The 72089-nt window shown below is 44.9% G+C and overlaps 1 protein-coding gene and 3 long non-coding RNA genes across 6 annotated transcripts; 1 reads left to right on the top strand and 3 right to left on the bottom strand.

Moving 5' to 3' along the window:
- Window positions 1–11872: 11872 nt before the first annotated feature.
- LOC123411639 lies at window positions 11873–13772 on the bottom strand. 2 transcript variants are annotated; one of them, XR_006613297.1, is made up of 5 exons: window positions 12832–13768; window positions 12577–12687; window positions 12388–12479; window positions 12202–12307; window positions 11873–12119 (listed from the first exon to the last, which is right to left on the bottom strand). It is a non-coding gene; the product is annotated as an uncharacterized LOC123411639 (long non-coding RNA). The 2 variants fall into 2 exon arrangements; XR_006613296.1 differs by having other exon boundaries at window positions 11873–12307; window positions 12832–13772.
- Window positions 13773–30535: 16763 nt separating this feature from the next.
- LOC123407587 lies at window positions 30536–35250 on the bottom strand. The gene is made up of 2 exons (XR_006612639.1): window positions 35169–35250; window positions 30536–31015 (listed from the first exon to the last, which is right to left on the bottom strand). It is a non-coding gene; the product is annotated as an uncharacterized LOC123407587 (long non-coding RNA).
- On the top strand, window positions 35205–37367 carry LOC123407585. 2 transcript variants are annotated; one of them, XM_045100751.1, is made up of 3 exons: window positions 35208–36055; window positions 36218–36523; window positions 36603–37367. In XM_045100751.1, the coding sequence occupies exons 1-3, from the start codon at window positions 35588–35590 to the stop codon at window positions 37185–37187; spliced, it is 1359 nt and encodes a 452-aa protein (XP_044956686.1). In that variant the 5' UTR covers window positions 35208–35587; the 3' UTR covers window positions 37188–37367. The 2 variants fall into 2 exon arrangements, with proteins under 2 accessions (XP_044956685.1, XP_044956686.1); XM_045100750.1 differs by having other exon boundaries at window positions 35205–36523.
- A 570-nt stretch (window positions 37368–37937) lies between these two features.
- On the bottom strand, window positions 37938–38914 carry LOC123407586. Its single transcript, XR_006612638.1, has 3 exons — window positions 38493–38914; window positions 38308–38396; window positions 37938–38197 (listed from the first exon to the last, which is right to left on the bottom strand). It is a non-coding gene; the product is annotated as an uncharacterized LOC123407586 (long non-coding RNA).
- Between the last annotated feature and the right edge of the window lie 33175 nt (window positions 38915–72089).

Here is a 72089-nt window from a genome sequence, read left to right as displayed (position 1 = left end):
TAAGGATCGCACGTCCTTCGTCGGGCGAGACGCATCTTTGAAAAATTCCAAAAGGGATTCGTTTGTGCAACTCGCCCTTATGTATGACCATGGATTTGCATCGCCGGATAATTTGGCGGGCCAGCAACTCATCAGCAGGTAACTCGCCTCGTGCCAAATAAGCCATTTAAGGGACTTCCCAATCCGGAGTGGCATGAAGAGCCGCCACAAGTTGAGACTCCGGGTCAGGGACCGCTATATCCTCTTCAGAAGGCAATTTCACCGACGAGTTATGCAAAATATCCAAAAAATACATTGGGAGGAACCGACTTGCGCTGCGACCCGAGTCGTGAAGGAGCATCAGCTGCTTCGTTGAGCCGGCGGTCGATATGATCAACTTGATAACCATGAAAGTGACCCGCCACGTCTCATACAGCACGTCTGTAAGCCGCCATCAACGGATCCGTGGAATCCCACGTTCCGAAAACTTGATGCACCACCAGATCCGAGTCGCCCATGCATCTATCTCGGCTGAGGTTCACCTCTTTGGCGATTCTAAGCCCATGGAGGAAATCCTCGTACTCTGTTGCACTGTTAGTACATGGAAACATGAGCCAGAGGACATAGCAAAACTTGTCACCCTGCGGGGATTCAGTACCACACCAGCCCCCGAGCCTTTCAGCTGCTAAGACCCTTGAAAGTGGATAGTCTGGTACATGTGATCAAGTTTGTCCTCTGGAATCTGCAACTCAGTCCAATCGTTGATGAAATCCACTAAGGCCCGAGACTTGATGGCCGTGCGGGGCATGTACTTCACGTGGTGAGGACCAACCTCGATGGCCCACTTAGGAATCCGCCCAGTTGCTTCACGGTTTTGTATGATGTCGACAAGTGGCGCAAAACTAACCACCATGATCAGATGCTCCTGGAAGTAGTGCTTCAGCTTCCGACTCGTCATGAAGATCCTGAAAACCAACTTCTATCAGTGTGGATAACGTTGTTTGGAGAGGGTTAAGACTTCGCTAACAAAGTATACTGGCCTCTGGACCGTATACTCCTTTCCTTCTTCTTGGCCTTCGAGAACCACAGCCACACTTACTGCTTTAGAGTTAGCAGCAATGTACAGGAGCATAGGCTCTTTGTCAGTGGGAGCGGTTAAAACGGGCAGCTCGGCCAATTGCTTATTCAAGGCCTCAAAGGCTTCGTTGGCCGCGTCTGTCCACACAAAATGGTTTGTTTTCTTGAGCAGCTAATAAAGGGGGATGGCCTTCTCCCCAAGGCGGCTTATGAAAGGACTCAAAGCCGCAATACGACCCGCCATACGCTGGACCTGGTTGATATTGGCCGGCTTGCCAAGTGAGGTAATCGCCTTAATTTTGTCCGGGTTGGCCTCAATACCTCGCTCTGACACCAAGAAGACCAATAACTTCCCTACAGGGACACCGAAGACACACTTGGTCGGGTTAAGCTTCATCTGATACACGCGCAAATTGTCAAACGTTTCCTTGAGATCCTCCAGAAGTGACTCTTTCTTCTGGGATTTCAGCACTATGTCATCAACATAGGCAGGAACGTTGCGCCAGATCTGGTTGTGTATGCAATTCTGGATACAGCACTGATAAGTCGCCCCCGCACTCTTGAGCCCAAATGGCATCGAGACATAGCAAAAGGTGTCAAAGGGAGTTATGAAGGACGTCTTCTCCTGATCCTCGAAAGCCATCTTGATCTGGTGATAACCTGAGTATGCATCCAAGAAACACAACCGTTCGCAACCCGCCATAGAGTCAATGATTTGATCGATACGAGGGAGAGCGAAAGGGTCTTTCGGGCAGGCCTTTTTAAGGTCAGTGTAGTCAATGCACATACGAAAGGTACCATGCTTCTTGAGGACCAAAACTGGATTGGCCAACCACTATGGGTGAAAAACCTCCACAATGAACCCAGCAGCCAAGAGCCGGGTTACGTCTTCTCCGATTGCTTTACACCTTACCTCGTTGGAACGACGAAGGTACTGCCAAACCGGCTTCATCTTGGGATCAACATTAAGGTGGTGCTCAGCGAACTCTCTCGGTACACCAGTCATGTCAGAAGGTTTCCACGCAAAGATTTCGTGATTCTCATGGATGAATTCGATGAGTGCGCTTTCCTATTTGGGATCCAGAGACCCGTTCCAATAGTGAATTCCTTGGAAGAGTCGCCAGGCGTGAAATCAACCAGCCTAGTGTCATCTATAGGCTTAAACTTAAGGGGCGGCTCTAAATCGATTGTGGGCTTCTTGAGTGGGGTCATGTCCGCTGGGTAAACATTGGCTTGATGAAACTTGAGTTCCTCAGCTGCGCATGCCGACTCAGCATAAGCGACATCTCCTTATTCGCACTCCTGAGCTATCTTCCGATCTCCACTTATCGTGATGGTTCCTTTAGGGCCTGGCATTTTGAGCTTAAGGTAGACATAACATGGGCGGGCCATGCAACGGGCGTAAGTCGGCCGACCAGAAAGCGCATGATAAGGGCTCTTGATCTTGACCACCTCAAACATGAGAGACTCGCTCCTGTAGTTAGATTCGGTTCCAAAAGCCACATTGAGTTTAATCCGCCCAACAGGATATGTCGACTTACCCGGGACGATGCCGTGGAAGACCTTAGAGGAAGGCATCAAGTCGCCTTCAGAGAAATTCATTCTTCGGAAGGTGTCATAGTATAAAATGTTCATACTGCTACCACCATCCATGAGGACTTTGGAGAGGGTATAGCTCCCAACCTGTGGTGCCACGACCTATGCCAAGTCGTCGGGGTTATCAACCTGGGGCGGGTGATCCTCTCTACTCCAGGTAACTGGCTTCTCGGGCCAGTTGAGGTACCTGGGCAACGCCGGCTCAACTATGCTGAGGGCTCTGTGTTTAACCTTCTTGTCCCTCTTGCAAGCATTGATGGTAAACACGTGATACTACGTGCTATTCAACTGCTTGGGGTTGTTCTGGAAGTCGCCGTTGTCCTTCTGCTGCTGAGAGCCGTCCGGGTGAAGCTGCTGCTGGAAACCGCCCTGCGCATTATAATGTTGGATGCTTTGGACCGGGTGTTGTCCAGCGTTGGAGTGTGAACCGCCCTGTGGACCAGGGTGGGGAAAACCACCAAACGGATTCCTGTGCAAGCCGCCTGATCCAAATTGGTCCGGGTGTCGACCACTATTACCTCCTTGGTTGTTCTTGAGTGCCTTAGCACGAAACTCCTGCATCACATAGCAGTCTTCCCAAGAATTAGTGGTTGGACCCTCCGCTGTGGTATGTTGTGGGCAGGGGCCCTTGAGCATCTCGTGGTAGTTGTGTGGCTTTTTCCCACTGAAGCCCCTTCTCTTGTGACGTTGATTCCTGTTTCCAGTGTTAGTATTGGCGACAAAATTAGTGGCACCTTCGTGTTGCCTTTTCTTCCCTCGACCCGTAGGGTTGTAGTTACTTCGCCCCTGGGTCTGAGAGTGGCTTTTGGATGATTCTCCCCTCCTGGCATTGTTGATTTTATCATCGTCCTCCCCGGGGTCTTTGGTATCGTCTGACTCGGCGTACGTAGTCAGGGTGTCCATCGACTCGCCCATATCATGCACCTTCCGCTTGAGTCGCCCAAGCTTCAACACCAAGGGCTGGTAGTGACAGTTTTTCTCCAAGATCAGCACGGCCTGAGCCACCGTGATACCATCTGATGAATGGATTACCTCTGCAACCCGCCGCTTCCAATGATGGGTCGACTCATCTGGACGTTGGACACAGTGTTGTAAGTCGACAATAGTCATTGGGCGCTTGCAAGTTCCTCTGAAGTTTTTGACAAAATGTTCCTTCAACTCGGCCCACGTGTTGATGGAGTTGGGCGGCAGATTCTTCAGCCAAGTGCGTGTCGTCCCTTTGAGCATCATTGTAAAGTACTTGGCACACACCGCGTCGTTGACATCGAGCATGTCCATCGCAAGCTCGTAGCTTTCGACCCACGCTCCTGGTTCAAGATCCGGCGTGTAGTTGGGAACCTTGCGCGGCCCTTAAAGTCCTTGGACATATGCTCATTGCAGAGGGCAGGTGACAGACAGGGTATCCCTATGTTCCTACCTCCTGACTCGTTGTGCGCGAGGGAGGGCGACACATAAGCCGGATAGCCTTGACCCACCGCGGCTGCCACCTCCATCTGACGGGCGGCTCGTGCTGCATCCACGAGGTCCTAAGCATGCGTGTTCAGCAGCCCATGCAGATTGGCATGTGGTTCTCGACGTCGTTCACTGCTAGATATTGTGGGCGGGTCGTCATGGCGACTCCTGGTATGGCTTGCGTAAGGCGTAGAGTGCAGCCGATCACAACTATAAGAGTACTGCGCCTGTTGGACCACCGCCATTTTCAACATCTTGATGGTGTTCCTTGCCTCCACCTCAGCTAGAGAGTTCCCATATATGGGAAGAGACTCTAGATTGCGGGTTGCAGCCAACACATTGTCAACCTGCGGTGTTTGGAAGTGCGGCGGCTGGGCCGATGTCGGCTAAGGCGACTGTAGATTGGGCGACGACTGAGCTGGATCAACCTATTGAGTGACTCGCCATGGCTGGTTAGGCTCTATCCCACGGGTATGTGGGTTGTCAAAGAGTCGGGTAGGGTTTAGATCGGCTGGTAGACGATTGCGATGCCTCCTCTGGTGGACCGCATCGGAAGTGCGATGTTGTCGTTCAAGCCGCCATCCCTGAACCTTTAGTCGTTCCGTCTCCGCGGTGATCTGGGCCTGTTGGCTCGCCATCCTGGTGGCCTCGGCTTCGATCTCGCGCTGGATCTTGGCCATCTCCTCTCTCAGCTTCGCTAATTCGGCGTTGACCTCTTCCTGGTTCTCCACGGTCACGGCAACTGCCGTGAGTTTAGACATCTCCTCCACTAGATCCGCCATGGCTTGAGCCAGAGTCTTCCTTGATCCGCTTGCTTCATTGTTGTCCGCGGCAGTCGGCTGAGCCACCGCCGCCCCTGCCATGTAGATGGCGACCTGGTGATGTTGTTCTTGGAAATCCTCGGAAATCGCCGCCTCAGGCAATCCCCCAAGCCGCCCTCCATGGAGAATGTAGATTGAATTTGTGTCACCGATGGACGACTCGTCATCCGAGTTGACAGGGGTGTTCTCCTGGATCACCGGTTCATTCGGCAGATCGATCCCCTAAAACCAAGAAAAGTGTGGCGTGTCCTGACCTGACGTTTGGTGGGTTGGGCGAACCGGGTCGGCTCGACAATGTCAGTGAAGGTGCCCGGCTCAGGTACGGGAACCCCAAACTTGCCGATGAAGACGTGGATCTTGCCGAAGGGGACCCTGTACCCAGATTCGATTGAATCAGCGTCAGGCCCCCACTGAGAGTTGTGGATGTAGTATTTCCCGCGGCGGCTCTTAGTCATGAGGCCAACCGTGTAGCTTCCAAACCCTGGAAGGGCTCCCTTTGAGAACTCAACTCCACCGTGCGCAAGCCCCACGGTGGGCTCCAACTATCATGGTTTTGTCACGGCAGATGTCCTCATGAAAGGACTTAGAGATGGAGCCATCGCACCTTGGTGGCGACTCAAAGGGGTTGAGCGGACGCGAGACTCAGGTTTACCCAGGTTCGGCCCCTCCGATGGAGGTAAAAGCCTACGTCCTGCTTTGTGTATATAGATGGTGGAATCGATTACAAGGGTGTGTAACTCGCCTCACCTAGCTGTCGATGGATAGTAACTTAATCTTTCTACCCTAGGGTCTCGCCTTTATATACAGGCTGAGGCTCTAGGTTTACAAGAGTCCAGGTCACATCATAAGTCGTGACCTGACATATCTCTAAACCGCCGTGTCTCCCAAGCAAGGAAACTACGTGGCGAGTCTTCCTCTTCATGGGGCTTGAGTCGCCATCCGGGCTCTTAAGCTCATCCGGCTCTTTGCTGGAGATCATCTCACCCCTTCTGGGTCCTCGGCCCAAGCCCATCTTGATCACGATTGACGAGTCGCCATGAACCTGACCCGTCCTAACATGGTGGGTCATACAACGTGTAATATCCCAACACCTGTAGTTTAAAAGACATAAAGAAAACAATTTTAGGGATTGATATGTAATAAAACAGAATTGCCCCACGAGGCTGACTGGAAAGAAGCAAAGCGCTCTGGCGAAATTACATGGGCTAGAGGGGAAGGCGTATTTTGGAAGAATATGTTTTAGAAAAAATGGTTCAAAAATATAAGAATCCTGCCAGTGGGCCTCCACTGTGAGGTTTGAATCCACCTTGTTGGTGGGAGAGGCTCGCAGTGTCGCCGCTGGCGTCCTATGACGAACCACAGGGGAAGGAGCATGCAAGTGCACCCACCAAGAGATTCCGCAGCTAATGGAGGTGGAGGCACTCGCCGGTGGACAACACATCGACGGGCGGCATTTCGGGTGAAGAGGGATCTCGACGGAGAGGCCTGCACTCGCCTAATTCACGCATGGGTTAGATGGGCTAGTGTTCGAGGAGGTTGCTGACAAAATCTAGGCTGCGGGGATGCATCTACCTGCGCTAATTTAGCATAAGCCCGAAGCAAATCGGGGTGGCTGGAGGCAGGGAGAAGGCCCTCCAAAGGCCTTCTGAGTGTTTTCGGAGGTTGTGATGAGGTGTGGTGGGTGCGGTGGCTACACAATAGCTCGGGTTGCCTTTTTATAGGCGGGCTAGAGGGGGTTCATGGGGGACCAACTCCAGCGACAAATTACGCGAGCTAGAGGAACTAGCAGGCGCTTACGGGGTCGGGGTAGCTCCTACGGTTTGCAGCTGCTCCATTTTGCTCCTGAACACGAACTATTACGGGCAGTGGTAGGCTATCGATGGGCGGCTCATCACGGGCATGTCGCCGGCAGAGAGCGTGCTCTCTACTATAAAGAGCACGGTGATGGACATACACGCACGTAGGGGGGACAGCAACGCGGAGCTCCTACCGAGCTTGGGCGGTGCCGGGCGGCACGGCTTTGCAGTAATGGTTGCTGGCGGCCATGGCAGCCGTTGTTGGCGCCGCTGCCAGAACTGGCGGGCTCAGGCTAGCTCACCACCGACGCACGCACCCAGCTAAAGGACCATGTGGCGCGGTGGATAACCTCGGGGGACACTACGCAAGCCGCGAGGCTTGGCACTGGTGAGATTGACACTGTCCTTCTCCTACCTTGAGCAGTGCCCACCACCTTCTCAATGTAACACAATTGGCATGAGAAAAATAAGTTATCTGCTGAAAATTTATGGTGTGGCCTCTCATTGTCTCCACAGACTGGGTGCAAAATTTCAGAATTTTTAAAAAAGGTTAGGTTGGGTTTCTAGCAATAACATCAATTCTGGTCCAAACTTTGGTCAAATCAAATTTGAAAATTTTAAACATGAAAACAAAAAGTTTTTGGAGAAATGGGTTGAGGGTACCTAGGGCTACAATTGATAGGGAGCTTGGGGCTAGAAGCCAAAGGAATCTATAAGTTCCTTTCAAAAATTCTAGGGGCCAAATGTGATTACAGAAAATGGTTTTGGTTATATAAAAAGATGAAAGGTAGTTGAAATACCTCACAACCTTGAAAAACTATTTTTAAATGATGCCCTCTTGTTAGAGAGAAGTCACGGGCAAGAAATTATTGAGAGATGAAGAAAGAAAAGTTTTAGGGCAAAACTAAGTTAGCAAAATACCTCACACAAACCATTAAAGAATTTTCAAAAGGAGGGAGAGGGATTTTCAAGTGGAAATCTTGGTCAAGAGGGGAAATAAAGTAACACTCTTTTCCAAATTCAGAATTATTTGACACGGAAAACTCAAAAGAATTTGTCTCAAGTAAGATTTCCAAGAAGATTCTAGAAGGTGTTTTCGTCAAAGTTTTGGAAATTTACTTTAAAAGCCAATAAACTCAGAAAATCCCAAATAGGAAATTTGAGGATGTCAAAAAGTGGAGATGCAAACTCCAATTTTTCACCTGCACGCAAACGGGAGGAGGAGGAACTTCGTTCGCATCACAAACCAATGATGCAGGAGAGGCTGTAACAGATCACTCCTCTAAGAAGAGACTGCTGTATGACCATTTCAATTGCCTACTGGGCTCGTCCTCCCACCAACAAGTAACCTTCAACTGGAATGCTCTTGGCCTGCCTTCGAGATACCTCGCCCACCTGGATGTGCTGGCCACTTTGGAAGAATTACGATCAACTGTTAACTATCTACACTCTAAAAAGGCGCCCGACCCGCATGGATTTATTGGTGGCTTTTATATGGCTTGTTAGGACAGGACAAAACACGATTTGTTGGTTGCTAGCAATCAGATGCTTCTAAGGATTTCCAACCAATTAGTTTGATGCATAGTATTGCAAAGATTCTTGGAAAGCTTCTAGCCTCCCATTTAGCTGCGAATCTCCACCATCTTGTGTCTTCTTTCAAAGTGGTTTCATCAAGAGAAGAACGATTCATGAAGCTTGATTTCAGAAAGGCATTCGACTCTCTCTAGTGGGATTACCTTTCTGAAGTCCTGAGGGCGTTTGGTTTCATCTCTAGATGATGTGACCTTATTGCTATTCTTCTTCGATCCTCATCCTCGGGGGTTCTGCTTAATGGCCTCCCGAGAACAAAATTTGCACCCAGAGAAGGGCTTAGGCAGGGTGGACCACTTGCACCTATGCTTTTTATTCTCGCTCTAGAGCCACTTCAGAGGATGTTTGCATTGGCAACAGAACATCTACTTCTCTCTAATGTGCCACACCACTCGCCGAAGATGAGGACCAGTCTCTAACTCTCTATGCAAATGCCACTGCACTTTTTCTCAACCCCGTGGCAAGCGAGGCGCAAGCTGTTGTGGGTTTGCTGAATGATTTTGGGCTCATCTTAGGATTAAAAGTGAACATGGAAAAATGTGGTTCCTTCCCGATTAGATGTGACAACCTCCCCATACAAGACATCTTGGCACCTTTTGCTGGGACTCTCGGCTCTTTCCCCTGCAAATACTTGGGAATACCTCTAAACACAAGAGCTCCAAGGAAAATTGAATGCCAACCTTTGTTGGACAGAGTCGGTGTTGGAAATGAAAGCTCATGTCTAGGATGGGGAGATTGGAATTGGTTAACTCGGTCCTAATGGCCCTCACTACGTATCTCTTCACCATTCTTGCCCTCCAAAATGGCTGCTCAAGAAGATTGATCGGATTCGCGGGAGTTTCCTCTGGTGTGGCGAGGAAGAGGCTCATGGGAGCAAGTGTCTAGTCAACTGGACCAAGTCTGCTAGCCCAACGCTTATGAAGGATTAGGGGGTCAAAGATCTTGATAGATACATCATAGAATTGGTACTGCAATGGTTGTGGCACGAATGGGATGTGGAACCGCGTCCTTGGAAGGGACTAAAAGTACCATATGATGTGATTGACCGGAATCTATTTGCTGCCTGCACAAAGATGGAATTGGGCAATGGAGAAAAAATATCTTTCTGGGAGGACAATTGGCTCTTGGATTGTTCGCTAAAGGTTTATGCCCCTGGGCTGTTCTAGCTCTCCTAGAGAAAAAAAGACTTGTGTGTCACAGGGGCTACTAAATAATACTTGGATTATAAGCCTCCGTAGAATTTCAACGAAATTGCAGCTTGAACAACTAATCCTTATATAGGCTAAAACCCAAGCGATCACGCTTGCAAATACCGAGGACAACATATCATGGACCCTTATGAAAAATTCTGGCTACTCACCCTACTCTGCTTACACTACTCATATTTTGGGCGTGATCATGAACCCCGAGTTGCACAAGGTTTGGAATGTCAAAGAGGAGGGCAAGATTAAATTCCTCCTTTGGTTAATTTTACAAAACAAAGTATGGACTGCCGACCGTCTCGTTGCACATGGGTGTCCTCATGATGATCTCTATTGTGTGTGCGATCAGGAGATGGAATCGATAAACCACCTCTTTCTACAATGCCCTATCACCAAGGAAGTTTGGTTCTCCTTCAATGCCTTGCACCCCCTCAAGTTTTGTTGTAGATTTATGCTCTACCTCGCTTCTAGGCTGCTGGGGAAAGTTCCCGAGGAACATCAAGAACAAAGAAGAAAGATTGAAAAACACAATGGATGTGTATACGGTTTGGCACCTATGAAAGGAGAGGAACAACACGATCTTTGAAGGGAAGAAGGCCACGATTGGCACAATGTTGTCCCTGATACGAGATGACCCGCTTACTATAGGCCCTATTTTTTGCGAGTAGTTCCGTGTAAGGTGTTTTTCTCTTTTTCCTCTTTCCCTATAGTTGGGTTTTCTAGTTTTCATCTACAATTTTTCTCTCCCACTTTAATGAAAAAAGGCAGAGCTATTGCCGTTTCCCGTAAAAAAAATGCTCGAGACCGCCATCCAACACAATCATATTCATGCAAACACGACAAATTTCATATAAAATGGATCGAATTAATTACATTTTGGACATAATTCAACTACAAGGAGAGCTCGTCCAACCATCAGAGTATAATTTCTAACATACTTTAGCTAATAACCTTGTCTTAATCTAACCTAAATGATTGTCGATGCTCGTTCCTCATGTCCGGCATGAGACCAGAGAAATGAAGCTCCAACACTTGCCTTCGCCTTCTTCAGTTACACTGCAACGCTCTCCAGCCCTGCCTCCGCAGCCTCCGCCACCGTAGATTGAGTAGCAAATCGGCCGACGATTATTAGCCTGCCAAGCTTGGCTTCACACGGAGGGGAAGAGCGGTGCTCTTCCTAGGACCCGAGGAGTGGTAATATACCATGCACTAGTCTTCCTCACTACTGGTGGCGCCTATGGTCGTGACAGCGGGGGGCGGCCTTGGCAGAGCTGGTGATGTCCTCCTCGTTTTTGCTCTTCCCCCACAACTCTTCCGTTGCCTCATCGAACTCCTTGCTAGCAGTCGACGCGGATCTCACGGGCAAAGCAGTAGTACTCGAGCATCGCCGCCTGCTCTGCCACGTCCTCGGGCGGATCTCCCTATCGACGTTGAGTTGCTCCTCCGCCAGCCAATCCTACCCGAGGATTTATGGTTGTAGGCCGTGTTGACCCGCACTTCTCAGAAATACTCCTCCTGCTCCTCCCATACCATGTGCATCTAATGGGCACGAGCCTCGCCGATGGTCATGCTGCAATGCACCAGCAATGGTGGCACCAGCGAGGAGGTTGGCGCTGGCTTGTCCTCAGTATCCATTGGGACGTCGCCGACCTCAACCTGTCTGTCGGCCTACCATCCAGCAGCATTGCGTTGCAAAGATCTTTGGAGCGGGAGGAGGCCATGGTAGGAGTGGTGCGGAGAGAAGAAAGTGATCGGAGAAGGATGACTACGGCTATAGCACGGGCTGGACTTTATATAGCGGGCGAATAGAAGTGGTGTGCGGCAGGCGGATGGACTGGTGACACCGGAGTAGGTTCCTTGGCAACCACCACTAGTGGAGAAACGAACATTAGTACCGGTTGGTAAGGGCTTTTGGTCCCGGGTAACCAACCGGGACTAATAACTTTGGGCTAAAGGCCCCCCCTTTAGTCCCGGTTGGCCACGACCCGGGACTAATGCCCTTCCATGTGGCTGGCAGCACGCGCCGGGGACCTTTAGTCCCGGTCCGTGGCACCAACCGGGACTAAGGGCCAAATCTTTTGCTGGCTTCTAGAATAAGCTGGAATAAGCTACCCCCTACCCAACTTATTCTAGAATCCCAATCAAATTTATTTTTTTAGAAGCCTATTAATTAAGACCTGACTAGTAGGCTTCTAATTTTTTTTGGTTGGGCTTCTAGAATAAGCTCGGTAGGGGGCAACTTATTGTTTATTATTTATTTTCATTTTGTCTTTTCCATTTAATTATTTTTCATTTCAAACATATTTTACGCTACTACATATTGTACACGTTATGCATATATCATAGAATTTCTCGTAGGACCAATCATATATCATAGAATTTCTCATACGACCACACACACACACACACACACACACATATATATATATACACAATTTGGTATATAAAATTTCTCCTATAACTTACAGATCATTACATGCAGTCATTAGTTGTAGTGGTATTCTCCGTTTGAAGATGTGACCTGCTCAAGTAAAAAATCCCGCCATTTCCTCTTAAAGTGCTCATATGCGGTCCTTTGCTAGGAGGCTATCCCGCATCTACGTCATCTTTAAAGAAGGAGACCAATATGAATATATAAGTTGTGTGTATGTATATTAGATCATGATAAAAAATGTGAATAGTGTTTACGTATCCAAAGATGTCTTTTATTTGTGCGCCGTTTGGTCATAAAGCGAATGTCCTCGCAAACATAGTATGAACATAGATTAGTCCCCTATTCCTGCTGCATGCACCACTTTACGAGAATAAAATTCAGTCAGATAATAATCAAGCATGATAATTGTATTGAAACTAGAAATAAAGAGGTGCACGCACCTAGCTAGTACTACTTAATTACCCTGGGTCATTTCCATGTCAGCTCCTTTTTCCATTTACCGACAATCTCTTAGGTGAACCGTGTCAAAACCCTACCCGACAAACAAAAAGAATAAAGGAGTCATTGATTGCTTGATATCAGGAAATAAACTAAGCAGACCGACATAGTGCGATAATGATTGAAATTACCTGTCGAGCATCAATTTCGGGTTCTTGTACTCTTCAGGGTTTTTATTTAGTGAGTCCAGTACTTCAACTTTTCCCTCGTCAACACTAATGATTAGAAGGATTCTCTGGAACCTGCGTTGTATAAGCGGGCATGCATAATTAATCAAGTATTATGTGCACTTAACATCGAGTAAGCAAAATAGAACTTATAGTACAAGACAGTAATAATCACCTAAAGTTGTAAGGAAATAGTATTTCTGGTTGGGTATTTAGTACCTTCAATAATTTATACAAGTTCTCCTCTGTTTCATCGAGTGTGTCTTGATTGAATAACTGAAACTATTCTGGAAACTCAATCCACAAATATTTTTCATGGAAGAAATGCTCTGGCTTGACTTTCACCATGAGGCTGTGTCACCCGACTTTTATTTCCCTTAGGTACCAGTTATGCAATTTGTACATTTGTGTTGGTAGAAGCGGTACCTCCTCAGGCCCGAACAGAGGTTCCCGACAACATATTTCCATGCTAGTGCCTCCAATTCCACCCTGGCATTTCCTCGGTGCCTAGGAGTTATTCAACAATGACACTGGCCTCTCTAGCCATCTCTCTAACAGCAGCGTCAGTTACTTTGGTACTCACCTTGAGCGGCGGGATCGATTGCACTGCCTGTTCTCCTAGCTGGGGAACACTTTTCCCGCTTTTCTTACTACCGCTTGACATATTTTTTGTTGTGGATGATATGAATTGCTAATTGAGCGTTCATAGTCTGATCGCATTCTCTCCGGAGGCGGTTTAGCAAGATTCTCCAAAACACAATGTACGGTTTTCAGAGGTACTATCTCCTTTGGCGGTGGGGGCGGTTTCAGTCCAAAATGGGCCTTCAATTCAGATGTCGTTTGGGCGTTGATTTCCTCCTCGGTCATCTCATAAGCCAACTTCTTTTTGGTAGGAGGGGGGTTCTTCCTTGGTGCTCTCTTCTGCTTTGTAGTCCGTTGATGCTCTAGAAGTCGAAGTGGCGAGGGATTCATGGTGGGCTCCGTCTCGTGGTGTCGGGGTGGAGTCGGCTGACGCGGTGGCGGACTCGCGTTGTGCTCCGTGTCGGGATGGGGTTGTCGTGGTATCGATTCCGACAGTAGAAAGGGGGTAAGAACCTCGATTCCGACAGTAGAAAGGGGGTAAGATAACGGAGCATGATCTATCAAGATGCACATGGGTGACACGGTGGTTTTAGTGAGTTCGGGCCTCTCAAAGTGGAGATAACAACCCTACGTCTCGTGCTCCGGAGAGGCTTTGTTTTATCTATCATGGACATGAGTTACATGGTATAGAGAGAGCCAGAGCTCCAGGGAAGGAATGAGCCCGCAGGGGGAGAAGAAGAAGATGATGTCCCTAGCTATGTGGAGGGGGTGGCTTATATAGAGTGTGCCACCTCCTCACCTCTTATGTTACAAGATGGGGCATTGATGCCATAATGTCAGCCCACTACAGATGTCTTGCCGACTGTTGGTATTTGCATGACCGAGTGAGTCATACGGCCGAGTGGTTGACTGTCATCCGAGTGGATGGAATGTACTTGTCTGAGTGGATCCGTACCGAGTGGATTAGATGTTGTCACGATACAGTAGGAATTTCCCTTGTAGTCCTTAAACTAATAATGAGGTGCCCTTGGGTAGGACGTATTGGTCAGACCTATGACCCTACCCTAGGGCTATATCCCCGTCATTAGCCCTCGAATGGATCAGGGTCCGAGTGGTGAAGGTGTCGATGTAAATCTTGTAGCAGCAGACCGAACTTGAACGTGCTTCAGAGCCTTGCAAAATTATGCGTTGATTGAAGTCTTCATCATTCTCCCTGATCGATTCCACTGAGTAGTACATCCGAGTGAACTTAAGAATTGAAGTAGATCCGAGTGACCAACAGGATCTTGAGACACTGACTGACTGCTGGTAGTCGGTTGGAATCTGTTGAATCTGTTGAACTTGGATGTTGTTGGTGGACGTGGCCAAGGAGAATGTTTCTTTTTTGTTTTTCTCTTCTAGTGGGGGCACGCTAAGTGCACCCACTGGGTGTAGTCCCCGAGCCTCTGTCGGACTAGATGAGTCCGGCAGAGGGTTTAAGTCATCCAAAGCTCGTCATGTTGAATGTTTGTTGTATCTGCATTATATGATTTCTAGATCAAAGTCAAGTCTCTAAGAGTGGAGAGGCGATACGGAGTCGCAACTAAGTCCTCAAGTGTGGAGCATGTCCACACTCGGAGTTGTTTTTAACTTAGGCGATACAGAGTCGCAGCTAAGTCCCCGAGTGTGGAGCATGTCCGCACTCGGAGTTGCTTTTAACTTAGGCGATACGGAGTCGCAGCTAAGCCCCCGAGTGTGGAGCATGTCCGCACTCGGAGTTGTTTTTAACTTAGGCGATACGGAGTCGCAGCTAAGTCCTCGAATGTGGAGCATGTCCGCACTCGGAGTTGTTTTTAACTTAGGCGATACGGAGTCGCAGCTAAGCCCCCGAGTGTGGAGCGTGTCCGCACTCGGAGTTGTTTTTAACTTAGGCGATACGGAGTCGCAGCTAAGTCCCCAAGTGTGGAGCATGTCCGCACTCAGAGTTGTTTTTAACTTAGGCGATACGGAGTCGCAGCTAAGCCCCCGAGTGTGGAGCATGTCCGCACTCGGAGTTGTTTTTAACTTAGGCGATACGGAGTCGCAGCTAAGTCCCCGAGTGTGGAGCATGTCCGCACTCGGAGTTGTTTTTAACTTAGGCGATACGGAGTCGCAGCTAAGTCCCCGAGTGTGGAGCATGTCCGCACTCGGAGTTGTTTTTAACTTAGGCGATACAGAGTCGTAGCTAAGCCCCCGAGTGTGGAGCATGTCCGCACTTGGAGTTGTTTTTAACTTAGGCGATACGGAGTCGCAGCTAAGCTGAGCGGTGGCGCGCGGGGCAGCCGAATGATGAAGACGTGCCACACGGAGTGGCGATGCGCATGGCATCCGAGTGAGGTAGACGATTCTGGTTGAGTGGCAACGCGCGGGGCGGCCAAGTGATGTATGTCGAGGAGGCGTCCGACCCACTGACGGCCCGCGGGGCGGCCGTGTCCACTACGTCATTGAAAGGGCTTCCGAACACGTGAAAACGCATGAATGATCGTTGCGGCGACTGAGCCTGAGCAGCGACGAGGATGGCACACGGATGCATCGAGTAACCTGTGTATGAAAAATAGCACAAGCCAGCATAAAAATTTATCAAAGTAATATGATCTTTTCTGAAATAGTTCATGTAAATTGCACCCATAGACACCCGCTGGGTGTGCCACGTGATTGTTGGTTCGGAACCAGCAAGAGTCTAAAAGAGTGAAGGATCCGGCTGAACTCATTTGAGTACAGGACCCAAACGAAGCGGAAGTGAAGTGTTCCCACATAAAATAAACAACCGAGTGCAGAGGTACGCAGTGGCGTGGCCTCCGAGTGAACGTCATGTGGGACTTCCTCGACACTCGGTAATGATTATTTAATAGAATGTAGTCTGTGAAAAAATCACTTAGCTGCCTCACGACGCACGGGGCGGCCGAGCGAAGTAGACACGTCCGACTGAGTGGCGACGTGTTGGGCGGTCAAGCGATGAAGACGCATCTAGCTGAGTGGCGACACGCGGGGCGGCCGAGTGACGACGCGCAGAGCAACCAGGTGACGAAGGAGCCTCCAGCCGAGTGACGACACGCGAAGCTGTCGAGTGACGAAAGAGCGTCCAATCGAGTGGTGGCACGCGGAGCTGCCGAGTGACAAAAGGGCGTCCAATCGAGTTGCGGCACGCGGAGCCGAGTGAGGGACGGCGCGCAGGGCGGCTGAGCGCTGACGACGCGTCCAACTAAGTGACAGCATGCAGGGCGGCCGAGTGATTACGAGACATCCGACTAAGGGGTGGCGCGCTGGGCGACCGAGTGCTCACGACGCGTCCGAGTGCGTGACGGCATGCAGGGCGGCCGAGTGATGACGACGCGTCCGACGGAGTGACGACGCGTGGGGTGGCCGAGTGCGGACGATGCGTGTCCGACTGAGCGACAGTGCGCAGAGCGGCCGAGTGACGACGACGCGTCCGACCGAGCGACAGCATGTAGAGCGACCGAGTCACTGCATGTTGGTCATCTGTATGCAAAATTCATCTGAAATAATTTCTTGCATGGTTTAGAGGAAAAAATGGCCATGTCCAGCAGCCAGCGGGAAAGAAACCGTTGCCCGCGTGGAGGCGTGGCCCTTCCTGGCTTTTGCGCTGACTCCTGCATGCACGTAATCAAGTAGTGGCTCCCACGTGTAGAGCATTGAAGGAATTGCCTCACGTCTTGAACGGAATCAGTCGGCAGCTAGGTGGTGCCGACGAGGTAGACGAGCGGCTGGCCGTAGCCCAAACGCAGGACGGCGCAGCCAATGGCGAGGCCAACGCGAGCACTGGTAGCCGCATTTCACTGCTCGGCGAGCTGGAGCTGCCCGCCGGTCGGAGCGGCGCTTCGACGCCCGCGGAGCCAGGCCGAGCGCAGACAGCCAGTCGTCGTGCACTGTCTCCTAAGGGACCTGGACGAGCTTTAGCAGCCGTACGTGTGTGGGCCTTCGGCGAAGGCTTTGCAGATGAAGCCGAAGGTAACAACAATGAAGCGGACGACGCCGGCGGTCGCGTGTGATGACGATGAGGCGGAGGACGCTGGTGGCCGCGCGTGACGACCATGATCGGGACGATGCCGGTGGCCGCACACGATGACCCAGGCGGAGGACGCCGGTGACCGCGCACGACAACGATGAGGCAGCGTACGTCGTTGGCTGCGCACGACGACCATAAGGCGAAGGACGCTGGTGGCCGCGCATGACAACCATGATCGGGACGATGCCGGTGGCCACACACCATGACCGAGGCGGAGGACGCCGGTGACCGCGCACGACAATGATGAGGCAGCGTACGTCGGTGGCTGCGCACGACGACCATAAGGCGAAGGACGCCGGTGGCCGCGCATGACAACCATGAGGCGGATGACGCCGGTGGTTGAAGAAATAACCATATGCATCATGGCTCGATAGACGCCATGCCCCACGGTGGGTGCCAACTGTCGTGGTATCGATTCCGACAGTAGAAAGGGGGTAAGAACCTCGATTCCGACAGTAGAAAAGGGGTAAGATAACGGAGCATGATCTATCAAGATGCACATGGGTGACACGGTGGTTTTAGTGAGTTCGGGCCTCTCAAAGTGGAGATAACAACCCTACGTCTCGTGCTCCGGAGAGGCTTTGTTTTATCTATCATGGACATGAGTTACATGGTATAGAGAGAGCCAGAGCTCCAGGGAAGGAATGAGCCCGCAGGAGGAGAAGAAGAAGATGATGTCCCTAGCTATGTGGAGGGGGTCGCTTATATAGAGTGTGCCACCTCCTCACCTCTTATGTTACAAGATGGGGCATTGATGCCATAATGTCAGCCCACTACAGATGTCTTGCCGACTGTTGGTATTTGCATGACCGAGTGAGTCATACGACCGAGTGGTTGACTGTCATCCGAGTGGATGGAATGTACTTGTCTGAGTGGATCCGTACCGAGTGGATTAGATGTTGTCACGATACAGTAGGAATTTCCCTTGTAGTCCTTAAACTAATAATGAGGTGCCCTTGGGTAGGACGTATTGGTCAGACTTATGACCCTACCCTAGGGCTATATCCCCGTCAGGGGTGGAGATGGCTGACGCGATGGGGGACTAGCGATGCGCTCCATGTCGGGGTGGGGTGGAGTCAGCTGACACGGTGAACTTGGAGGAGGAGTGGGTGGCCTTGGAAACATGATGCAATCCTTTCTCCATAAGTAGAGACCATGTAAGACTTCTCGTAGTGTCTGCTGGCCTTCACCTCCAGGACATTCAAGCTCTAGTGAGTCACATGCCGGCATCACTTCATCCACTCTGACACGATCATAGCCAGCTGGGATCAGATTGAAATGGAAGGTTGCATCAGGGGGATTTGGTAAAGCACAGCCGAATGCTACCTTCATGGATATGTTCTTGAGTTTCATGTGTATCTCACAACTTTTTGACCCTGTGATTTCATCCACGGGGTAGCGAGCCAGCAGTGCATCGTCGGCCACGACCCCCGTGGAACCCATGCAGCTTTTCGGCATCAATGGGATGGTACTATCCAATGCTAGATCTAGTTCCTCCAGCCGTTGAGCCGCCCTTTGCTGGCTAAGTGTGTCGATTTGCTCATGCAGCCGCAAGAATTTGTGTTTCAACTTCGCGTTCTTTGGTTCTACCTTTTTAAGCCTGTCGGCATCCTCCTCCTCTTGGTTGCCTCCTTATTCTTCTTTCTCAAATGACTTTTGTAAGAGTCGTTCCAGTTCTTAAACCCCACAACCCACAGAACAACCCATTTGCCTCGTGTTTGTCCCGGGTGTTCAACATTCTTGAGGGCGCGTGTAAGCTCGTCATTCTCTTTGTCGGGCTGGAACACTCCCATTCGAGCATCTTGTATTGCAGCAAGTAAAGCGTCAGATGCATCTTTAAGACTTGCCTGCTCCAGAATCTCCCTTGTCTTTGGGTCCAACTTTCCCCCATGCGTATAAAACCAATACCTACACCTGTCGGGCCAATCCAATGTTTTTGGAGTGACCCCTGCATCAATCATCTTTTGCTCACATTCATCCCACTCGGGCATGCCACTCTTGTAGCCACTTGGCCCCAAAGAATGGTGCCACTCTTTTTTTCTGAGCATTTAGATTGTTTATCCTTGCCCGATCCTTAGCTGTTTCTGATTACTTGAACTCCACAAATAAGTTCCAGTGATCTTTTACCTTCTCGTATGGTCTAATGAATTCTGGAGTCTTGTCTTGTTTGCCGGAGTCGGCCCATAACGTTTTGTTCCATTTGCAAAATTGTGTGGCCATATTCTTAAGAGCAAACTTCTTGACTTTCTCCTGTTGTGCATCTGAGAAATGCTCTGGTAGGGTCAAACGTAACATGAGCGTATCCCAAAGCAGATTTATTGCTCTTTCATCCACAAAACTAACTTCTCGATCTTTCTTTGTCCTATGCCATTCTTGAATGGAGATCAGGATTTGGTCCGTGACAATAACTCTGCATTGACTTACAAATTTGTCCTCATTCTTTTTGGGAGCAATCGGTTCGCCACCTCGTGTGATCTCGTCGATGTTGTACTTTATGCCCTTGGTCAACTTTTTGGCCGCGCCTCATACTGCACTACTTGTAGAAGATTTGCTCTATCCGGAGGGCTAAAAGAAGAATGATTCATTAATATATATATACAAATCAATTAATACATCTAATGATCATCACAGGCCAAATATATATACCTCGCCAGACTTTGTTAATTGGATAAAAATTATTTCGTCATCATTGTCTGGTTCCCCTTCGTCTCTTGGTTGTTCTTCCTCAATTCCCTCACCGAATGGGTTAAGATATTGTGAGCCATCATCTGCTTCTTCATTCTCTTTGTTTCTGGAGCGTATCACGTCGAACATGACATACTCTTGATCATGGTCTCTTTCTCTACCGTCCATAGCTTAACTAATCCAGAAAAAATATAAAACAATTAGAATGCATTCAATAAGCAAAACCAACGATCATCGGGGACTCCTCATCGGCGATCATCGGGGACTCCTCCTACGATCGTCGAGGACTCCTCCAGTGATCGTCGGGGACTCCTCACCGACGATCATCGAGGACTCCTCTGGTGATCGTCGAGGACTCCTGACGGGCGGTCGTTGGGGACCCCTCACCGGCGATCGTCGGGGACTCCTCCGGCGATCGTCGGGGACTCCTCCGGCGATCGTCGGGGACTCATGATTTGACCTACATCTACCTATATTTTCGATAGCATTCCCACACATACGTATTCTCTCAAACTCATACATGCATGCATACAAGATAATGCCAGAGAGCAGGGTGAAGCTATTTTGTGGGGAAGAACCTATAATTTCTATTGGCTTACACAAGGAGTCAGATCGGCATCATGCCATCTGAACTTGTTGCTCTCATAGGCAAAAAATACATTGTCATTGTTACTCCAAGCAGCAAATCGCTCGGCAGCAATCACAAATAAGAAACAACAAAAAAAGCGTGCTACCTAAAATAGCACGGCCCTTCTCCAAATGCTATAAGTTATAACGTGCTATAGCATGCTATAACCAAAATAGCGTTTAAAAATGCCAAATATATCACAAAAATCAAGGATTTCAACATCTATTTTTTGTTTTCCAGGAGCTATACATGCATAAGTTGTTAAGATGAACAACAACAACAATAACACATAGAAGTTTTTAAAATGAACTTGATGGAGAAACATAGAAGTTGTTGGGGCCGCCGACGTGGTTGACATGGGCCAGTAGCCATGGCACAACCGCGCGCTCGGGCAGAGTTCAGCGGCCACGACGAGGGCCATGGCGCCACCGCACTCGGGCAATGTTGTAGCCACGACGAGGGCGGAGGCGAGGGGGCAAACTCAGGAGGGCGAGGTGCAAACGAGAAGGAGGAACGAGGCAGAGGGCTCAACGTGGGGCTCATCGGCGGTTAGGAGCAGCACATGGGCGGCGATTTCGTTGGAATCGCCGATGGTTCGATCCATATGTGTCCCGGGCGGTGGCTGGCACCGGGAAACGAAGGCGAGGGGGTTATATACCATAGACCTTTAGTCACGTTGGAGGCATGAACCATGACTAAAGGATCTTTAGTTCCGCCTCTAGCCACCAGCCGAGACTGAAGGTGGCGCACCTCACCCATCGGCACACACCTTTAGTCCCGGTATGAGCCTTCAATCAGGACTAAAGGTCTCCTTTTCGGCGGCCCAAATTCCACGCAAGAAGTCACATTTAGTCTCGATTGGTGGCTCCAACTGGGACTAAAGGTGTATTTTCTCTTTTTTGGCTTGTTTTTTTTCTAAACAGGACAGTTTCTGTTTTTAGATTTCGAATAAGTGTTAGAATATTTACATTTTTTGAAGGAATCTTTTTTGCTTTAGGTCGAAAAAATTACAAACTTTCTGTTAGTGCCAGGAGTTTTCAAATTTAAATAGTTTAAATTTGAATTCTTTTGAAATTTGTACGGATCACTAATTTGTGAATAACTTTAGTTTAAAAATATATTTTGGAGTGATTCTTTTTAGTGATGTCTAATATTAGTGTGTTTTATCATTATATCTAATTTGGTATTTTTACGTTATTTTAAAAGGGTGTTTTAATTAAAAACAGATTTTGTTTAGCTCTTTTAGTGATATAGATCAAAAAAATCATTAAATGCATGAAAAATAGCAAATGAAGTGAGAAAGGGTTGAAAATTAATGACATGGCTTTGAATGATGCATCTTGAACAAATGAAATGCCATTGTAACACACGATTTTTCGTGTGAAACCATGATACTTCGAAAGAGATTGTCCAGTTTGTACACGAAGTGCCTCCAGTTTTTGTCGTAACCCTCTCAAGTTTTTAGCACATGCTATGTGGGTGAAATGATGATACCATGCCAATTTTCAGCCTCTTCAGAGTTTATTTGTAGTGCTTTTCAATTTCAGGGTCACTTAGCTCAAAAAATCTTTAAATGCATGAAAAATAGAAAATGAAGTCAGAAAGGGATGAAAATTGTTGACGAGGCTTTGAATGGTGCATAGTGAATGCGCAAAATGCCTGGAGTTAAAATAAGTTTTAAAAAATGAAATTCCTTTGTAATACATGAGTTTTCGTCCGAAACCATGATACTTCGAAAGAGATTGTCGAGTTGGTACACGAAGTGCATCTAATTTTTGTCGTAACCCTTCAACTTTTTAGCACATTCCATGTGAGTGAAATGATGATACTATCCCAAGTTTCAGCCTTTTCAAAGTTCATTTGTAGTGCTTTTCAATTTCAGGGTCATTTGGCTCAAAAAATCATTAAATGCATGAAAAATAGCAAATAAAGTTAGAAAGGGTTGAAAATTGCTGACGTGGCTTTGAATGGTGCATATTGAACGCACAAAAAGTCCGGAGTTAAAATAAGTTTAAAAAATGAAATGCCTTAGTAACACATGAGTTTTCGTTTGAAACTATGATACGTCGAAGGAGATTGTTCAGTTTATACACGAAGTGCATCCAATTTTTGTCGTAACCCTTTCAACTTTTTAGCACATGCTATGTGGGTGAAATGCTGATACCTTGGCAAGTTTTAGCCATTTGAAAGTTCATTTGCAGTGCTTTTCACTTTCAGGGTCATTTAGTTTTAAAAAATCCTTCAATGCTTGAAAAATATTGTGTTTGCACATAATTGCATTGATCAACTCCTACATAATGTTTCTTCGTGTTTAAAAATGTCAAATATATATATATATACACTAAATCTTACACAAAGATTCCCTCAGGTTTGTCCGATGTGGGACTTTCCAGATAAGTCCAGAAATTTACTATAGAAGAAAGTGATGACGGTGAAGCCGGTCACATCCGAGAGTGGGATCTTGGGGTATAAAAGTTTTCTTCGCATGCGTCCCTTTGCGCCGTAACCATGGATAATCTTCACCATTTAACAGGATGCTTGGGTCAGCCTTCATAGTGAAGGGAGGAATTTCATGAAACTTTTCATAATCTTGTGACATGTCTGTCTTGTCCTCCAGTCACACTTTGTTTCTTTCCCTGAAAGAACTATGTGGCGTTTTGGCTCATCGTATGATGTATTCGCTTCCTTATAATTATTTTTCTTGGCTTGGTAGACATGTCCTTCACATAGAAAACCGGCACCACATCATTGACTAGGACGAATGGTTCATCTGTGTATCCAAGATTGTTGAGATCCATTGTTATCATTATGTACTGCGGGTCTTCCTTTACCCCGCCTCCTTTCAGATTGACCCATTTGCACCAAAACAAAGGGACCTTCAAATTTTTTCCATAGTCAAGTTCACGTATCTCCTCTATGTAACCATAATATGTCTCCTTTGGCCTATTGGTGTTTGTTGCATCTAAGCGGACACCACCGTTTTCGTTGGTGCTCTTTTTATCTTGGGCGATCATGTAAAATGTATTCACATTTGTCTCGTACCCTTTGAAAGTCAATAAGTCGAAGATGGTGACTTGGCCAGCAAGTACATCTCTTCTTCAATAGTGTCGTCATGCATGAGATGTGTTTGCATCCAACCGCCGAATGACACCATGTGTGTACATTTGATCCAGGGCTTAGACTGCTCCGGATTCTTGGAGCATACAATATAGATGTGTTCCTCGATATACTGAGCCACCAAGGTGGAATTGTGTAGGACTGTGTAGTGTGTTTGCACCCAAGAATGCTCGTCCCTACATATTTCTGAATCCTTTCCTAGCGTGCCTTTTTCCACCCAGTCTGCCCTTATGCCGCGATTTAGGAACACCAATCGGGTTAAGATCGGGAATAAAGTCAACACAAAACTCAATGACCTCCTCTATTTCATGGCCCTTGGAGATGCTTCCTTCTGTCCTAGAACGGTTATGAACATATTTCTTTAAGACTCCCATGAAACTCTCAAAGAGGAACATATTGTGTAGAAATACAGGGCCCAAAATGGCAATCTCTTCGACTAGGTGAACTAGGATGTGCATCATGATACTGAAGAAGGATGGTGGGAACACCAACTCAAAACTGAAAAGACATTGCACCAAATCATTTTGTAACCTTGGTAGGATTTCTGGATCGGTTACCTTCTCAAATATTGCATTGAGGAATGCACATAGCTTCACAATGGTTAATCGGACGTTTTTTGATAGAAGCCCCTCAATGCAACCGGAAGCAATTGCGTCATAATCACGTGGCGGTCATGAGACTTTAGGTTCTGATTTTTTTCCTCTGCAATATTTATTATTCCCTTTATATTCAATGAGTAGCCAGACGGGACCTTCATACAGAGCATGCATTTAAAGAAGATTTCTTTCCCTTCTTTGGTAAGAGCGTAGCTGGCAGGACTTTCATACTGCTTTGGATGCATGCCGTCTTTTTTGTGCATATGTTGCTGGTCCTCCTGTGCCTCCGATGTATCTTTTGTCTTGCCATACACGCCCAAGAAGCCTAGCAGGTTCACACAAACATTTTTCGTCACGTGCATCACATCGATTGTAGAGCGGACCTCTAGCTCTGTCCAATAAGGTAGGTCCAAAAATATAGATTTCTTCTTCCACATGGGTGCGTGTCCGTCGATGTCATTCGGAACAGATTGTCCGCCAGTATCCTTTCAAAGATTACTTTTGAATCCTTGACCAGATGAAGTATATGATCACCAGTACGGTCGCCAGGCTTCTTTCGATGATTTGCCTCACCTTTGAAATGATTGCCTTCTTTTCTTAAGAGATGCTTGATCAGAAGAAATTGACGATGTCCCAGGTACACATTCTTCTTATAATTATCCAAATATATATTTTTGGTATCATCTAAAGAGTGCGTGTATGTGTGGCAACCCTTGTTTTTCTGTCCTTAAAGGTTACTAAGAGCAGGCCAATCATTGATGGTTCCAAACAACAACGCTCGTAGGTCAAATTCCTGTTGTTTGTGCTCATCCAACACAGGTACACCTTTTTTATCCCATAGTTGTAAAAAAAATTCAACTAATGGCCTTAGGTACACATCAATGTCTTTGCCGGGTTGCTTGGGGCCTTGGATGAGCACTCGCATCATAATGAACTTCCGGTTCATGCACAACCAAGGAGAACGGTCATAGATGCATAGAGTAACACGTCAGGTGCTATGGTTGCTGCTCTGCTCCCCAAAAGGATTAATGTCATCTGCAATTAAACCAAACTATACGTTCCTTGCATCATGTGCAAAGTCCCCCACTTTCTCTCGATTTTCATCCACTACGACCCATCAGCGGGTACTCTCAACTTCCCGTCTTTCTTACGGTCTTCTTTGTGCCATCGCATGAACTTGGCATGTTCTTTGTTTTGGAACAAATGTTTCAACAGTGGTATTATAAGAGCATGCCACATCACCTTGGCAGGAATCTTCTTCCTGGGGCGCTGGCCCTCAACATCGTCACCTGGGTCATCGCGGCCAATCTTATAGCGGAACGCACCGCATACCGGACTTGCACTCAAATTCTCGTACTCCTCACCACGGTAGAGGATGCAGTCATTAGGGCATGCATGTATCTTCTGCACCTCTAATTCTAGAGGGCAGATAGCCTTCTTTGCTTCGTCCGTACTGTCGGGCAATTCGTTGTCCTTTGGGAGCATCTTCTTTAAAATTTGCAGCAACTTTTCAATCCCTTGTTAGATACACCATTCTCTGCCTTCCATTGCAGCAATTCCAGTGTGGTACCCAGCTTCTTCTTGTCATCTGTGCAATTTGGGTACAAAAATTTCTTCTGATCCTCAAACGTGTGTTGCAACTTCAACTTCTCCTTTTCACTTGCACAGTTTCTCTTTGCATCAACAATGGCCCGACCAATATCATCAGCGGGCTCATCTGATGCCTCTTCTTTAGCTTCTTCCCCCATAGTAGTAACATCGTATTCAAGGAACACAAGATAGGTGTCATCATCCTCTTCTTCTTCATTTTCTTCCATTAGAACCCCTCTTTCTCCATGCTTGGTCCAAGAGTTATAGTCGGACATGACACCAGACGTAAACAGGTGGACGTGAATGACTCTTGACTTGGAGTAAGTGTTATCATTCTTATAGACATCACATGGACAACACATAAACCATCCCGCTGGTTTGCCTCGGCCGCATGCAGAAAACTCTGTACGCCATTAATGAACTGGGGAGAGCGTCGGTCCTCGTACATCCATTGCTGGTTCGTCTTCATTACACAAGACCGAAAAGACCAAATTAGTACAAGTTCGTACACACTTATTCTCATAAAACAACATACAAGAGTACCTAGCTAAAGTATTTCAATGCAACAACAAATGCGATCAAGATCGCGACTAAGGTAACAATTGATCCAACAACATAGTGATACCAAGCCTGTTTATTAACGGTATATTTTCTAATCTTTATAATCTTCAAGCATATTGCATCCATTTTGATCTTTTCATCATATACGACATCGGCAATATACAACTCCAATTTCATCTTCTCTTTTTCAATTATTTTCAATTCTTCTTTCAAATACTCGTTTTCTTTTTCAACTAAATTGAACTTCTCGACAAGAGGGTCGGTTGCAATTTCCGGTTCACATACCTTCTAGATTAAAATATCTATGTCAACTTGATGGGCCTAATTGTCATAAACGCGAAATGCAACAAATAGTTATAAAAGAGAACATACCAAACAATCATAAATCAAACACATCCGGATCATAAACCGGACGAGGGACGATGGAGACGGGTATCAAGACCATGGCACTATATATAACAAACAATCATACAAGTAAGAAAACTATCTAAATCATACAAATAAAACTATTTTATAAAAAGGATAAGAACAAGAGGATCACCAAGGTGGTGCCGGCGACGGGACGGTGCGGGCGATCGACGGTGGTTAGGACGGGGACGGAAAGGCACTAAGTAAACCACACCTACACATATGCAAACTAAGAAGTTAATTTGAGCTCAGATTGCATATAAATCAAATAAACTCACACAAAATTACTCCCAAACTAAAACCACAAATCACTATACTTATAGAACATTCCACCAGCTAATCTATCAATGGGAGCTGAAAGGACAAAGTTGCTAACCTTTGTGAACACTTGGAGAGATGGGATGCCTCAAATCTTGACAAATCTTGGCAAAAAATGGAGGATGAGCTCTAGATAAGGGGAAGAAGACAGAGGGCAATGGAGAAAACAAAGAAATGGGCTCGGCCTGGACGAAGGACTTATATAGGGACATCTTTAGTCCCGGTTGGCTATACAAATCAGGACTAAATGGCTACCTCTAGTCCCGGTTTGTGATACAAACCGGGACTAAATGGGCTCGTGGGGGCCCCAGCCTGACGCCAGCTTTCCACCATACCTTTAGTCCCGGTTTGTGATGGTACAAAATGAACCGGGACTAAAGATGCCCGTGCCCCCGACCTCTCCTAGCGGTTGGAACCGGGACTAATGGTCACATTAGTCCCGGGCCAAAATCAAACCGGGACTGATGGTCACATTAGTCGCAGGCCGAAATCAAACCGGGACTAATGAGCCAAACATAAGGTCTGTTTTCTACTAGTGCACGTGTCATTAAAACGCAGAGATGGTCAGATGGACGACCTTGGTGTTTTTAAAACGCGGAGCAGTCACATGCACCAGGAAACGGAGCGAGTGGTGCCCTCTCGGACAACACGCCCCTTCAGTGCCAACGACAATAAGAGGTCATGTCCATTCTGCCCGGGTATGAATGCAGCATTGACGTTCTAGAGCCACGCTGACCCTTTCAGGCGGAAAGCACACGCGGGCAAGGAAGGGATTTTTGATGGGTCATGGTGGTCAGAAACGGGGTGTGGCAACGGTTAGAAGGCCTGTAAAACTTTCTCCCTCCACTACATTTATCTCTGATTTATAAAAAATACATACATATCATTTTGTGAAACGATGCAATATCATGTTAGAGGACACAGCACGTTAAAACCGTGCGGTACAGAGATATGCGGGCAATTTATGGATCCGCGTTGGAGATTTTTTTTTCAGAACTACTACGTATTTTATAATAAATCTGAAAAGCATATGTGTTTTTTTAAAAATGTCAAAACTAGCACCCCGTCAACCTCTGGTGGGCCGACGGGGGACCCGTCGGCCTGTGGGAGGCCGAAGTGGGCCTGTCGGCCTGCGGGTGGCCGAAGAGCCGCCTGTCGGCCTGCGGTTGGTCGAAGAGGACCCGTCGACCTCCAAGAGGCCGAAAAGTGTCAGTGACACAAAACGTGATTAAGATGACCTCAAATGAAAAGGTTATCAACATGAAAAATCTGTGTATCGTCGAAACGGTTGATTTTGGTATAAAAATCATCTTAATCCGAGGTCATATGCGACCTTTAGAGCCAAAACAAGATCAGGGACAGAAGCTGTAGAGTTACTTCGGACAGACCGAATGGATGTCAGAAAATTTGTCATGGAGCACCCGATGCACGCCGTGAGACTGTGTGGAATACAGAAGAGTACACAAGTTTGGTCACGTTCACTTGAGAGACCGAGTGAACGTGACCAAACTCTCCGAGTGACTGCATAAATCTTGTTAACCCCATTTTAAAATATGCTTCCACCATACAGAATTTATGTTGAGATTACATAAATATGATGCATCCAATTTTTATGATTCATTTGTATCATAATTTTGCTTCTTTACGATGCACATTGCATCTTTTCTCATGGATGCTTTCATTGTACATACATTTTGATGCACTGTTTCTAGACGTGCTTGTTAGTTTCTCATATAATTAGGATGATGTTACTATGAATATGAGTGGTGGCTAAATTGTTGATGATGGACTGGACAAGACACAAAAGTAAAACATACTATCGTAATATTATTTTTGTTGTTTTTGCCTACAGAGTTGTAAATTATTGTTCACATCGGCTGGAATTTGTTTCGATGCTTCGTGCTTCTCTTTGTGCTCCGAGTGAACGTGGTCAAACTTGTGTACTCTTCTGTATTCCACACGTCTATACGAGTGCACCGGATGCCCCGTGATAAATTTTCTGACATCTATTTGATCTGTCTGAAGTAACTCTACAGCTTTTGTCCCTGATCTTGTTTTGGATCTACAAGTCGCATACGACCTCGGTTTAAGACGACTTTTATATCAAAAATCAACCGTTTCGACGAGACGAAGACTTTTTCATTTGAAGCCATATTAATCACGTTTTGTGCCCCCTGACACTCTTCGGCCTCCTGAAGGCCGACGGGCCCTCTTCGGCCAACCGCAGGCCGACTGGTGGCTCTTCAGCCAGGCCGACTGGTGGCTCTTCAGCCACCTGCAGGCCGACAGGGCCACTTCGGCCTCCCACAGGCCGACAGGTCCTCCGTCGGCCCATTAGAGGTTGACGGGATGCTGGTTTTGACATTTTTAAAAAAACATATATGTTTTTCAAATTTATTATAAAATATGTAGTAGTTTTGAAAAAAAAACTGGCGTTGGACACGCCCTCACTATGCATGTCCCCTGATCATTTCGATCGACCTGACGGCCATGACAGCACACCAAATATTCATGGTGACTTCACATCGAAAGGTAGTATTAAATTAACTAGCTTTGATCTCTTCTCACAGTCTTTGCTACCCGGGGGTTGGTCTTCCATGATTTGCCCAGCGACCAACCATAAAAAGATTGAAGATCGAGCGTCACTTTTCACTGTGTGTTTCGATGCCGATCGCAGCAAGTCGATCGTGGAGGCGATCCTGGCTGGGGCCGGCCGGCCGGTCTGCTTATCCTGGCGACGACGACAAAAGCCTCATCGCGCACCTACACCCCGAGCATATATATGCTTTGCTTCTCTCAGTGGAGTTCCGGGTGATCGGTAGATAAACCTTAGTGAGCCCTAAAGGCAATAAAAGGATAGCCAGCTGCGGCCCCGAGCATATATATGCTTTGCTTATCTCAGTGGAGAAGTCGATTTCCCTCCGTCTTTTTTTACCTGCCATCGGCTGTCTGGACGATCGATCAGTGTTACATTAGATACTAGATCATTGATGACGCGCATTGCCGCATCCATCTATTATGACTTGTAATTGTTCAGCATATGAAGTAATTTGTATACATTTGTTTGTAATATTTAGAAGTATGGTGCTTTTCTCCATCATTTTTCGAAATGATACTATGTAACTGAATAGATAAATTCAAGGCAATAGTGGTGTTGAGCTTTTTTCTTAGGTCCAATGAACTTGTAGTTGGTTGAGTTTGGGTGTATTAGGATGATTGATGCATGCATGTTTTGTGATTGATCCTTGCCTCTTTTGGCTCCTAAAAAAGATCCCTCGCAAAGGCTCACATCACAACATCTAAAAATATAAAGGTTAAAGAATAACAATAGAAATATGAAAACAATGAAAGCAATCAACAGAACAAAAATACTGCAAAAAAATTGGACATGTATTATCTAAACAATATCAATGCATTCAAAAATTGTTGATGACCCGCAAGAAATTCTACATTGTAGTCTTACATATAGACACTCTACTACCCCCCAATTGAGAAGCATTACACACAGGCATAAATCTCTCTTCGTAAGTAGAGTACAAAAAACTGGGGATAATGTGACCCGGAATAGAACTGTATCCCGGCTCTCATCAAACAACATATCGAGAGTTTTATCTCAGGACTAACTCTGCCTTATTCAATGCTCTGGCCTTGGACGTTAAAAATCAATTTAATTGTTTCCACATCAAGCACAACTGACTGTTATATGTCACAACATTCAGGGAATAGGCTTATCCTTTCTGCAAGTACTTGGAGAAACAAAATCATACTCGGGCCAGAGATCAGCTTTTCAGATTTGATCACATTTGGTGCGAGATAACTTGGCATCACATTGAGAAAAAATAGATGCTGCTCATGTAGTACCTAATGCATTACCTTCAGGTGATAGTACATTATCTTAAATTGGTACACATAATTTAGAGAAAGGTAATCCACACAATGAGCAAAAGTAAAATATGGATGTTAATATATAATGCAACTCAAAGTTAAGATGCTTGGTTGTGTCGAGTATACTGTAGTTGATAGTTTATTGACTCCTACATATTATGTTGGCTTTTCGCCCTCTGGATCGAACACACGATCACCCTACAGCTCGACTAGTCGTGTACGTGCAACTCGGCTCAACGTATACGAACTAGCTGTAGCATTCGATATTTCGCCGGTGCTCACGCAAACACCGGGACCAAAACACACGCACGTGAACGCGGCAATACGAAGATGGCCAGAGGCACGTGTCGTGCCTCGCAAAAATCTCTTTATTACTTTTCTCGTTTTTCTGGTGTTACAAAACTCACGTCTACCGCTGCTTATATAGATGTAGCAATGACTCCCAACCCAAAAGCTGACTCGTGAACTAAACCGACTCAAACTACGTTTTCCTATTTTACTTGAACACGTAGACTACTAGTGCCACACACGGTCACTTTCCTAGACTAATTACCGGCAAGCTGATCAAACTACTAATCCTAACTAAGGTATGTTTGGATTATTTCAACATTCACCCTCTAATACAAACTTTCTTTCGACTCGGAGACTTAGAACCAATGCATCACCTCGATTATCAGCCCACGCCGTAACATCTTAGCGTGCTACATGCAGACTAAACACACAGCCTCTCATGCAGGAACTCAATTTAACTGGTGCGCATCCATCTTCACGCTGGCCTTCGTCTTCTCGCCAAGACACACTAACGACTCAGACACAAACAAAAACTAAAGACATAACTCTTTTTTTATTTTTTTTCCCGCCCCAGCTTCTTCATCAAAGCAACCCTGGGCTGTCATCCACGTCAACTTTAGCTAGTTGCAGAATCTCGTGCTCCTTCTTTGCCTCCTTCCACGGATCAGGACACTCTCGTGAATGGTGACCATAGTCCTGACAATTGTAGCACCGAACTTTAGATTTGTCAAATTTTCGGTACTTCTGCTTATCTTTTTCCTTATTGCGCGAGAACATCAACTGCTCCTCTTCTTGGTCGGGTTCCGTCCTTTCAACGTCAACTCATAGGTCTTTAGCCGCCCGATCACCTCCATCACCGACATCTTCGTCACATCGCCCCACTGCTCGATGGTGCCAACGATCGGTAAAAACTTGTCGGGAACGTCTCGTAGTAATTTCTCCACAACCGCGATGTCTTCCATCTTTGATCCGAGAGCTCGCATCTCATTAACCAGGGAGGTTAGTTTTAACGCAAATTCACCAACCCCTTCTGACGCCTTCATGCTCAGCCTCTCGAACTCCCTCCTTAGAGCTTGAACACGTGCCTTCTTGACACAATCATCTCCAGCATGCATCTCCTTGAGCGCTTGTCAAGCTTCCTTTGCCGTCTCTTTCTTCGATATAGACATGAAAACGGCATCAGACACACCTTGGGCTATGGCGGCGAAAGACTCTTGGTCCTTTGTCTCTTCGACCGCGCGGTCACCTTCCACCGCTGCCCAGACTCCACCCGCACGCATGAAGATCTTCATCTTCGCGGCCCACACCCCATAATTGTCACCATCAAGCATGGGGTACTGGATGGTCACACCACCACCACTCGTCTTTGAAGTCGACATGATCCTCTTCTTCGATTTTCCGTCGTCCGTGAGACAACTTGACGGCGACGACAACTCCACTGTGACGCAACTTGACAGCGAAGCCTTCACTCCTTGCTCTAGATATCAATTGTTGGCTTTTCGCCCTCACGATCGAACACACGACCACCCTGCAGCTCGACTAGTCGTGTACGTGCAACTTGGCTCAACGTATACGAACTAGCTGTAGCACTCGATATCTCGTCGGTGCTCACGCAAACACCAGGACCAGAACACACGCACGCGAACGCAGCAATACGAAGATGGCCAGAGGCACGTATCGTGCCTCATAAATATCTCTTTATTGGTTTTCTCGTTTTTCTGGTGTTACAAAACTCACGTCTACCGCTGTTTATATAGATGCAGCAATGACTCCCAACCCAAAAGCTGTCTCGTGAACTAAACCGACTCAAACTACGCTTTCCTATTTTACTTGAACACGTAGACTACTAGTGCCACACACTATCACTTTCCTAGACTAATTACCGGCAAGCTGATCAAACTACTAATCCTAACTAAGGTATGTTTGGATTATTCCAACACATTAGTTATGACACTGGATTGCTTCTAGCCAATTAATATGCATTAGATGGGAAGAAAAATACGGGAAAATTGCACACGACATGTACTGAAAGGACATCGGAGAACTACATAGAGGTCAATGAAACATTAATCTAATTTGCAACCGAAAGACTTTAGAATGATATCCTTATGCTGAAAATAATCTGCTGCTTAGTTGCTACCTTGGCATCCCTCTGAAATTAAATACATTGACATTTTTTTTACTTATCACATTAAATTAGTTGTTAAGTAATTAATTTATAATAAACAACCAATAGCCTTGAGACTTATACGAGTATATGATAATATGACATCCATATTTCTTACTTGTGAACAATACACAGGCCCCCGCGTCGCCCTCCTCTGGCAACACGGGGTGAAACCCTACTCGCCGCCGCTACCTTTCCTCCCCTCCCTTCCCCCTTCTCGCCGCCGCCAGAGGTGCCGCCGGCGAAGCCGGCGGGTTCCCGTGACGGCGGCGGCGGGGCTCTCCCCATTCTCGGCCTCTCTTGCGCTCGTCCTCCTCTGGCGTCCCGAGGGGAGAATCCCAGATCCGTCGCCGTCCAGCCTTCCCCTTCCTCTCGGGCTGGTTCTGCTGCGCGCGGCGGTGACGGTGGCCGTCGATGGACTACGGAGGTTGCGAACGCTGCTCGTTCCGTGGGCACGGGCGTGCGACGGAGGTAGCATGCGGGAGCGCCAGATCTGGCCCGCTCTGGGCCGATGGCGGGCTCTGGTGGCTCCAATGGGGGCTACACGTCGGGCCAGTCGTGTGCGGCTGATGCCAGGGGGACGTTGCCTGGCCTCGGGTGGGGAGGCAGCGTCGGCTGCGAGCAAGTGGACGGGCCAGATCTGGCCGCGTCCTGGCTGCCATGGGTGCATGGGTCGCCTTTGGGGCGGCCTGAGATGACCGTGCACAATGTGCTGGAGTGGAGCAGCGTGTGGCGGTGTGTGGTCTGATGGTGGTGGTGCGGCGTTGGGTGCAGATCCTCCGGACGAAAGTCTTGGTCGATGCAGGTGATGGCAACATCCGTGGATGCTGTTTTCCTTCTTGAAGGCATCACCAAGGAGATTTGTCACCCTTTTGCCATTTGGGATCCATTCTCTGGGTGAAAACCTAAATCCGTCTCGTCGGGTTGGCAATGGGGCGGCCTTGGCAGCCTTAGTTTGTTGGAAGCATTGTTTTGGAGAGGACCTTGGTCGATGCATCCGGTTGGTGATGGTGGTGGAGTATGCGTTGCCGCGTCCGCTCATGGCTTGTCGTTGCACGGTGGTGGTGGCAGCAGAAGCTGGATGGCTTGCAGGGATCGTCGGACAAGTCGTGTTTGTCCTCCTTTCGGGGTCGGCGCGGCACATCTCCGCCTCTCTTCGGAATGTCTTTTCTCTCCAATGTCGGTGAGGTTGATGAACACGCTTGTGACGAACATGTTCGATGAAGGCACTCTCTGTTTTGTTTCAGCGAAGTCGAAGTCGCCGGGTCGTGTGTGCGATGGGTGATATACGATGACTCTGTAACGGGGCTATGGTGTGCTCTAGTCTTTCATGTTTCGTTTGCCCGACATCTTCGTGTCGGTTAGCCTAGTCGAGCTAGGTGAGGATGTCTGTTGTTCAGGTTTTCGCCCGGTTTTTCCTTCAATGAACCGAGCAGTTCTCGCCGTCGGCGTACTTCTTCTGAATGGAATCTTAGCAGCTCTCCTGCTAACTTTCAAAAAAATATATTTCTTACTTGTAACGGATTTGTATTTTGTTAAGTAGATGATTAAAAAGCTTTCTTCATGCATATCTAAACTTTCTTCATGCTGCAGGCTAGATTGTGTAGACACTAATAAAAATTTCCAAACTGAAGAGAATTGATGAATCAGTAGTACCAGTAAATGTGCATACATGGCACATACCTGACTGGCCTTACGGCCTAAGACAACAAGAAAATTATCCGCCTTTATATCATACTCCCTCCGTCCGCCAAAGAGTGTGCATCTGGCATTTTGAAGACAAATTAAGCATTTTTGTATAAAACCCCTTACTCTCCTCATTTAAGCAGCGGGCAGCTGCTGTGTTGCTTCGATTATAGTGTGCAGTTAATGCAAACAAGCAAAAAGCAATCCAAATACTCCCAGCTCATGAAATGGCTTCCCGCCAGCAAGTGTACTAGTAAACCACAAAGGTATTTGGCGCCACAAACGGCTGTAGTACTAGTAAACCACAAAGGTATTTGGCGCCACAAAAATTAGAAGGGAGACCAAGGGTCTAATCCCAGCTACAAAGCCAGCTTACATGGACCAAACAGTAGACCACACACACACACACACTAGCCATGGCCATTGACTTGAACTTAGCAGCACCAGATGAGGGAGAGGAAGAAGATGGCAGGTTGCCTGATCTCAATTGGCAACCTGTTGATCTCAATTGGCAACCTGTACAAGAAGACTATGGTGTGTATGCAGGCGATATAGATATTCAATTTGAGGAAGAAGAGCTTGATGATTCAGCACCAGAAGAAGACATGGATGTGGAGCAAGAGCAACAAGATAATGAGCAAGTTCATGATGATGACAAATACAAGAATTTAACAGATTTGCAAAGGGCTGGTATTTATGAAGAATTGCTAGCAAGAAGTGTCAATCGGAAATTAAAGAAGACCACAACTAGAGAAGTTGCAAACATGTTCCATGTTTCAGTGCAAAAGGTCAGACGTGTTTGGAGGAGAGTGAAGGAGTGTCTTCGACAAGGCGTACCCGTTGATGTAAGATCAAGGAAGCCAAAAAACTGTGGGCGCAAAAGGATTGTAGTTGACCTCAGTATGGTTGCTGAGATTCCTCGGAGTCAAAGGAGAACTATACGCAGCCTCGCAAGAGCTTTGGGTGTGAAAAAGACCACACTACATAGGATGTTTACCGACGGCTTGCTCGATAGGCATTCAAGCTCACTAAAACCATATTTGAAGGAAGCAAACAAAAAGGCTAGGCTGCAGTTTTGTCTCTCTATGTTTGACCAGCAAAGTCTGCAAAATAGGCCCACGTTCAGGGATATGCGGAATATAATCCATATAGATGAAAAGTGGTTTAACACCACTCAGAAGACCATGAAATTCTACAAGCTGCCATCCGAAATAGACCCGCATAGGACTGTGCAAAATAAGAACTCCATTGGCAAAATCATGTTTTTGGTTGCTATAGCCAGGCCTAGATACAATGCAGAAGGTATTTGCATTTTTGATGGAAAGATAGGCATTTGGCCCTTTATCAAAAAGGTGAGTTTCAACCTTTACTTATTTTATTTATTATGCACATCAATACTTAATCTAACTTGAGTGGCTTTGTTGTTTGTAGGAGCCAGCACCAAGGAAAAGTGATTACCGTCCAAGAGGGACACTAATCACGAAAACAATCTCAGTTAACAGAGAAATTTCTAGGCAGTTTTTGATTCAAAAGGTGCTGCCGGCTATTCAAGCAGTTTGGCCTCAAGAGCTCGCAGGTGAGACCATATGGATCCAGCAAGACAATGCGCCCTCACATGTCCCAAGTAATGATCCAGGTTTTCTTAATGCTGTTGCCCAAACTGGGCTTGATATTCGTCTCATGCAACAGCCCTCGAACTCACCGGATATGAATATCCTAGACCTTGGCCTATTTTCTTCACTACAGTCCATGTCTGATAGGCTGGTGTCTAACAATTTAGATGAGCTAATAAACAATGTGCAGCATGAATATGATGCTTATGATGCCGATAAGATAAACAGAATTTTCTTAACACTACAAAGCTGCTTAATTGAGGTCATGAAGAGAGGTGGAAGCAATGACTACAAGATCCCTCACATGTACAAGGATGGCCTAGAACGAGCAGGAAATCTTCCTGATGTTTTAGACTGCGATCGCGAACTATATGAGAGCGTCACGCAGGCCTTAGCCGAATAGAAGTTGTAATATTAGATTATGCAACCGAAAATTGTACTCTACCAACGATGACACTGTCATCTACCAACAGACGGGAAGCAGAGTTGAAAGGGGAAACAAATATCACGGCATGGAAGGATGCTCTTACCATACAGGTTGACAAATTAAGTGAGCCCATGAGAATTCCTATACTGCAGCTTGTTTCCAAAAGGGAATTCGTATACTAAAGTCGGACTAATTATTCATTCACGGAGTACAGCTTGCATCGCCAAACTTACAGAGCTACTGGTACTCACGGAGTAGTAGAATTGCTTGTCTTCTCCACGGCGTCCTGGTCAGCCCCAAGACCAGCTTGCCCGGCACCTGCCGGTGCGCCGTTTCGCCCAGCATTTGCCGCCGGGCCGTCCTGCCCAGCCGCATGAGCCGCTCCACCGCCAACCACTGCTCCGTCTAGCAGCTCTAGGTACCTGGAAATTTTGGCTCCGACGCCGCTCCGCCGAATCCGATTGACCTTCGAGGGCGGACGAGGATGGAACCTGGCTGCCAGAACACGGCGAGGGCCTCCAGATCCAGATCCGCTGCGGTCGCGTGTTCCGCCGCCGACCGTCGCGACGGCCTTGCCTTGCTGGCCATCGCCGGCTTCTGTTCCTCCGCCGCCTTCCATGGATGCAGTGCGATGCACACCCTACCGGCGGCAGCTTATATGGATCGGCTGCCATTAATCTCTGCATGACCAGCAATGGCCTTGGATTGGATGGTTGACTCTCTGTGATGTGGGATTGGATCGGGAGGGAGAGAGTTTGGGGGAGAGGAGGAAGACCGGCTTCGATTTGGGGGAGGACGAGAGGATTGGGTCGCAGCTCGGTTCGGTGACCTCGAGGCGTAGACTGGGGGGGTGAATGGAAAATTACCAGTGGGGGAGCCAGATGTACACTTATTTTGGGAAAAAATTAGGAGCCAGACGTACGCTCTTTGACGGACGGAGGGAGTAACGAAGAAGGCCCTGAGTGCAGGTACTCTGCCTTGTCAATCTGTACAAAATTTCCATTACATTCACTTGGTGGTAAAAATCAACTAAATAAGGATTCATAAATTTAACTTTTGCAGATAAACATTTTCAGATGAACAGTTGAATAATTACCTTTACAGTTTCCAGAAGCCATTAAAGATTCGAGTACGACTCTTCAAGATCTGCCCAAATCAATTGACCACCACGAGTATGAACAATACCTGTATGTACAATATTTGGATTGAGAGGATATCAGGACAATGGAACTGTTTGCTGGAACAGGAATCATACATGAACGGGAAAGAAAATAGGGAAACCTGAGCGAGCACCATGCTGATGGATATTTGTGTTGCCGGAGTGAAAAAACCATGGACGAAGAGTGGCGAGGGAGGAAGCACCGGATTCACCAGCATCCCCTCGTCGGCTGAATCGGCTGCCTTGCTGATGCGCGTCGCTCTTGATCCCGTCGCCCGCCTCGGCTTACATCGCCCGCCTCGATTGGATTCGATCGCGTGGTGCGGCTTCCGCCGGTCGCCTCCGCTCCCATCGCCCGCCTCGGCTGGATTTGACGGAGCTTGTATCCCATCCCCTCGCCCGCCTCCTCTCTTCGTGTTGCAGACAACCTCGTGAGAAAAAAAAACCGTTTTTTTTCTAATTATCCATTTGCCCTCATTTATGTCCATTTACTCAATTTTATCTTCAGATGTGAATCGTAATCAGTTTTGCCCCTAGTATGTGCGCACCAACTCGTTTTGTGATTATTGTCATCTCCATCACGTTAATGTATTTGACTTGGCCCTTAGAGGTGGGACCAGGCGGCAGGCGGAGACGCGCTACACGATCAGACCATTGCTGGCAGTTGCTTGTGTGACCCAGCAGAGAGTCGTTGCTCTCGTGGCTTGTGGGACCCAGCAGAGAGACGTTGCTCTCGTGGCTTGTTCATGTATTCACCATGAGTAAATGAGTTCTCAATTAAATAGAGGCCTTAATACCCCTTAGTTTTTGTATGGACCCCGCTGTCACAGGATGGTAGGATAAAAGATGTCATGCAAGTTCTTATTGCAAGCACGTATGACGAAATACATGCCTACATTATATTGATAAATTGGAGTTAGTTATGTGTGGCTCTAGTTTGTAACTGTTACATGATTGATGTCATATAAATCATTATCCATCAACGGTCCACGTGCCTACGCTTTTTCATATACTGAATCATGTTAAGTTAATATTGTTGTTGATACTGTTACAATCATTGTGAAACTGATGTTGTTACTATTACTACTACTATTTTGCTGTGCTACTAAAATCTTTGCTGCAGAGAGATATCCCAGATTTGGTTGAATTGACAACTCTGCTGCTAAGACAAATAAATATTCTTTGGCATCCCTTGTGTTGAATCAAAAAATAAGGGTGTAATACTACCCGCGAAGACTGTTGCGATCACCTATACTTCTGGGTTATCACTTATCTCTACAGTACCATATCTCCCCCTTCTTTTCAGGGAACAACCATACGTAGTTTACAAGTAGCAAGGTGCAAAAGTTGTCGCCCCTACATACCGTGCCAAATATTGGAGATGAGTTTTGAGCCCATGGGAAACTCCCTAAAATCCTAGTTCGAACACTGGGGGCCTTCTCGCTACCTAACATCCATACAATGACCTTAATGAGGCTACAACATGCAAGCGAAGCACGACGAAGACACGCACACGGGGCATGACAGGGGCATGGGGAGCAACCCATCTTCGGGCCACCAAGCGGTCAAAACCCAACTCCTGTCCTATCCTCAGAAAAGTAGGGTTGCTCTTGGAATAGTTCTCTAGGGTTAGAAGGTAGACTAGGGTGGAGTTGCCGGCCCTCTCTAAGGTAGCAGCATTGTCCCTTTTATAGCAGCCTCGATGCTCTTCCCCAAAAATCTTGGCGCGAAAGGTTGCCACACGACGACAATTCAAAGGGGGACACGCGCTTAGTCCTATACTCACAAAAAAACTCTTCGCCTTGTAATGGTGCTGACCATGAGACGCTGGTGGGCTCATCGCTGACATCTACGTACCCTGGAGCGCTGCATCATGGTGGTCTTCTTCCACCAAAGTGGTAAGTTTTGGGACTCTCTTTGGGGGTGGACATTTGTACTAGTATCATTAAAGTGTAAATCCTTCCGGACCGCGCGCCCGTTGGCACGACCTCTGCTATCCTCGCCTGTGCAGGCATGTCACCCACGTGGTGGGCATGAAACCACACGACCAGCGCCGCGCGGCTCCCCCGCACAGAGGGCCTTGCGGGAGGCCGCCTCACGAGTGAGGCTTCGCGAGATTGCCCGCTGGAGGAGACGACTGACTTGCAGAGCCTCCCCGCGCGGAGCCGGAGAGGACCCTCACGAGGCCTGGCCCTCGTGAGGTGTCTTGCATTATGGTGTTCATGTTTGGGACGCTTCTTCAGTTCTTCCTTCGGACATCGCTTTCTGGGCAGCATGCAGACGGGGCCATGGTACCCTGGTTTTCACTGAACCTCACAATATAAATTGCTCAACTTCCACAGTTTTCTGTTGAACCTTGTCGCCCTTGAGTCCAGCAACTTGCGTGATTCCAAAAGCACGTGTGCCTCTTCACACAATTCTGGCCTAGCCTAGGTGCAACTTAGTTTTCCTCTCACATGGGGACACCACCTGGTTTTAGTGGATGAATCATATGAAAGATTTTCAAAAGGACAACAGAATCCCATGATAAAGAGTTGGCTTAATTAGCGATAATTCACCCTAGTGCCCGGGATCAGATGAGCTCGTTGAACCATAACGCGTTTAAACATAAACAAGAGTTTCAAAAATTCAAAAAGAACCAGTTGCAAGATGATCCTGTTCGTGAAATCTAAGCAAAAATTTTATGAAGTCTCGACATTCGAGGAGCTCGCGGTAGAAAACAAAATCAACCGTGAACAGTGCAATTTTCATAAGTTTCTCAGACATCCAAAATTTGTGTTTTTTACCGCAAGCTCCCCGAATGTCTAAACTTCACAAAAATTTGCACGGAGTTCACGCGCAGGAGCATCTTGCACAAAAAAATATTTAGAATTTTTTCTAACTTTTTTTGTAACTTTATCCGCATTATTGTTCATGCACGGGTTCATCTAAGGCCGGGAGCCAAATTTCTGCTGTCCTTATTAGTTATACTAGACGATGCCCTGTGTGTTGGTGCGGAAAACTTGTTAAAAATATATGGATAAATGTTAGGAAACTAATGTTGATGTAAAAACCATTATAAAAATGTCTTGCTTAATTACCTAGAAAAAAATTCATGCATGAGGGTATGTTTTGCATGAAAATATTAATAAGAAAGTAACTTATGACTACATGCATGATTTGATGATGTGGCATTGTTGCATGCAGAAGAAAATTGGGTAGTGGGTTCTAGCTATTTAAGAATAGAAGATTTAGGCAATCTAATTGGTCTATTGGTTAGGATAAAAGGTGTTGATTTGTAGTGGCACCACATAATGAACGGAGCAATGTTTTCTATTGAGAACATTGCGGGGTCCTACATAGTGTTCTTATATTAGCTAGTTCAGGGGAATAGGGTGCACTATTATCTCTTCCTAATAATAAAGCAAATACAGTTTCTGGTCGTCTGTTATTTAAATTGCCTCCGAAGTTGGTTAAAATTATCCACCAATGCCACTCGTAAGTCAAAAAAAACGGTTCGTTTTTCGGATTTCTGAAATCGGCGCCGTTATTTGTAATTATAGACACCGATACGTTCGCAGAGCAACAGTTGCCGAGTAGCGCGATGGCTATAGGTTCAAGACTAGGGTTCAATCCTTGGTTCTCACCTGCGTTTTTCTCTCCTTTTTCTTTACCTCTCTAAATCATGGGTCGGCCCATGTGCAGGTCGGGGCGCCCCTGTTTTGTTTTTTTTAATTTCGTTTTTGGTTTTTTCTTCTCTAAATTAATTCTAGATTTTAAAAGAACAAAATATCAAAAAGTTATGAGTATAAAAAATGTAGGAAAAAGCAAAAACTGTTTGTGTATTCGAAAAAATATTTAGAAAGTCATAAAATATTCATGAGTTTGAAAATTGCTCACGTATTATAAAAAAATCATGATTTCAAATAAATTGTAATGAAATACTAAATAATCATGATTTTTTTATAAAATTATCCAGTCATCAAAACATATTCATGGATTTGAATAGCTTGTCCATCATCTTTTAGAAAATCTTCACAAAAATTAATACACATCCATAAATAATGAACAAAATGAATTGTCGCTTACGTAAAGGTTTTATTAGGAGATCTGTAAAGATTATTTCATGATTTTATTTAGACCCTTGCATCAAAAAGTTGCGACTTTTACAAAAAATAGGAAAATGATAAACCATTTGTGAATTCAGAAAAATATTCGGAAAATCATAGAAAGTTCATTAGTTCATAAATTGCTCACCATTATAAAAAAAATCACATATTCCAATAAATTTTCATGAAAGTTCGTTTTTTGGATTTCTGAAATCGGCGCCGTTATTTGTTGTTATAGACACCGATACGTTAGCAGAGCAACAGTCGACGAGTATGGTGATGGCTATCGGTTCAAGTCTCCACATCGGAGACCAGGGTTCGATCCCTGGTTCACACCTGTGTTTTTCTCTGTAAAGATTATTTCATAATTTTATTTAGACCCTTGCATATCAAAAAGTTGCGACTTTTACAAAAAATAGGAAAAATGATAAACCATTTGTGAATTCAGAAAAATATTCGAAAAATCATAGAAAGTTCATTATTTCAGAAATTGCTCACACATTATAAAAAAATCACAAATTCAAATAAATTTTCATGAAATAAGAAAAGTTCAAGATTTTTAAAAATGATCTGGTATGCAAAGCATATTCAGGAATTTGAAAAACATCTCCATCAATTTTTAGAAAATGTTCGCAAAAATTAAAACACATCCGTAAATAATGAACAAAACAAATTATCGCTTACATAAAGGTTTTATTACGAGATCTCTGTAGATAGTTTTATGATTTTATGTAGTCCCTCGCGTTAGGTAAAAAAAGGTTTCCGTGTTTTGTACAATGATGAGCCCAAACCAAATTGACACAACTTTTTATGAATTAGTTTTGTACACAATTATGTTTATTCTCATACAAGAATACTGGTTATGGTAAGCACCGCTACGCTAAGTTAAGACGAGGCACATCATTCATCGGTATAGCTCAGGCAGGATTCGTAAATGTAGTTTGCTCAGCTATAAAATATTATGTTGTGACGCCTTAAGAAATCAAGTCGCGACGAGCATCATATTTTTTGTTTATGAAATCATACTTTTTATATCTACCGCACCTATATAATCTAATAGTTTTTTCCCGTTGCATCGCACGGGCATATTTGCTAGTAATACATAATCATATAAGTGATTGAATACACACACATGGTGGTGGTTTCGACTACCTTCCTAATACTTTTCCCTAGTTCCTTGCTACTAGCAGTATCCTCATGATTTGTGATATTTGCCATTTAATTTTAATTTCTTAATTTAACAAATATACAATTAGTTCTTTGATTATATGGGACAGATGATGGATACACTTCCCATGATACGAATAAAAGTGTGGGCTATACTTTGAAGGAAGATGTTAATTTATAGGCCAGACGCTTCATGGGATTATGAGCCTGTCAGCCTGGTGGGCTTGAAGACCTGTAGCAACCAGAAAAGCCCTCAATTTGGGGGGTCTGATCCTTCTCACGGGCTGCACATCCCTGGGTCTCGGCCTATTCATGAATGATTGCTTTGAGGAATTGGCAGGTTTACCGCCTATATAAACGTTTGGTTGTTACCTGTGGCTCACACAGTTATTACATTATCATCGGATAGCCACTGAATGAAAATTTGGCTGATGAATGCTTGCTTGTCCCAACTTTTAGCACCACAAACTCACATTCTCTGGCAATTGTTCTATTTTCACAAATTCTTTCTCATCTTCAAGCTATTCTGGTGTTTATAGATGTGAAGGTTACACCATCAACGCCTGACACCTCTACGCTCTTATACAGCGAACTACTGTCTTAATCCTAGAGCATCAAGGCAGCCTCACCATTCATAAAATGTATCTAATTTATTTGGCTTACTTTAGTATCTCACGAAGGCACAACGCTTACAAGACCCACGTCAAATATTTCTCGGTATGTATACATTCTTGAACAATAAGATATGACAAACCAAAAGTAACAACCGCACCATCTGATGGGATGGTAGGGCATGTTGGTATACATAGCATTTTCGAGAGAAAATAAGTTGGTATATATAGCGAAACGCTTAAACCGCTGAACTTGTGATGTGTTATCATGTATAAACAACTGCACGTTCACAGGTTGTTGATGAACACCGCCGCCCACCAATTTAGCAACTTGTGTGATTCGAAAAGTATGTGTGTCTCTTAACAGGATTTTGGCGTAGGCCAGGTGCAACATAGTTTTTCTCTCACGTGGTGATACCATCAGATTTTGCCGAAGAGCAATACAATCCTATGTTTAAGAGTTGGGTTAAATTAGTTATAGTTGGGCAATTTAATTAGGCCACCAGTTAGGATAAAGGAGATGATTTGTAGTGAGGCCATATAATGAAAGGGGTGATGCTTTTCTCTTAAAAATATTGTGTGTGGTCCTGCATAGTGTCCTTGTATTAGGTAGCTAGTTGAGGCGAATGGTGTGCACTTGTATAATAGGTAATCACATAAGTGATTGAATACACACACTAGTAGAAAAAGAACCTTTCGTTCGGAGCATCAGTCCCGAAAGGATTTTAGACCGGGACTAATGTGACTTCTAGTCCCGGTTCCAACGGCTAGCCTTTTAGTCTCGGTTTATTTGTGACCTCTAGTCCCGGTTGGTGTTACCAATCGGGATTAAAGGGGTGGTGGCAGGCTGGCGTCAGGCTAGGGCCCTTACGAACCCCTTTAGTTTCGGTTGGTATCACCAACCGTGACTAGAGATAGACCTTTAGTTCTGGTTGGTGATACAAACCGGGATTTAAGGGGGGTCTAACCTTTAGTCCCGGTTGAAGATACCAACCCGGACTAAAGGGTTTTGAAAGTTTCTTTTCTATTTTTCTATTTGTTGTGTGTTTTTAGTTTCTGTTTTAAATTTCTTATATCTTTTAGGATATTTAATGTTTTTGAGTGATTCTTTTTGCATTAGATTCAAAATATTGTCTAGTTTTCGTTTGTGCCTTAGTTTTCAAATTTGAATGGTTTAAATTTGAAGTTGATCAAATTTGCTTCAAATCCTAGATTGTGAATAACTTGAGTTTAAAAATAGTTTTAAATTTAATTCTTTGTGCTCCTAGTCACATGTTAGATTGTTGTCACAATAAGATTTATTTGGTTATTTTCAAAATAATTTAAATAAGGATTTTAATTAAAACAGTAGTGGTTTGCTTATATAGTTATTTTAGTCATTTAATTGTTGTCACTACAAATGAACTCTGAAAAGGTTTAAACTTGACATGGTATCATCATTTCAACCACATACCATGTGATAAAAAGTTGAGAGGGTTACAGCAAAAAACTGGATGCACTTCGTGTACAAAGTGGACCATCTTCTTCGAAGTATGAGGGTTTCAGAGGAAAACTCATCTGTTACAAAGACATTTCATTTTTTAAATTTATTTCAACTCCAGACTTTTTGTTCATTCACTATCCACCATTCTAAGCCATATCTTCAAATTTCAACCCTTTCTAACTTCATTTGCTACTTTTCATTCATTTAATAATTGTTTAGCTAAATGACCCTGAAATTAAAAAGCAATACAAATGAACACTAAAAATGTTGAAACTTGGCGTGGTATCATCATTTCGACCACATAGCATGCGATTAAAAGTTGAGAGGGTTACAAGAAAAACTGGATGCACTTCGTGTACAAAGTGAACCATCTCCCTCGAAGTATGAGGATTGAGACGGAAACTCAACTGTTACAAAGGCATTTCACTTTTTTAACTTATTTCAACTACAAACTTTTTGTGTGCATTCATTATGCACCATTTTAAGCCACATTTTCAAATTTCAACAATTTTTAACTTCATTTGCTACTTTTCATGCATTTAATGATTTTTTTAGCTAAATGACCCTGAAATTAAAAAGCAATACAAATGAACACTGAAAAGGTTGAAACCTGGCATGGTATAGTCATTTCGACCACATAGCATGTGCTAAAAAATTAAGAGGGTTACAACAAAAACTGAATGCAGTTCGTGTACAAACTGGACCATCTCCTTCGAAGTATGAGGGTTTCGGATGAAAACCAATCTGTTACAAAGACATTTCATTTTCTTAAACTTATTTCAACTCCAGACTTTTCGTGCATTCAGTATGCACCATTCTAAGCCACATCTTCAAATTTCAACCATTTCCACCTTCATTTGCTACTTTTCATGCATTTAATGATTGTTTGAGATAAATGACCATGAAATTAAGAAGCAATACAACTGAACACTGAAAATGTTGAAAGTTGGCACTTTAGTTGGTAGAATTAGTTTTGCTATATTAAAAAGTAAATCTTTTTTCTACTTTAATATAATTAACTCTAGTTTATGTTGTTTGACAATAATTTTGTTTTTGTAATTAGTTAATATTACTTTATTGTTATGTTAGTTGTTTCTATTTTTATTTTAAAAAAGGGTGTCATATTTGGATTCCTCACATGTTTCTAGTAATAACGAATATATTATTTGTCGAATTTCAATTTATAGATATAAAGATATTAGTTATGCCATATTAAATGAATAAATGACAAAAAATGAATAAAATAATATTATTACTTATTTTATTTTCATTGAAATTCAATATTATTATTAGTACTTATTTTATTTTTGAACTTTTTAGTTATTTTGGTTTTTTGGGTTTTTATGCTTTTTAATAATTATTTGAGTTTTTTTTTAATTTTTCCTTTTTTGAAGTTTTTAAATTAATTATTATTGTTTATTAAACATTGTTGTTTATTTTAATAATTATTTGGAATTCAAAAAATTAAATCATGTGACATCGTGACCTAAGGGTTAATATGATTGATATCTTACTATTGTCAAGAAAACAACAAGTGGAGGCTTGAAAACTAGTGGAGATAGAACCGGAAAGTTAAACGTGCTTGGGCTGGATTAGTGACAGGATGGTTGACCGGCCAGGAAGTTAGATGATTTGAAATGAGTGGAGTGAGTGACTGGCCGGGAAGTTAGCCAATTTGAAATGAGTGCTCCACGCTTGAGCAGTGAGTAGGGGTGATTAGAGATTAAGTTGTCTAATAATTCAAAGATTTAAAAATCGAGCCCCAACCTCCACGTGGAGGGCATTTAGTCCCGGTTCATGGCAAACCGGGACTAAGGGGGGGGGGGGGGGAGGACTATAGCCCCGTTTTCTACTAGTGAATTGCTGGTTCCAACTACATTCCTAATATATTCTTTACTAGTTCATTGCTACTCAGAGTAGCCTCATGATTTACAATATTTACAATTTAATTTTAATTTACTAATTTAACACATGTACAATTATTTCTTTGATAATACGGTAGTAATCAGCAAAGTACATCCAATGTTTGAATGGTGGATACATTGTTCATGATAAAAAAATAGAAACCGAGTCTGCTTTGTAAGAAGAGGTTTATAAGCGAACCCTAGAGGTTTATAGGCAAACCCTAGATGGTTTATTATCTCGTTGGCATGTGAGGCTGAAGACCTGTAGCACTAGGAAAAGCCTTCAATTTGGGGGGCTATGTTCCTTCTCACGGGCTGCACATTCCTGGATCCGGGCCTATTAGAGAATGCCTGCTTTGTCCCAGCTTTTGGCCTAACTAGTAGATACCCCGGACATCGTTGTGGAAATGTTTGCAGCATATTTTAATATGATTTGTTGTATGAAACATGAATATTTAAAATAATAATATAAAAAACTAGAACTGAGAATATATATAAGTTATTATGTTCGATTACTATATATTTGTATTTTTATTATTAAATATGAATAGCTAATAGAATAAAATTCATATCTATGTTTGCATATTGATATGAGTCTTTTTTTCACACATATTTAATGATGAAGTGACATGCTTGCATGTTGAGATACCTATAATAATGGGGTGGTTCTTTTCCCATGCATGCTATGGAATGATATGACATGCCTGCATATTGAGAGAAATAGATAACGAAGGCTAGCTATTTAGATATAGAAGATAAGCATACATTACGGGGCGATCGATAATTCTCAAAAGAAAATTTGGTGATTGGTCATCTCTCGCAACTTTCTTCTTATCTTCAAGCTATACGGGTACCTATTCTGGATGAAGGTCACACCATCAACGTCTGACATGTCTGCGACCCTAAACAGTGAACCATTATCTCAGTCCTAGAGGATGAATGCTGCCTCGCCATTCATAGAAATGTATCTCATTTATTTTGTTTACTCTACTATCTCACCAAGACATAACACGTCTAAGATCTACGTCTCGCTATATATACCTTCTTGGACGGTAAGATTTGATAAGCCAAAAGTAGTCCGCGACTTCAGTGATCGAACTATCAATGGGACGCGCATGGTATGCTGGTATATATAGCTGCACGCCGGCACCATTTTGTATGAAGTCACGAGTATAGTTCGTGCTATTGGTGCTGTCATCCAACCTTCGTACGTGGTAATCCAACTCTTTCAGAAGAGGAACGAAACCTGTGATTACTTCACGTGATTCTTCTTCTATCCGAGGCGTAGTGTGCTTGTTTCCTTTCAACACACTGGACCGCCAGTTCCGACTCGTAACCACAGTCGGACTCGGACAGGCTCAAAGGCACCGTGCGCTAGCGGAAGAAGCACGACGCAACCCACATCAATAAAAGCAGGCTCGCCCTCATGAACGAGCGAACTCACGCGCGCGCACGTATTACTACCTAATTGTACATACTGCTAGAGCAGGCATGGCGCGCGCGACGAAGCTCGCGCTGCTGACGGCCTCGCTCGCCGTAGCACTCGTGATGATGTCCATGTGCATCGCCATCGGCGACACCGACACGACGGCCGTCCGGAGCCAGGGCCACCGTCTGCGTCGCCCACGGTTCCACTACGAGTCGGACTACCTCTACATCGCCGACGCTTACATGGGGCCGATACGGGTCGGACCGAACGGCTACCTCTACATGCGGCGACAGTGCTCGCCGTGGCAGCTCACCGTCTGCCCCTTCGCCTCGCGCATGGAGCTGTCGTCGATGAGGGCATAAGCATTGTCTACGTACTTTCGTCACGGTTCAGGCCACCAGTTGAAGCACCGACGAAACGTACTAGTAATAATAGCTGACAGGAATCGACCTTTTATCAGGAAGCGTTCATGTGTCAACAAAGCTTCAAGGGCTGGATCGGCTGAGGGTCAAACGTCATCAGACGGTCTGCATTGCAAGCGTCTCCTTGTTCACAAGAAAGTTTACAAGCCCCAAACATGTCGCCCGGCTCAACTGGCAACACATCGATCATGCCTAGCTATGGTGTACGCTAATGGGCTGAGACCAGCAGTTGGTCTACGGCTCTACGCCTTAAAATGTTGTATTTCCCATATTTTGACAGATTTGCTTAACTTGCGCACACCTTGTAATAGTCGCCATCAATTGGTATATGCTAGTGCCCGTTTGAAGCTTAATTTCCTTACGTATTTCTTTTTTCTCATAGTTTCCTTCTGCATAGTTGTAATAATCAATGTCTTTAGTTCCCTTCAGTCTCCAATTTGTACATCTTCTGATATATACGAACATGCATTTTTCTAATAGTTTCCTTTAGGACATTTAAACACTACACCATAAAATAACCACACTATCTGTCCATGGATCGTGTCCGGACATGTTCACGCACACGATCGATATGAAAGCCGTCATCCAACCCCATATCCCGTCAAACATTAGCATTAGCATTACAAGTGCTTTCGTCAAACAAGTGTGTCCGCCAAATGTTATGGACATAGCTATTCTGATGACGAGGTCACATGATCTTGGTTGAACAGTAAATACAAAAAAAAAGATTCAAAAAATTGTGAATTTTTTGGGCGAAACTTTGACAAATGTTTTCATAGCTTGAAAAAATTTCATCTTCATATGAAATTCATGGAAAATGTGGCAAAAAAACCCAATGCTCCAATACGTTATTTTTAAAAGCATTTTAGATCATTGATGTTGCTTTTTTTTGCCACATTTTACACGAATGTCATATGATGATGGAAAATAGTTTAATTTTTTAATATGTTTTTAACTCATTCAAACTCGGGATTAGAACATCACTTTCGCTTACATATATGCTTGCGCCAAATATGTACGTACTACGTGAAGTGCTTTCGCAAATAGCTAGCACGGTGACTAGTGCCTTCCACTGCCTAATCATCTACCGCCACACAAAAAAACATTAGCAGCGGCATTCCGCCATCCATATGTGAGGAGGTATCTTTTATAATATATACTATAACACTACTCTTCTTAGAATTAGAGAGTCCATATTTAATTGAGGTCTCTAATTAACATCATGACATCCGATTATGACCTAATCAATAATTTTTAAATCTCTCTCATTTAATTATCTTATTTATACCTCTATAACACTACATTCCTTAGTTTTATAGAGTCCATATTATGCAATTAAGTACTCCAAGACACTAACTAAAATTGGGTCACCCGATTTTGACCGGGTCAACAATTTAACAAAACTCTCCCGTTCAATTCTTTAGACAAGTACACTATGCTTTCTAATGAGTTTGGTTTATGATTTTGACTGAACCAACGGTTTTTCAAATTAATCAATAGCAATGGGGCTACAAAAACATATCAATCACGCTCAAGCAGCCATCGTCGTAGAATTTCTACCACATATATAAGGTTGGTTAGCATATAATATAAATTCACACCAAGAAATGCCCATCAAATTACCAAATTATAAATAAAATAAAACAAATTGTTTCATCTCCCTCACGTACACATCAAACCAAATATTCCATTTGTTTCGAAATATAAGGGGTATTAGTTTTTTGAGAAGTCAAATTCTTCAAGTTTGACCTTGAGACAAAAAATATTGGCATCGACAATAATAAATAAAAATATGAAAATTCATTTAACGATGAATCTAATCACAACAATTTGATATTACGTATTTTTATATTTATCTACAAATTTAATCAAATTTAGAAGGTTTGACATTTTAAAAAAAGTAATACACATTGTATTTTGAAACAAAGAGATTAGGTTTTTTTAATCTAATGGTGCAGCAAAGCAAGCACATTCCTTCTAGTATAACACTAAAATCCCTAAGCTTTCAAATTAGAATTGGACCATCCGTTTTTGACTGGATCAACAATTTCTCAAAGCTCTCTTGTATAATTCTTTTATACTATACACTATGCTTTCAAATTTTAAGGCCTCACAATTAATCCGATTTTGATTGGGTCAAAAAAATTCCAAGCTCTTCCGTATATTTTTTTAAATCACTATGTTCCCTAATTTTAAAATTCTTTCATGCAATTGAGGTATTCAATGTTCATTTTGGTTTACAATTTTGATCGGACCAACAATTTCTCAAATCAATGGGCAGGAACCGGCCTATGTAAACATATCAATCATGTTCACCCACCCATCACCTAGAAAAAAGAAGTGCCACCATATGATATCATAGGATCAATATAGTACTTGTAACGATCGACACAGAAAATTTCACATATAAATATATAGGTTGGTTAGCGGATAACACATAATCACACCAAGAATGACCCACCAAATCAGCACACTATAAATAAAAATAAAACACACTCTACCATTTCCCTCACCTGTGAAACAAAATATTTCATAAATTCTGAAATATAAGGGGTATTATTTTTTGGAAAGTACAATTTCTGTAATTTTGACCAAGTTCACAGCAAAAATATCGACATCCACAATATCAAACAAAAAAACATGGGAACTCATTTGATGATGAATCTAAAAATATCGATTAGATATATTACTCTACAAATTTGATTAATTTTTTCAAAAATCTAATACAAGTTATATTTTGCAACATAGTGTTTTTTTATGAAACCCAATAACACTTACAACGCAGCAAAGCGAGCCCAACCCTTCTAGTATGTGGTGACTTCTGATTGGGTAGGTTGATGTCGAGACACCCGTAAGTCCCTCTAGTGTTCATTTATTCTGCGGGACTTCGGACAATCGGGCTGATCCGTACACAAATGCGGACAGTGTTGGTTGACAAACTGCATCCGAGCAACCCGGTATGGACGCTTTGGGACGATTTATGGGTCCGCTTTGGGGATGCCTTTATCATCCAATTTGGCCATCCAACAAAACGGGAGATATATGATCATCCTAGTTGAGCCCCATCTTAGTTCTGGAAAGATGAACTATCGCACACTTTTTTTAAAATTGAGGCAAAAGATTGGCACCATTTATTAATTAAGAAGAAGAGAGTTAACTAGTTAATTTACGGAAAACTGAACGAAAGTGATACAAATGCCCCATAAGCGGACTACTTACGAAGCACAAAACACCACATCCAAATGTACAACAACTTGAAACCACAACTTCTTCCCAGATGGTTTTGGTAATTAATAACAACATATATTTTATTGGACTAATGATTCTACCAAGTATATTTCATGAAATTTTAATGAATGGATTGGCTAGGATTATGAGGAGATTCCCTAGATGCTTGGAACATCAATTGGCAAAAGCTTCAAGACTCTAAATTTTGTATTTATGAGAGAAATCACACTTGGGTCCATAGGAAATCCAATACTATTAAAAGAGGATGAGGTATCTATGATGATCTGGTTGCTCGAGTGCTTAGAGGTTAGCCACCAAAAACCCTCATTAATTCGCCAACAATATATTCTGTCAAAATCCCAGAAGTGAAATTCGGTGCCACAAACATTTCACAATCGGTCATACCGAGTTTTCCTTAGACATAACCCAGAGCCAAACCCTAGCAACTCAGTGCTACCAAGTCTAATCTCGGTACAACCGAAATCGAGTGACCAACTCTCTGGGATCCATTTGCTAAAAATTGGAATTTACAAGTTTTACAAATCAGTGCCACCGAGTGTGTGAAACTGCCTAGGCCAACCGAATCGGTCTCACTGAGATGATTTGTATTGGCCTCGTCAAAAAGCCAAAAGTTGCAGCCTTTTGCACTAGTTGATGTAACCGAGTTTTTTACTTCGATTCCACCGAGTTGGCAAATAATGTTGTAACAGTTGGATTTTTTGAGATGCCTATATGTACCCCTCCATCTCCCTCTTATTTGTAGAGAGAGCACGCAGAACAAGCCAACCCTTGCCCGATTCATTTTCTGAGAGAGAACGACCTAATCATGTGTTGTGATCATGATCTTCCATCCAAAATTATGAATCTTGACTTCTAGCCTCCCCAAGTTGCTTTCCATCCAATCAATCTTTTATACCAAGAAAAATCTATGAGAGAGTGATAGAGTGTTGAGGAAACTATCTTTTGAAGCCCGAGAGCAAGGAGTTCATCATCCATACTGATGGGGATATAACCCCACTGTATAACCGGCCCTATTGGGACGGGTCACTATTATGGTGACTCAGCATTCGTGGTCAGGATAGGCCCTGATATGCAAGTCTGGAGGCGCAAGGTGTGTTACCAAGATGAACCCGGTGGCAGCCGAGAACATGAAGAGGGCGACTTAAGGGCTACAAGAGAGATGGTCGCCAGGAGTTTCCTTGCTTAAGGGAGAGACATATCGGGTCACGAATCATAACGTGACCCGGATTCTTGTAAGCTTAGGGTGTCGACCTGTATATAAAGGCAGGTCTCTAAGGTCAATAGGGTTAAGTTACAATCCGTCGAGAGCTAGGTCAAGCGATTCTGCACCCTTGTAATTGATTTCATCATCATTATACACAAAGCAGGACATAGGCTTTTACCTCCATTGGAGGGGCACAACCTGGGTAAACTCGTCTCTCGTTCCCGACCAACCCCTTTGAGTCGCTACATAGTTGTGATGGCCTCATCACTAAGTCCTTTCACGAGGACATCTGTCGTGACAAAACCACGACAGTTGGCGCCCACTATGGGGCTGTCGCACGGTGGATTTGAGTTCTCAAAGTGAGCCCTTCCAGGGTTCGGGAGCTACGCGGTTGGTATGATGACCAAGAGCCGTCGTGGAAAACGAAACATTGACAATTCGAGATGGGGTCCTGAGGACGATTCAATCAAGTCTGGATACTAGGCCCCCTTTTGCAAGATGCACGTCTTCATCGGCAAAATCGGCGCATCTATTCCCGAGCCGTACATCTACACCGATATCATCGAGCCGGCTCCTCTCGCTCAACCCGCCCAGCATCGAGTCGGGCGGCGTCACGTCTTCGTCGGCTTCACGCAAGGGATCAACCTCCCAGATGAGTCGGCGACCGGCGGAGATGCCTGTGTTAACTTTGATGGCATGTCATCCATGGGAGACACAGAGTCGATCTGCCCCCTCTACGATGGAAGTCTTGGGGGCTTCCCCGAGGCAGATATCTCTGAGGAATTACAAGAGCCGCCCCGCCAGGTCACCATCTACATTGTAGGCGCCGCACCGGCTCAGGATCTGCGAGATGCAGCCGCCGCTAACGGAGCTAGTGGGTTTGGCAAGATGCCGGCTAAGCCATGATGGATTAGATGGGGGGAGATGACAAAACTCGTGATGACCCTGTTGGGGAACGTCGCATGGGAAACAAAAATTTTCCTACGCGCACGAAGACCTATCATGGTGATGTCCATCTACGAGAGGGGATGAGTGATCTACGTACCCTCGTAGACCGTACAGAAGAAGCGTTAGAGAACGCGGTTGATGTAGTGGAACGTCCTCACGTCCCTCGATCCGCCCCGCGAACAATCCCGCGATCAGTCCCACGATCTAGTACCGAACGGACGGCACCTCCGCGTTCAGCACACGTACAACTCGACGATGATCTCGGCCTTCTTGATCCAGCAAGAGAGACGGAGAGATAGAAGAGTTCTCCGGCAGTGTGACGGCGCTCAGGAGGTTGGTGATGACCTTGTCTCAGCAGGGCTCCGCCCGAGCTCCGCAGAAACGCGTTCTAGAGGAAAAACCGTGGAGGTATGTGGTCGGGCTGCCGTGGAAAAGTCGTCTCAAATCAGCCCTAAAACCTCCGTATATATAGGTGGGACGGAGGGGGGCCTTGCCTTGGGGTCCAAGGACCCCCAAGGGGTCGGCCGAGCCAAGGGGGAGGACTCTCCCCCCTCAAACCGAGTTGGACTAGGTTTGGTGGGAGGGAGTCCCCCTCCCTTCCCACCTCCTCCTTTTTTTTCCTTTGATTTCTTATCCTTGGCGCATAGGGCCCTTTTGGGCTGTCCCACCAGCCCACTAAGGGCTGGTGCGCCACCCTCATGGCCTATGGGCTTCCCCGGGGTGGGTTGCCCCCCCCGGTGAACTCCCGGAACCCATTCGTCATTCCCGGTAACTCCGAAAACTTTCCGGTAATCAAATAAGGTCATCCTATATATCAATCTTTGTTTCCGGACCATTCCGGAAACCCTCGTGACGTCCGTGATCTCATCCGGGACTCCGAACAACATTCGGTAACCAACCATATAACTCAAATACGCATAAAACAATGTCGAACCTTAAGTGTGCAGACCCTGCGGGTTCGAGAACTATGTAGACATGACCCGAGAGACTCCTCGGTCAATATCCAATAGTGGGACCTGGATGCCCATATTGGATCCTACATATTCTACGAAGATCTTATCGTTTGAACCTCAGTGCCAAGGATTCGTATAATCCCGTATGTCATTCCCTTTGTCCTTCGGTATGTTACTTGCCCGAGATTCGATCGTCAGTATCCGCATACCTATTTCAATCTCGTTTACGGGCAAGTCTCTTTACTCGTTCCGTAATACAAGATCCCGCAACTTACACTAAGTTACATTGCTTGCAAGGCTTGTGTGTGATGTTGTATTACCGAGAGGGCCCCGAGATACCTCTCCGTCACACGGAGTGACAAATCCTAGTCTTGATCCATACTAACTCAACTAACACCTTCGGAGATACCTGTAGAGCATCTTTATAGTCACCCAGTTACGTTGCGACGTTTGATACACAAAGCATTCCTCCGGTGTCAGTGAGTTATATGATCTCATGGTCATAGGAATAAATACTTGACACGCAGAAAACAGTAGAAACAAAATGACACGATCAACATGCTACGTCTATTAGTTTGGGTCTAGTCCATCACGTGATTCTCCCAATGACGTGATCCAGTTATCAAGCAACAACACCTTGTTTATAATCAGAAGACACTGACTATCATCGATCAACTGGCTAGCCAACTAGAGGCATGCTAGGGACGGTGTTTTGTCTATGTATCCACACATGTAAATGAGTCTTCATTCAATACAATTATAGCATGGACAATAAACTATTATCTTGATACAGTAATTATAATAATAACTATATATTTATTATTGCCTCTAGGGCATAATTCCAACAGTCTCCCACTTGCACTAGAGTCAATAATCTAGCCCTCACATCACCATGTGAATTACATTGTAATAAATCTAACACCCATACAGTTCTGGTGTCGATCATGTTTTGGCCGTGGAAGAGGTTTAGTCAGCGGGTCTGCTACATTCAGATCCGTGTGCACTTTGCATATATTCACGTCCTCTTCCTCGACGTAGTCGCGGATGAGGTTGAAGCGTCGTTTGATGTGTCTGGTCTTCTTGTGAAACCGTGGTTCCTTCGCTAAAGCAATGGCACCAGTGTTGTCACAGAACAAGGTTATTGGATTCAGTGCGCTTGGCACCACTCCAAGATCCGTCATGAACTGCTTCATCCAGACACCCTCCTTAGCTGCTTCCGAGGCAGCCATGTACTCTGCTTCACATGTAGAATCTGCTACGACGCTTTGCTTGGAACTGCACCAGCTTACTGCACCCCCATTAAGAATAAATACGTATCCGGTTTGCGACTTAGAGTCGTCCGGATCTGTGTCAAAGCTTGCATCGACGTAACCTTTTACGGCGAGCTCTTCGTCACCTCCATACACGAGAAACATCTCCTTAGTCCTTTTCAGGTACTTCAGGATATTCTTGACCGCTGTCCAGTGATCCACTCCTGGATTACTCTAGAACCTACCTGCCATACTTATGGCCAGGCTAACATCCGGTCTAGTGCACAGCATCGCATACATGATAGAACGTATGGCTGAAGCATAGGGGACGGAGCGCATATGCTCTCTATCTTCATCAGTTGCTGGGCACTGAGTCTTACTCAATCTCGTACCTTGTAAAACTGGCAAGAACCCTTTCTTGGACTGTTCCATTTTGAACCTCTTCAAAACTTTATCAAGGTATGTGCTTTGTGAAAGTCCTATCAGGCGTTTTGATCTATCCCTATAGATCTTAATGCCTAGAATGTAAGCAGCTTCTCCTAGGTCCTTCATAGAGAAACTTTTATTCAAGTAACCTTTTATGCTCTCCAAAAGCTCTACGTTGTTTCCAATCAGTAATATGTCATCCACATATAATATTAGAAACGCCACAGAGCTCCCACTCACTTTCTTGTAAATACAGGATTCTCCAACCACTTGTATAAACCCAAATGCTTTGATCACCTCATCAAAGCGTTTGTTCCAACTCCGAGATGCTTGCACCAGTCCATAAATGGATCGCTGGAGCTTGCACACCTTGTCAGCATTTTTAGGATTGACAAAACCTTCGGGTTGCATCATATACAACTCTTCCTTAAGGAAACCGTTAAGGAACGCCGTTTTGACATCCATCTGCCAGATTTCATAATCGAAAAATGCAGCTATTGCTAACATGATTCTGACGGACTTAAGCATCGCTACGGGTGAGAAAGTCTCATCGTAGTCAACTCCTGGAACTTGTGAAAAACCCTTTGCCACAAGTCGAGCTTTATAAACGGCCACATTACCGTCAGCGTCCGTCTTCTTCTTAAAGATCCATTTGTTCTGAATAGCCTTGCGGCCCTCAGGTAGTATCTCCAAAGTCCACACTTTGTTCTCATACATGGATCCTATCTCGGATTTCATGGCTTCTAGCCATTTGTTGGAATCTAGGCCCACCATTGCTTCTTCATAATTTGCAGGTTCATTGTTGTCTAACAACATGATTGATAAGACGGGATTACCGTACCACTCTGGAGCAGCGCGTGATCTCGTCGACCTGCGTGGTTCAACAGAAACTTGAACTGGAGTTTCATGATCATCATCATTAACTTCCTCCTCAACCGGCGTCGCAACGACAGAGGTTTCCCCTTGCCCTGCGCCACCATCCAGAGGGATGAGAGGTTCGACAACCTCGTCAAGTTCTATCTTCCTCCCACTCAATTCTCTCGAGAGAAACTCCTTCTCGAGAAAAGCTCCGTTTTTAGCAACAAACACTTTGCCCTCGGATTTGAGATAGAAGGTGTACCCAACTGTCTCTTTTGGGTAACCTATGAAGACGCACTTTTCCGCTTTGGGTTCCAGCATTTCAGGCTGAAGCTTTTTGACATAAGCATCACATCCCCAAACTTTAAGAAACGACAACTTTGGCCTTTTGCCATACCATAGTTCGTATGGTGTCGTCTCAACGGATTTTGATGGTGCCCTATTTAAAGTGAATGCAGCTGTTTCTAATGCATAACCCCAAAATGATAACGGCAAATCAGTAAGAGACATCATAGATCGCACCATCTAACAAAGTACGATTACGACGTTCGGACACACCATTACGCTGTGGTGTTCCAGGCGGTGTTAACTGCGAAACAATTCCACATTGTCTTAAGTGAGCACCAAACTCGAAACTCAGATATTCACCCCCACGATCAGACCGTAGGAACTTGATCTTCTTGTTACGATGATTTTCCACTTCACTCTGAAATTGCTTGAACTTTTCAAATGTTTCAGACTTGTGCTTCATCAAGTAGACATAACCATATCTACTTAAATCGTCAGTGAAGGTGAGAAAATAAAGATATCCGCCGCGTGCCTCTACGCTCATTGGACCACACACATCGGTATGTACGATTTCCAACAAGTCACTTGCACGCTCCATTGTTCCGGAGAACGGAGTCTTAGTCATCTTGCCCATGAGGCATGGTTCGCACGTGTCAAGTGAATCAAAGTCAAGTGACTCCAAAAGTCCATCAGCATGGAGTTTCTTCATGCGCTTTACACCAATATGACCCAAGCGGCAGTGCCACAAAAATATGGCGCTATCATTGTTTACTCTAACTCTTTTGGTCTCAATGTTATGTATATGCGTATCGCTATCAAGATTCAATATGAACAATCCTCTCACATTCGGTGCATGACCATAAAAGATGTTACTCATAGAAATAGAACAACCATTATTCTCAGACTTAAAAGAGTAACCGTCTCGCAATAAACAAGATCCAGATATAATGTTCATGCTCAACGCAGGCACTAAATAACAATGATTTAAGTTCATCACTAATCCCGATGGTAGCTGAAGTGACACTGTGCCGACGGCGATTGTATCAACCTTGGAACCATTTCCTACGCGCATCGTCACTTCGTCTTTCGCCAGCCTTCGTCTATTCCGCAGTTCCTGCTTCGAGTTGCAAATGTGAGCAACAGAACCGGTATCGAATACCCAGGCACTACTACGAGAGCCGGTTAAGTACACATCAATAACATGTATATCAAATATACCTGATTTTTCTTTGCTCGCCTTCTTATCTGCCAGATACTTGGGGCAATTGCGCTTCCAGTGACCCATACCCTTGCAATAGAAGCACTCTGTTTCAGGCTTAGGACCAGCCTTGGGTTTCTTCGGCGGATTGGCAACAGGCTTGCCGCTCTTCTTCGAATTGCCCTTCTTGCCTTTGCCGTTTCTCTTGAAACTAGTGGTCTTGCTTACCATCAACACTTGATGCTCTTTACGGAGTTCAGACTCTGCGACTTTCAGCATCGCAAACAACTCGCCGGGAGACTTGTTCATCCCTTGCATGTTGTAGTTCAACACAAAGCCTTTATAGCTTGGTGGCAGTGATTGAAGGATTCTGTCAGTGATAGCTTCTTGCGGGAGTTCAATCCCCAGTTCAGCTAGACGGTTTGAGTACCCAGACATTTTGAGCACATGTTCACTGACAGACGAGTTTTCCTCCATCTTGCAAGCATAGAATTTATCGGAGGTCTCATACCTCTCGATCCGGGCGTTCTTCTGAAAGATAAACTCCAACTCCTGGAACATCTCAAATGCTCCATGACCCTCAAAGCGACGTTGAAGTCCCGGTTCTAAGCCATACAAGACTGCACATTGAACTATTGAGTAGTCCTCCTTACGTGCTAACCAAGCGTTCTTAACATCCTGATCAGCCGTAGCGGGTGGTTCATCTCCTAGCGCAGCATTAAGGACATAATCCTTCTTCCCAGCTTGTAAGATTAGCTTAATATTACGAGCCCAGTCTACAAAGTTGCTTCCATCATCTTTCAACTTAGCTTTCTCTAGGAACGTATTAAAATTCAGGATGACTGTCGCGTGAGCCATGATCTACAACACAAATATATTCAAAGTGGACTTAGACTATGTTCAAGATAATTAGAGTTCAACTTAATCAAATTATATGCTAAACTCCCACTCAAAAAATACATCTCTCTAGTCATTTGAGTGGTTCATGATCCACTTACACTATCCCAAGTCCGATCATCACGTGAGTCGAGAGTAGTTTCAATGGTAAGCATCCCTATGCTAATCATATCAACTATATGATTCATGATCGACCTTTCGGTCTCATGTGTTCCGAGGCCATGTCTGCACATGCTAGGCTCGTCAAGCTTAACCCGAGTGTTCCGCGTGCGCAACTGTTTTGCACCCGTTGTATGTGAACGTTGAGTCTATCACACCCGATCATCACGTGGTGTCTCGAAACGACGAACTGTAGCAACGGTGCACAGTCGGGGAGAACACAATTTCGTCTTGAAATTTTAGTGAGAGATCACCTCATAATGCTACCGTCGTTCTAAGCAAAATAAGGTGCATAAAATGATTAACATCACATGCAATTCATAAGTGACATGATATGGCCATCATCACGTGCTTCTTGATCTCCATCACCAAAGCACCGGCACGATCTTCTTGTCACTGGCGCCACACCATGATCATCCATCAACGTGTTGCCATCGGGGTTGTCGTGCTACTTATGCTATTACTACTAAAGCTACATCCTAACAAAATAGTAAACGCATTTGCAAGCACAAACGTTAGTATAAAGACAACCCTATGGCTCCTGCCGGTTACCGTACCATCGACATGCAAGTCGATATTTCTATTACAACATGATCATCTCATACATCCAATATATCACATCACATCGTTGGCCATATCACATCACAATCATACCCTGCAAAAACAAGTTAGACGTCCTCTAATTTTGTTGTTGCATGTTTTACGTGGTGACCAAGGGTATCTAGTAGGATCGCATCTTACTTACGCAAACACCGCAACGGAGATCTATGAGTTGCTATTTAACCTCATCCAAGGACCTCCTCGGTCAAATCCGATTCAACTAAAGTTGGAGAAACCGTCACTTGCCAGTCATCTTTGAGCAAAGGGGGTTACTCGTAACGATGAAACCAGTCTCTCGTAAGCGTACGAGTAATGTCGGTCCAAGCCGCTTCAATCCAACAATACCGCGGAATCAAGAAAAGACTAAGGAGGGCAGAAAAACGCACATCACCGCCCACAAAAACTTTTGTGTTCTACTCGAGAAGACATCTACGCATGAACCTAGCTCATGATGCCACTGTTGGGGAACGTCGCATGGGAAACAAAAAAAATTCCTACGCGCACGAAGACCTATCATGGTGATGTCCATCTACGAGAGGGGATGAGTGATCTACGTACCCTCATAGACCGTACAGAAGAAGCGTTAGAGAACGCGGTTGATGTAGTGGAACGTCCTCACGTCCCTCGATCCGCCCCGCGAACAATCCCGCGATCAGTCCCACGATCTAGTACCGAACGGACGGCACCTCCGCGTTCAGCACACGTACAGCTCGACGATGATCTCGGCCTTCTTGATCCAGCAAGAGAGACGGAGAGGTAGAAGAGTTCTCCAGCAGCGTGACGGCGCTCCGGAGGTTGGTGATGACCTTGTCTCAGCAGGGCTCCGCCCGAGCTCCGCAGAAACGCGATCTAGAGGAAAAACCGTGGAGGTATGTGGTCGGGCTGCCGTGGAAAAGTCGTCTCAAATCAGCCCTAAAACCTCCGTATATATAGGTGGGAGGGAGGGGGGGCCTTGCCTTGGGGTCCAAGGACCCCCAAGGGGTCGGCCGAGCCAAGGGGGAGGACTCTCCCCCCCCAAACCGAGTTGGACTAGGTTTGGTGGGAGGGAGTCCCCCTCCCTTCCCACCTCCACCTTTTTTTTCCTTTGATTTCTTATCCTTGGCGCATAGGGCCCTTTTGGGCTGTCCCACCAGACCACTAAGGGCTGGTGCGCCACCCTCATGGCCTATGGGCTTCCCCGGGGTGGGTTGCCCCCCCGGTGAACTCCCGGAACCCATTCGTCATTCCCGGTACATTCCCGGTAACTCCGAAAACTTTCCGGTAATCAAATGAGGTCATCCTATATATCAATCTTCGTTTCCGGACCATTCCGGAAACCCTCGTGACGTCCGTGATCTCATCCGGGACTCCGAACAACATTCGGTAACCAACCATATAACTCAAATACGCATAAAACAATGTCAAACCTTAAGTGTGCAAACCCTGCGGGTTCGAGAACTATGTAGACATGACCCGAGAGACTCCTCGGTCAATATCCAATAGCGGGACCTGGATGCCCATATTGGATCCTACATATTCTACGAAGATCTTATCGTTTGAACCTCAGTGCCAAGGATTCGTATAATCCCGTATGTCATTCCCTTTGTCCTTCGATATGTTACTTGCCCGAGATTCGATCGTCAGTATCCGCATACCTATTTCAATCTCGTTTACCGGCAAGTCTCTTTACTCGTTCCGTAATACAAGATCCCGCAACTTACACTAAGTTACATTGCTTGCAAGGCTTGTGTGTGATGTTGTATTACCGAGAGGGCCCCGAGATACCTCTCCGTCACACGGAGTGACAAATCCTAGTCTTGATCCATACTAACTCAACTAACACCTTCGGAGATACCTGTAGAGCTTCTTTATAGTCACCCAGTTACGTTGCGACGTTTGATACACACAAAGCATTTCTCCGGTGTCAGTGAGTTATATGATCTCATGGTCATAGGAATAAATACTTGACACGCAGAAAACAGTAGCAACAAAATGACACGATCAACATGCTACGTCTATTAGTTTGGGTCTAGTCCATCACGTGATTCTCCCAATGACGTGATCCAGTTATCAAGCAACAACACCTTGTTTATAATCAGAAGACACTGACTATCATCGATCAACTGGCTATCCAACTAGAGGCATGCTAGGGACGGTGTTTTGTCTATGTATCCACACATGTAAATGAGTCTTCATTCAATACAATTATAGCATGGATAATAAACTATTATCTTGATACAGGAATTATAATAATAACTATATATTTATTATTGCCTCTAGGGCATAATTCCAACAGACCCCACTTACTGCCGAAAATCAGGAGGAGATCAACGCGGAGCTAACAAAGCTTCGTGAGGAGATGGGTAAGGTGCAGCGAGAGATCGACGTCGAGAACACCTGGATGACAGAACTACAGGCTCGAATCAATAATGAGTCGGAGTGCTTGAAGGTCGAGGCTTGGAAGTTGGAGCATCGCTGAAACGGTTCCGACCCGATATACCAGAGGAGATATCAGACTCGACTTCCGGTTGATCTTGACCCGGCTCATTTATTCGAAAGCCCACGCACTCCGGGGGTGGAGTGAAACCTCCCTCGATAGACAGACCGACAGGTTGAGTCGACTTAGCCTCCACCGGCACGATCACCGACTTAGCAGTTCCAGACGCCGTAGGGCGAGGTCGGGTCTGACATTACCCAGTCTGACACGACGTCTCGCCAAACATTGGTCCGACACTCGTGTTCTTGTTGCACGGTCGGGATGGTGGCACAACGCCCAAAGTAGGGCTATCAGGCACGTCGGTCTAACCGGCATCCATGCGGTTAAGGGGTGTCCACTCTGGAACAGAAAGATTGGCATGAATGCACAGCAACCGTTGGAGACCCTTATTTTCGTACATTTCGTTTGAATTTAGGCGTCAATAGTTGGAGATCCGTCTGATACCTTGGTTAGTTTTTGTTTACTTACGAAAATTAGTTGAACTTGTGCGTACTGGCTGGGCCCACATCCGACGACACCGCACTGAAGCCCGCGCTTGTGTGTACTCGCTAGCAACATGGAGAAGGCGCATACATATTTCAATGCTGTCATGACGGAGGAGCAGCCTGCGTCGATGCCAATTTTTGCAGCGACATAAAAAGCATGGATAAGATGGGTGGGGGGTTTTGATAGGTCAGGACAGTCAGAAGCGGACCTTGCAACGGTCCGGACGTCCACAAGGCCTCCCGTGTTTGTCTTCTGTTTACGAAGAAAGTGAGTCCGGACCGCCTTGCTGACCGTTGTAAGACCGTATTAGATGCTTGATGGCTGGATGCATTGATAAATTAACAGTACATACAGATTGATATATCATATACGATGTAGTTTTTATATTCACAAACTGATCGCTAACTGATCGCTGGTGTTAGCTGTTTGCTACTGTGTAATGCCTGAAAATGGCCAGGTCTGAATCGTTTTTCTACCAAGGTCAACTAGTAACATTGGATCTTACTTGGATGATGGATGTGGAGCCGCATGTTACGGCGTGACTGATGGGCATGTCACCCGATCCTAGTTCGTTTTCTTCTGTTTCAGTTTGCACTCTATGACATTGTTGGTTGCTAGATCTTTCCGCTTTGGAGAGTCGTTTTCACCAATTATTTACGACGTCGGTGCTGGTACGACTGTTGCTAGCTTCTTTTCGTTGACATGAATTAAACATTTACTGTATTCTTGAGAGGCAAATACATAGGAATATACATTACGTATCGGTGCACATAGTTGGTTCACTCCAATATCCCAAATATATCATATTTTTTGTAGATGGGCGAAAACATTGCTCAATTATCACCATATCTAGAATGTATTTATAGGAGCAACATCTAAATCTGAAACACAAAGATCGCATTGGAATTCGGAGATCATCGAGTTTATGCCATGTTATCATGCATAAATTACGTAACTTCTACCGTTTGTTGTTACAACAGAGTTCTAGACCACATGGTCTTGTAAGGGCATCTCCAACCTAACCTCCAAGACGAAATTATTTGTGTGTAGACGAATTCACGGATATTGATGTAGAAGCCGGTCATCCAATTATGTCATTTAAATGTTTGTTCATTTTCCTTTTGACAACAATACTTAAAATAATTATTGAAAATAGCACAATCGTTCATAAGTAACATGCAAACATCCCTAGTACAACCATAGTTTAAATATCAATATTACACTTGAGATAACCGGATGTTCAACAAGTTTAACGAATTTATCGGTTCTAAATTTAATGACACTAGTCACAACCGGTATATGTCATCCCACACATACTGCACCTTGAAATTTATCCAATAATGTATGTGCATGAATAACCTGCCCTCGGTCCTGTAGTACATCACGACTGCAAGAGCATGTTATGCAATGTGTATCGAAATATCCAGTGAATGGACGAATTAATCAACATGTAGAGCAAGAAGAGCAAAACTTATGATTTCGGTTGTTGATGATACCAGTGGCCACATTTTCTCCACTCGGTGAACCGCACCACCAAACTTCACGATGGAGTTCTAGATGGTGTATCCTTGATGTGCTAGAAACTTCACATTGCATCCATGGATAATGTGCATATCATAGGACGCACAGTGGCGGAGGCAGAATATTTTTTATGGTATGGCCAAGGCAAGCTGCCATGCATACAACAACTCTAAGTTTTAAAATTTCTCCCAACACCAGCGTGCATATAGCTTGAATATGGCATTTTTAGGTGTGGCAGAGGCCTAACCTTGCCAAATTGCTGCCTCCACCACTGAGGACGCAACATGTTTCTGATCATGAACTAAAAAGCTTATCGTACAATAACAATTAATTGCATTTATCGCACGTCTCGCCATATACGCCGCCGCTTCCCACCTCTCCCCATCAGATATTCCCGCCGTCCGCGCGCGGCTATAAAACCTGTACGCGAAGACAATGTTGTTCGCATCCTTTCTCCTGCCAAAATCTAGTGTCGTTGTGGCCTCTCTCCACACTCCAACCATCACAGCCCGCCGCAGGCGACCAACCATCACTACCGGAATGGAGGAGAATAAGGAGAAATAGTCAGCGCAGGCGGCCGACTATCACTACCGGACTGAGGCCTACGCTGATGGCCGATCACTTTCAGCATAGGGTAGAACATCGTCGGCATAGAGCCATCGTCAATGCGAATGTCGGCGTATCTGGGTGCGGTCGTCGGCGTACAAAAGCCGCCAGCATATGGACCCATGCCGACGGTTTCCGTATAGCCATTGTCATAGGTTCACCGTTGGCAAGCGTGTACGCATGACGGCGGCTGACGGCGCCATCATTACACTCTCCCCAATCGAAAATCACCACGTGGTACCTGTATGTCGACGACCAGGCCATCGGCATACTTTAAAACTATGTTGGTGGCCTGGTCGTCGGCATACAGGGGCCACATGGCTGGCTCTGGTGCGTCCTAGCCCATGGATATGCCGACGGTCAGGCCGTCCACATACCTTAAAACTATGACGACGGCCTCGCCGTCGGCATATAGGGGCCACGTGGTTGGTTCTAGTGCGCCCTGGCCCGTGGGTATGCCGACAGCCAAGCCGTCGGCATACCTTAAAACTATGTCGATGATTTGGCCGTCGGCATACAAGGGCCATGTGTCGTCACCCAGTATCATGGCCCACTCCTCTGCCTACGGCAAGGCCGTCCGGATAGTTTATGTCTGCTTTTTTTTCTATTTCCTGTTTGAATTCAGTTCAAATACACAACACATACATATCAAATACATATACACAAAGCATATATATTCAAATAACATACACAACACAAATATATCACACAAGAGCATTGCTGCGGCAACAAAAGTCCTTCCCTGGCGCGTAGGAATTCTTCTTGTTACTTCTCTGGATTGCGTCGGTTTTTACCTTGAAGAGGAAAGCGTGATGCAGGACAGGAGCAGTAAGTATTTCCCTCAGTTTGAGAACCAAGGTATCGAACAAGAAGGAGGGCCTCGTCAAGTCTAAAGTACCCGCGCGAACACAAACAAGCTTGCACCCAACGCTTCAAAGGGGTTGTCAATCCCTTCAAGATTGTTTGCAAAGTGAGATCTGAAGGCAGAAAGTGCACCGAAGTAAAAAGTGTAAGGCTGAAAATATGGTGTGGAGTAGACCCTGGGGGCCATAGTTTTCACTAGAGGCTTCTCTCAAAATAGCAAGTATTACGGTGGGTGAACAAATTACTGTCGATCAATTGATAGATCCGCGCAAAGTCATGACGATATCTAAGGCAATGATCATACATAAAGGCATCACGTCCGAGACAAGTAGACCGATACTTTCTGCATCTACTACTATTACTCCACACATCGATCGCTATCCAGCATGCATCTAGTGTATTGAGTTCATAACGAACAGAGTAACGCTTTAAGCAAGATGACATGATGTAGAGGGATAATCTCCAACCAATGATGAAAACCCCACCTTTTTACCCTTGATGGCAACAACACGATGCGTGCCTCGCTACCCCTTCTGTCACTGGGTGAGGTCACCGCACGGTATGCCCAAAACCAAGCACTTCTCCCATTGCAAGAATCATAGATCTAGTTGGCCAGACAAAACCCACAACTCGAAGAGAATTACAAGGATATGAAATCATGCATAAGAGAGATCAGAAGAAACTCAAATAAGATTCATAGATAATCTGATCATAAATCCACAATTCATCGGATATCGACAAACACACCGGAAAAGAAGATTACATCGGATAGATCTCCATGAAGATCATGGAGAACTTTGTATTGAAGATCCAAGAGAGAGAAGAAGCCATCTAGTTACTAGCTATGGACCCGTAGGTCTATGGTGAACTACTCACGCATCATCGAAGAGGTCATGGTGTTGATGAAGAAGCCCTTCGTGTCTGAATCCCCTCTCCGGCAGGGCACCAGAACGTGCCCCAGATGGGATCTTGCAGAGACAGAAGCTTGCGGCGGCGGAAAAGTACTTTCGATGATCTCCTGATTTTTTCTGGAATTTTTGGGATTATATAGGCGAAAGATCTAGATCACGGGACCTCCAGGGGGGCCACAAGCCTGGATGGCGCGGCCCCCCTGGCCGTGGGGTGGGGGCTTGTGGGGCCCCTGGAGCTCCTCTGGCTTGGCTCCCAAGTTCTCCGATCTTCTTCCGTTAAAAAAAAAAATTTCGGGGATTTTCTTCCGTTTGGACTCCAGTTCAAAATCTCCTCTGAAAGGGGTAAAAAACATGGAAAAAACAGGAACTGGCACTTGGCACTGAGTTAATAAGTTAGTCCCAAAAAATAAATAAAAGGCATGCAAAACATCCAAAGTTTGACAAGATAATAGCATGAAACCATCAAAATTATAGATACGTTGGAGACGTATCAAGCATCCCCAAGCTTAACTCCCGCTCGTCCTCGAATAGGAAAGTGACAAAGAATGAATTTTTGATGTGGAATGCTACCTAGCATAATTGTCCTTTGCAACTTCTTTCACGTGACATGAATGTTCAGATCCGTACGATTCAAAACAATAGTTTGCTATTGACATGAAAACAGTAACACTTCAAGCAAACTAGCAAAGTAATCATGAACTTTCAAAATAACAAGGCCAAAGAAAGTTATCCCTACAAAATCATATAGTCTGGCTATGCTTCATCATCCTCACACAACTAATGTAAATCATGCACAACCCCGGAATTGGCCAAGTAATTGTTTTTGCACTCTTACTTTCTCAAACGTTTTATAACTATCACGCAATACATGAGCAAGAGCCATGGATATAGCACTATAGGTGGAATAGAATGTGGTGGTGGTTGTGAGACAAAAAAGGAGGAGATGGTCACACTGACTCGGCGTATCAATAGGCTATGGAGATGCCCATTAATAGATATCAATGTGAATGAGTAGGGATTGCCATACAAGAGATGCACTAGAGCTATAAGTATGTGAAAGCTCAAAAGGAAAACTAGTGGGTGTGCATCCAACTTGCTTGCTCACGAAGACCTAGGGCAATTTTGAGGAAGCCGATCATTGGAATATACAAGCCAAGTTATATAATGAAGATTCCCACTAGCATATGGTAGTGACAAAGCAAGAAGCTCTCAATCATGAAGAACATGGTGCTAACATGAAGCACAAGTGTGGAAAAAAGATAGTAGCATTGTCCCTTCTCTCTTTTTCTCTCTTCTCTTTTTTTTATTTGGGCTCTTAGGACTCTTTTTTTCTTTTATTTTCTCTTTTCTCTTTTTTTTTGTTTTTGGGCTCTTTGGCCTCTTTTTTTTATTTCCTCACATGGGACAATGCTCTAATAATGATGATCATCACACTTTTATTTACTCACAGGTCGAAGATCACAATGATGATGACTCTATAGGAAATGCCTCCGGCAGTGTACCGGGATGTGCAACGATCTAGCATGGCATATGACGTTGAAAACATCTCGCTAGCTATCTTACGATCATGCAAAGCAATATGAGAGTGACGACACAAGTCATGAGACGGAACGGTGGTAATTGCATGGCAATATATCTCGAAATGGTTATGAAAATGCCATAGTAGGTAGATATGGTGTCTGTTTTGAGGAAGGAATTTGGTGGGTTTGTGCACCGGCGAGAGTTGCGCGGCACTAGAGAGGCTAGCAATGGTGGAAGGTGAAAGTGCATCTATACCATGGGCTCACATTAGTCATCAAGAATTCACATATTTGTTGCGAAAGTTTTTATTAGTAATCGAAACAAAGTGCTAAACGCATACTCCGAGGGGAAGGGTTGGTAGTGTGAACCATCGCGGGATCCCGACCTCAACACAAAGGATGACAATCAATAGATCAATTATGCTCCGACTTCCTAACATAGCGGTTCACCATACGTGCATGCTACGGGAATCACTAACTCCAACACAAGTATTTCTAGATTCACAACACCCTAGTAACATAACTATAAATATTACCGAATCCATATCTCAAAACTAATTGAGAGGAATCGAAACTTCTCTTTCTACTCAATGCACATGAAGATGGAGGTTTTTGCATCCTCTTTGGGTACCTAGCACATGGGACTACTTTCATAGCATAAGCAACTACCAAATCACGCACTGCCGTGCTCTAAAGATATAAGTGAAGCACAAGAGCAAAAGTATCTATCTCAAAAGATATAAGTGAAGCACCAGAGCAAAAGTATCTAGCTCAAAAGATATAAGTGAAGCACTAGAGCAAAAGTATCTAGCTCAAAAGATATAAGTGAAGCACTATGAGCATTCTAGAAAAATCACGATGAGTGCATGTCTCTCTCTCTCTCAAAAAGATGTGCAGCAAGGATGATTGTGACACAAAAAAAAGAAAAGACTCCTATGATACAAGACTCTCCAAGCAAAACACATATCATGTGGTGAATAAAAATATAGCTCCAAGTAATGTTACCGATGGATTGAAGACGAAAGAGGGGATGCCTTCCTGGGGCATCCCCAAGCTTAGGCTTTTTGGTGTCATTGAATTTGGCTTGGGATGCCTTGGGCATCACCAATCTTGAGCTCTTTCCACTCCTTATCTCATCGTCCATGAAAACATCACCCAAAACTTGAAAACTTCACAACACAAAACTTAGACAGAAACTTCTGATAACATTAGTAAAAGAAAACAAACTACCACATCTTTTGGTACTTTAGAAAACTTGAATTCCATCTATATTGATGATGGGCTACTATATTCTCACTTTTCCATGTCTAGTACCCCCCGACACTAACCATAGTTTCATCAAAACAAGCAACCAACTCAACAAAAACAGAATCTATCAAAAACAGACCAGTCTGTAGAAATCTGTGTACTTCGTATACTTCTGGTACCGCAAAAAAATCTGAAATATTACGACGGCCTAGGAAAAAAGCATATCAATCAGCAGCAAAAAGAATCAACTCAAAAGGCCTTTCTGAATAAAAATGAAAAATCATCTCGTAAGCGAAAAGTTTCTGTTTTTTTCCAGCAGGATCAAACAACTATTACCGAGACTATCATAAAGGCTTTACTTGGCACAAACACAAAAAGAAACACAAAAAACACAATCACAAGAGAATTGTGAAAGCGTGGACGCAACGAAACAGAAATAAAAATATAAAGTCATTGGGTTGCCTCCCAACAAGCGCTATTGTTTAACGCCCTTAGCTAGGCATCAAAGCGATAGAATCACGTATCGTCGTCTTTGGTGCTCAAACCACAAGTGGCGTGATCACTAAGCATCTTAAGGTTTTCATCTTTCTTGCTGGATGATTCACCACTACTTTTAGGAACAAAGACAGACTTGGTGATTTTATTGTGGGCAAAATTTGGAGTATTCTGCACAGCGGCAAAAGCGGAACCCAAATTGGTTATAACATCCTCCAGTTTGCCAATTCTAGCGGAATCATGACCTAGTTTTTCCTTAAATGTGGGTTCCTTCTCCTTTAAACTTTTAAAAACCATTCCCACCTTGGATCCATGCTGAGTGATTTGATGTGGATCTTTTTATCCAAATTCTCAATGATTTCAATCATAGCGACTTTATTTTCCATAACGTCCAGTCTACGCATCACATGTTCCAGAGTTAAGGTAGTTCCATTAACCATGAGTGGGGGTGAGCCTAC

Source organism: Hordeum vulgare, chromosome 7H, assembly GCF_904849725.1.
Source record: "Hordeum vulgare subsp. vulgare chromosome 7H, MorexV3_pseudomolecules_assembly, whole genome shotgun sequence".
Classification (NCBI taxonomy): domain Eukaryota; kingdom Viridiplantae; phylum Streptophyta; class Magnoliopsida; order Poales; family Poaceae; genus Hordeum; species Hordeum vulgare.
The sequence above is the reverse complement of the archived record's forward strand: the minus strand, read 5'-3'. Positions and strand labels throughout refer to the sequence as shown.

Excerpts from the sequence above, each read along its gene's own strand:
- LOC123407585 (XM_045100750.1), top strand. The coding sequence starts at position 35,588 with ATGGCCATTGACTTGAACTTAGCAGCACCAGATGAGGGAGAGGAAGAA. Across the intron at positions 36,524-36,602 it reads TTTGGCCCTTTATCAAAAAG|GAGCCAGCACCAAGGAAAAG; the intron begins GTGAGTTTCAAC and ends TGTTGTTTGTAG.